The 72,089-nt window shown below is 38.7% G+C and overlaps 4 protein-coding genes across 5 annotated transcripts in view; 2 read left to right on the top strand and 2 right to left on the bottom strand.

The window, feature by feature from the left end:
* Positions 1–8,274, top strand: part of LOC141908211 (glutamate receptor ionotropic, kainate 2-like) — an 11,989-nt gene extending 3,715 nt beyond the window's left edge. Inside the window, exons 2-7 of the mRNA XM_074798129.1 lie at positions 547–611; positions 3,043–3,240; positions 3,694–3,906; positions 4,530–4,656; positions 5,118–5,839; positions 6,185–8,274. Coding sequence (XP_074654230.1) covers positions 547–611; positions 3,043–3,240; positions 3,694–3,906; positions 4,530–4,656; positions 5,118–5,839; positions 6,185–6,253 — 1,394 coding nt within the window. The 3' untranslated portion in view covers positions 6,254–8,274. The remainder of the gene's footprint in view (positions 1–546; positions 612–3,042; positions 3,241–3,693; positions 3,907–4,529; positions 4,657–5,117; positions 5,840–6,184) is intronic.
* A 31,592-nt stretch (positions 8,275–39,866) lies between these two features.
* LOC141908498 (uncharacterized) lies at positions 39,867–40,940 on the bottom strand. The gene has a single exon (XM_074798583.1). It carries the CDS (start codon positions 40,938–40,940, stop codon positions 39,867–39,869), a length of 1,074 nt encoding a protein of 357 aa, XP_074654684.1.
* Positions 40,941–42,793: 1,853 nt separating this feature from the next.
* LOC141908677 (protein GPR107-like) lies at positions 42,794–53,100 on the top strand. 2 transcript variants are annotated; one of them, XM_074798817.1, is made up of 15 exons: positions 42,794–42,900; positions 44,083–44,202; positions 44,717–44,767; positions 44,863–44,957; positions 45,492–45,873; positions 46,603–46,710; positions 47,285–47,421; positions 47,515–47,593; positions 48,087–48,160; positions 48,246–48,363; positions 48,590–48,720; positions 49,180–49,273; positions 49,387–49,434; positions 49,863–50,020; positions 50,509–53,100. In XM_074798817.1, the coding sequence occupies exons 1-15, from the start codon at positions 42,805–42,807 to the stop codon at positions 50,618–50,620; spliced, it is 1,803 nt and encodes a 600-aa protein (XP_074654918.1). In that variant the 5' UTR covers positions 42,794–42,804; the 3' UTR covers positions 50,621–53,100. The 2 variants fall into 2 exon arrangements, with proteins under 2 accessions (XP_074654918.1, XP_074654917.1); XM_074798816.1 differs by having other exon boundaries at positions 44,860–44,957.
* Positions 53,101–53,495: 395 nt separating this feature from the next.
* Positions 53,496–65,373, bottom strand: LOC141908924 (uncharacterized). Its single transcript, XM_074799215.1, has 2 exons — positions 65,248–65,373; positions 53,496–54,174 (listed from the first exon to the last, which is right to left on the bottom strand). Exon 2 carries the CDS (start codon positions 54,172–54,174, stop codon positions 53,719–53,721), a length of 456 nt encoding a protein of 151 aa, XP_074655316.1. The 5' UTR covers positions 65,248–65,373; the 3' UTR covers positions 53,496–53,718.
* Positions 65,374–72,089: the final 6,716 nt, after the last annotated feature.

The following is a 72,089-nucleotide window of genomic DNA, read 5'->3' as shown; positions in this document are numbered from 1 at the left end:
TCGTATTCTGGCATCATGGACATCAACCCTAATTTTTCGCTAGGTCGTATGTGCACTTTCAGTTTAGTTTTAAAAAGGGTTTGCGGTGTCGTTTGGTATATTAGCTGTCAAATAAAGTTTATCGAAATCCGATATTAACTTCAATACATACATGTTATGCATATCTTAAAATAATCTTTAAACAAGAATTTCTAAGATCTCTTAAGAATGTGATATCGTTGATGGGTTTTTACACGTAGTCAATCTCAACCTTCGACCAGTGTATGTGGTTAAAGATAAAGCCGACGATGAAAGTCACTATATCATGATACCGACCATAAACAACGACATGAAAAAAAAACAATGAAAGGTGGCGAAATACAGCGAATCCAAAAATAACATTTATAACGAGCAGTATAAGCATCGACCTCGAACTTGAAACTTTAGCCAATATCATATTGAACGATATAAAATTTGTTTAATGATTTTACGGCAAACTTTGCACGATCGAAACTCGCACTATCACCACAGAATCCTAATATATTCTAAATGATTCTCCCATTTTAGGCCAGACGAAGTATGGTCTTCCTGTGATAGATGGTAAACCCCACGCGGTCGTAACCACTATTTTGGTAAGTATATCATTAGCAGTTGTCGTATTCACTGAAGCACTTAAAGCCTAGAGTTTTTCCATAAAATGTACCGATACGTTCTTCCGAATGATTTTTTTCTCGGTGTCTCGAGTATTTTCGATGTACTACCGATAGTGCACTATTTCAATATAAACAGAAGAAATTGCTCGCTGCAGTAAAACATCCATAAAAGCAGAACAAATATATGAGTAAATCGTGAGAATAGGCCGATAAAAACGAACCGCCATTACCCGTGGATGGTCTCGAAAGCTTTGTAGATAGCGGCGGAACATTTACACAAAGGAAACATAATCAACTGAATTCAGACAGTGTCAACAATGTCATCAAAATGAGAAAATAGAAAAAGAGAACAATCTTGATAAGGTTGAAGACGTGATTTACATTGAATTTAAGGCGTTTAGTGACACGAATCTACAGCGTTTGCGAATCAATTACTTAAATGGAATGAAGAATTTGAACGGACGATTATGATTTCAAAAGTCCTGTACTATCTACATAGCTTAAGCCCAGCGCACATGACGCATGGAAACACGGAATCAGGATACAGTCATGTTTCCGAGCGTTTTGGGGACAATATTGAGTCGTGTTTGTTTCCGTGTTTCTGTGTTACCGTGTGTTACATGTTTCGCTGCGTCGTGCGGGTAGGCACTAAGCACCACATTTTGATAGTATGTAGGTGAACCTACCACGCGCCTACATAGTAGGCGAACCTACCACGCGCCTACATAGTTCTCTATCATTATATCTAGTATTAATTGCATCCAGAGCCTTTTCTTTGACTGTGACACCGCACGGCACAGTTCTCGCCGCGTTTATTTATGACATCAGAATTCACATCGTGTATTATATCTCGACGTATGGTTATTAACACAATTTTCGGCTCGAATTTACGCCGTAAATCTGTGCGTTATAGATGCTAATTTCGACGTGTAATCGCGCGGTCGTTAGCGTGTAAAAATAGGATGAATCTTACTCAACGAGCGCTAATGTAAAACCGGCAGCGATAGAACCATCGCACGTCGGTTAACCCTTTCATTCGTGATCGCATTTCAATCGCTGCGGGAAGCTGAGTCTGTTTTAAAAGATTGGACGGTATCACCCTGAACTGTGCGCATCAAAGAAGTTGATACGATTTCCCAGGGAACAATCTTGAAATTCGCGCCGAATAGGATTTTCGAGGCGAGCTTGATCAAGCTAGAGGGAGGCGACTGGGGATTAATGTCAGTTCACCACAGCCCAGAAAGGCCCAGGCGATGGGGATGAATAGAACCCCTAATTTAAAGAAAAGCCATAAGATAATTTCGACTTTTCTACTCAAATCCTATAAACCCAAAATGGCTCATAGCATTTGAAACGTCAAAATCCTCTTTAAGAGTGTTACTTTCGTGGTTTCGTTCTTCAATCAAATTTTAGACGGTCGCTTGTGCTATGATAACCGACGAGTTTATCGGAGGTCTACTATCATTATCAAGAATACATAATTCTTATAGATTTTTGTTATTATCTAATCGTTCGAAGATGTTAACAAGCAAGACCACAGCTTTACAATCTAATTTGGCTTAAAATCTACGATCGATGTCTGGAATATTTTCCAACTTCAAGACACGTTCGACACCCTTCTCGTGAAAGCGATAAAATACGTGTTGGTAATCGCCGCAAATAAGCGAACACACGGCACTCATTTGTCTGGCGCTATGATACGTATAATATGCGGGGTTATTACACACGAGCGCGTATGAATACCTCTTCAGCGTCGGCGGCGACGATTTGCGAGGAGCGTTCTTTTATTTGATGATGCGGGCTTCGTTATATCGAAAATTGGGTCGACTGATCCTTAAAAAATGAATAGCCGACTAGCATATACATAAAATCCAGTCGCATTCGCGTGACAGATTAAACAAAGCATTTTTCCCGTGCACTTAGATAAACATATGGCGCATTTCTTAGCGAAAGAGATTGGGAAAAGAAAAGTTTTTAAATGGTGCGGGGTATTGTCATTTCGGTGCATTCCCTAATCTGCGTCAACTTTCTCGTTGTGGATAACCGATTATTCTAGATAATTCAACCCTAGTCACTGGGGGTATTTTCAGTTGGTTCGAGGTTTCTTTTTCCCCTTATGGGGACAAAGGCCAGAGAAGTAAGGGTTTACAACAACTAGTCACATTCCCTGACGCGAGAATTCACAAATTTGAAATGTATCTATTTCCTTTCAAAACAAAAATAAAAATTTAGCATTATTCCTTATGTCACATTCGGTTGCACTTAAGTTTGCAAAGTTTCGCCCAAGATTCGAATCCTTAAAAAATAAAAAATACATGTAAATAAAGCCAATTGAATATAGAAACTAAACCAGAAAATATTCGTGCGAAGTTCTGAGGAAAACTGTAAATATTCTAAAACTTTTTTTCAGGAAAAGCCGTACTTGGTTGAGAGTACAAATGCAGGCGCCAAAGGTAATGACCGATACTTCGGTTATATCAAAGACCTACTGGACGCTATTGCCAAGGATATGACGATAACTTACGAGATAATATTGGTTAAGGATGGAAAATACGGCTCTCAAGAAAACGGTCAATGGGTCGGAATGGTCGGCGAAATTACTCGTGACGTAAGTTCGAAACAGATATCTATCCTCTGCGCGAGTCTAAAAAATGCTAAAGAAATCCAAATTCTATTTATTTTATCGCCTCTATACATACAAATAGTTTTAGAACTAGATCCAGGGGAGGAGATCCGCACATTAGAACAATCTCCTTGTTGGCTAAAGTTCTCATTCCATGTTTCATTTAGTGATAGGCAGTAATGGGTACAATTTTTATATGCGGGATGATCAAAACGGTGCTTGGAATGAGCTAAATTTCGGCAGAGCCTGGGGACCATATCCTTCTAGTGTGACGCGTTGCGATCAGTTTTCCGAATCGACTTATGGGTTAGGGCTTTCAAAACGGAGAATCATTAATGTCATAATCCCCATGCCATACGGAATTGACATGGGTATAGAAGCTAGAGGCCTAAGTGGATGTCGTCGTTTTAATAGACACAGATTGATTCGATTTTTCAGGAAGCGAACATTGCCGCTGCAGCGCTGACAATCACGCACGAACGCGAAAAAGTCATCGACTTCACGACACCTTACATGCAAACAGGAATCGTCGTCGGCATGAGCAAAAAGACGAACTTCGGTTCGGAGACTGGCTCTAAGGCTACGATGGCTTTCTTCCTGTCGCCGTTGAAGTACGGTGTATGGATTGCCGTTATAATCGCCTTTGTTGTGGTACGTATATCAAAAACAAGTTGCGGACAAAGAAAGGCGAGAGTGAGGGAGGGAGGGTGGAAGGTAGGGGGAGCGAGTGAGGAAGGGGGGAATAAGGTCGCATTTTGAGTTCCAATTGAGAAGGTCGTCCGATGGAAAATTTACCAGTAAAACCACTGCAACGTACTGCCAAAATTCTTAGGAGAAATATACCAGCCCTCGAACGATAGTTGAACTAGCACTTATGTTCAGGCGAAGACTTGTCTATAAAACTGCTATCGATTTACCAATGGTGCTCGTGCATCTCTAGTTCGGGAAGACGCCGTCGCCATCAAGTGACAAATGACATCGCTTCTTAAGCGCGTGATTTTTATGCGGAGATATCATTATTACATTGATGTCACGGCTCACATCATACACGGCTGATACATCTCTAATCTCCAGTGAAAGCATCTAAGATGACTAAATGCCTTTCATGTTTTTATGTTCGGTATTTCCTTCATCTTCAAACATGTTACAATCCATTATTTTTCTAACGGGTTGATAGAAGACCTATAATGCTTTGTACGCGCGCGCGATGTAGCAATATTCAGAACGCTCGAATGATGTTAATAAAAGTTCCCCATTTTTCCCTCTCAATTCAGGTCGGCGTTATTCTGGCATTGTACATGCATTTCAACCCGTACGAAACGAAGCAAGAAGCGACGAAATACGATAGATTCGCCATCAATAAAAGCTTGTGGCTGATGTTGAGCAGTCTTTTCTTACAAGGTGCAAGTTAGAAAAGATATATACGATCATTAGCCATTTAAATCTATGATACCTTGTATGCATTACCCGCAAAGTCCCGAGTTCCTATGCCTGCAGCTATGTTTGGACTTCAATTCCACATTTCTAGCGTTGCGTGTTCAATAATTGGTTAATTTACTCACTACAGGCTTGTTCCATTGGGCATCCCGAGATTTTCATGGCAACACCAACACTCACAAGATTTATAATGCTTCAAATGAACGCAAATTTCCAGCTAAATTTCCAACTTCTCGTTTTTCACTTCTTTAGAGCAAAACTTTGTCATGTAGTCATGTAATTATGGTAATTTTGTATATTTCCATTTTAAGGAAATATGTGTTACTTGCTATCGTTTTATGTTTAACTTTAAATCTTTCTGTTTTTCCTTCACGCAATCATATAACTTTCAAGGAAATAAACGTATGTTATTTTCTCTATGGCAGGTAGTACAATCCGTCCAGCAGCAATTTCAGTCAGAATTCTGGTCGCCTTCTGGTGGTTTTTCAGTCTTGTCTTCCTCGTCACCTACATTTCCGGCATGGTGCGAAGCGCCGCGACCCTCAACACTAAACCACGCGTGAGCAGCGTCGAAGAACTGGCGAGTTCCGGCATCAACTTCGGTACCGTTGATAAAGGCTCGACGTACTCGTTCTTCCGAAACTCCACCACCGAAACCTACAAGAAGATGTTCAAGAATCTGCAAGTAGCCAAGACGGTAACCGGAGGCATGAACCGAGCGCTCAACGAGTCGTATGCCTTCATCGGCGAAGAACCAATGATCGAATATACAACTCGTCGAAATCCCGAATGCGATTTGGTTATCGTCGGACGCCCGGTGAACAGCAGAGGTTACGGGTTCGCCGTGGCGAAGAACTCGCAACTGAGAAGTCGTCTGGACATCGCCTTGCTGAGAATGCAAGGTGAAGGCAAGCTGCACGCGCTCAACCGCAAGTGGTTCGTTTCCGGTGAAAGTTGCAAGCGATTCCGCGTCAACGACGAGCAGTATATACCGGCTAGTGGTGGTAAGATGTACGGCGACACGTCGGTCGGTTTGGACGAGTTCGGCGGCGCCTTGCTCGTACTCATCATCGGTATCATCATCTCGTTGATCGCCTTCATAATCGAGATTTGCATTCATAAGAAGAAAAACTCGAATAAAGGAAAGGTAAGAACTAGTACGACCAGTGACTTATTCCGTTTAGTAAGTCAAGAATCCGAAATTAACCTGGGCTAGTGTTGCCAGACCAGTCTTACGACGGAATTGCGTAGTCAACAAGACAGTGCAACTTAGCTTTGGGGTTTAAAACATAGACGAGTTGCACAGTCAGGTCTATACTGTCTAAACGCATTTAGAGCAGAATATCATTTGTAATAACCAATCTAACAACGAATACTTTCAGGACCATTCTGTGCCATACAACAACGCTCTTTTAGTAGTGTAATAAACCCTTACTTTGCCGATAAAATTTGTACATATTCTACCTTTTGATCAACTTTACATTTCATTAAGGCCGATGAAAACGATGCCGGAGAAGCTGAAGAAATGAAACTGAAAACCGACGAAGAGGCTCAAGCGTAAAGCAAATGAGAACAGAAGAACTGGGAGATGTAAAAGGAATTTCGTCGTAACAACAATGAAGAATAGGCAGATTATAACGTGAAATGGTCACAATGAAGGAATTCAATAAACTAAGATCCGCAATCGTACAAGAAAATGTGTATTGACTAATTTTACGAGCCTTGTCTGAAATTATACGCGGACAATACAGGGGGATGTTCCATATATTCATCGGTTAAAGTTTTGACTTTGGAATTCAATGTGTTTTGAAGAATCGATGTAACGCATTTGATTCCCATTTGGTTTAAGAGTTTAGACTCTGGGACTCGGATCGCGACTTAGCAACTGGAGCCGGATAGCATAAAGAGTTAAATAGCCTCAAAGTCTATAGCTTCTAAATTCTGCTTGATGAAAACCCTCAGGATTATGTAATCTGTCGTATTTCACTTTTCTAGGTGTGTTACAAAATTTACTCGTATTTAGATGAACGTTTATCTGCCGATTCGCGACTACGACGCATTCGATTAAAGTTTTGAAATAAATAATCGGTTTCTTGTCAATATGAATATTAGTTAGCGTCTAGCTTTACCATAGCACTCAATAGATATGTGTACTTATATGATAGAAATTTTTCGGACGATTTACAAAAGCGATTCCTCGGTGCAGACTCAAGTACACTGAGATTGGACTGGTCGGCTGTGTAGGGCCAACAGTGCCATCATGACCGTGGAATTGCAAATATGCGCAAATATAAGCGAATTTTATTCATTATATGTCATAGGATATTCAGCGTGTCTCATTTATCATAAGTAAGCTTCAATTTTTATTCGCAGTCCACCTCGAGGTGTGTGCCGTTTAGGGGTATTTTTTATCGATCGGATTTTAGATAAACTAGGAAAAAAAACAATGCTTTTCGAAAAAAAAAATCAGTCGTATAGATTTTTTGTCGTGGACGATACAACGATATTTCTATCATCGTATCTAAGACGGCGTGGCGTTTAGCGTGTTCTTCTCGCGGCAGCAATGTTAAGAACGTTTTTCTCTGTAAATCATATACATATATACAAAGCTATTTTAATTGAAATTGAGAAAAATGGTAAAGTACTATTAGTTATAGCGATGTACTCATATATACATATATATATATATATTCTATAAAACGAATATTTCTTGTTTGATTATATTTAAAATGACCACTTTATATTATATTATGATATTACGATATTAATTAATACATTATATATTTTGTACGCGTCCTCGTGTTAAAATATACATATTATATGTACATGTATGTCTATATGGCAATTTTATGATAATATCGTGTGGAAGATAGATAGAAATGTTATTGCGCTCTATGGGTTTGGTTACTTTGGAATATGGAAAAATATGACGTTTACTAAAGAATACATATATTGTGTGTCTGCCTCGGCGTGAAATGAAGCTCCGCATTTTGTCAATTCCACAATATTATCATAAAGGCCTCGAGCAAATTTGTAGGAATCTTTTTCAGAAAATTCACAGATGCTGAAATATTTCGACTGAATCTTAAAAATCATTTAAAGAATAACGGACATATGACTATTTTGCTACTATTCTGAAAGGTTTAACTGGCGGATACTTTCTACGAGCCACGCGAATGAGACTATGTCGTTTTTTCTGGAAATTTTACATATTATAATATTTTCCATCAGTGTTTGTATAATACGATGTTTTAAAGCATGCATTTTACCAAACTATGCATCTTTGCCACGAACGTTCTTCGTAAAATCTGATTCGTTCTATAAAGTAAGCACTTATAATAGTACGGGAATTCAGAATGAAAGTTTCGATTCCGTGGCGTAAGACGCAACATAATTCCGTATGTTTAATGATATGTCTACGGCTAGTGAATTGACATTTTGTCTGCGAGTTCGCCAAACTACACTATAACATAGAATGGAATATACGAGGGCTGTCTTTATATCAAATCATAATTATATGTGAACATTGCATTACATTTATAAATGAATGTGAAATAAATAAAGCGTCGTCATTTCATTGTCTATTTTTCGTGCTTTTTACGTGATTTCGGACTGAAAAAGATATTACTGGCGCGGTTCGCTGTCTTATCATGAAATACCAAGTGAAGCATTCTCGCCCATGTCTTATTGCTAAACTAAAAGGAACACCTAAATATCTTGCAACCGTGTAGTATGTAATCTAACGATGACATCATATTGGCCGTCAAATGAAGAAGCGATTTATACGATAGTTTCTACATCCTCATTGTCAGTTGAATGTTAATTGATTACGGGTTGGTGCTCGTCGCTTCGTCTCCTTGACTGAATGTTTGATGCACTCTCAATTCCATAAATTGTCTCAAAGCTTAAGATTTGTCTTCAATTGTTTGGTCGGCTTTAGAACTGGTGGTCATAAACTCGTCTTGTATTAAAGCCATGCCTATGAATCTGGCCCATCATGGATCATATGAACGAATAGTCACGAGAATACATGAAAAATACTGAGATCACGGGAATAAGGTGAAATGAAATTTATTTTCGGCTTTTAATCGAATAATTGATAGCCATAGATTGGTTTTCTCAAATCCACTAAAATTCACTAAATAGACGAAATATAGTTTGTAAAGGATGTTAGATTATACGTTTGAGAGGTAGGAAATATCGGGACGCGAAAACTTCGTAATAGTATTCCTTTAACCCAGCGCCCGACGACTCGCGAAAATGATGATTTTCATTAGCTTGGTAATCTGTAGCCAGCTGTGTTGCATGGGGTTGGATTGCCGCATATAACCCGATATAACCTCACCAAATCGGTCTCTTTTTCTTTTTCGTCATCGGCTGCATCAGCCATTGCCCAGATGGACACGAAAATTCCACAAAGCGGAACAATAAATTCAGAAATTTTGCCTGAAAAATAATTGTTCCTATTAAGAATTTAGTCCGTTTGAACGTTCCACATATCGTATTCGGTTCATAATTCAATGCAAAAATGAAAATTCATCTAGGGATAATTTGAAAGGCGAATTATCAAATCAGCCTGCACAAAATGCTAAGATCACCAGAATACGTGGGTTGATATAATATGTCTCTGATATATTCGGGTATTTAACTGACTACGTGTTTTGTATAACGGGCGTCTATTGCGGCGCGAGGTAAAGTAGATAAAAGTATACATGAACTGTTGATTGAACACAGTTTAGAAGATAAATACTATTTGCGTTGAAAGAAACATTATTAAATAACTTACCTATCATTGTAGATTATGTACTGGAACTTATACAACCTACGCAATTCAAGACGCCGATGTTAGAAGGAGTAAGTGGTCAACTTATGCGCACACCAAAACTACAAACTAAATACGCCGAGTGATAGAGATAATGCTTACGTGTTTGGGAGAACTCCTTATATGAAGCCCGGTCGCTCGAGCGATTTGAAAACAGATGGGCAACTTGATATTACATTGCAAATATTCCGATCTTAAAAGTTTAGCCATTCGCGAATTTGAATCCACTTTCGATTATAGAATTACAAACATGTTCAGAATGATGTGTACTCGAGGGGTTTCATAGAGAGCTATCGCGCGATTTCTTGTTAGTCCAGCTTGAATCGATATAGTTCAACAGCCAGACAGTGTAAGCTATGACGATGGATGGAATAGGCAAGTGAATATACTTATTTTTCAACCGAAAGTAGAACATTGAGGTTTTATATAAGATTTTTATGACGCAAATGCTTCGAGACGTGTAGCAGCTCGGTCTCGTGGGCGGGAAGTGTCCACGATAATGGAAGTATATTTGTCTCGTTTTCACGTACCAAAATAATGGTTTTTATGATACCCCTTGCTCCGTGAGAATAAAACACCGAACTAGATGTGTAGCAAAATTAAGAAGATTGTGTGATTGATTGATGAAAGGTCATTTATTTACAGAAATGACGGAAATGCAAATATTCCTGATTAAAACAGAATTTTGCAAAAAGGTTGGCCCAAAAAGTGCCTAATACAAAGTCACAATAAATGTTAATAGAATCCTCCGAGATAATCTGGGAAAGCAGTTTACACATCGATTTCCAACAGGGGATGGGACATAAGGGTGGGTTTTAATAGCACGTATGCGTCTAGGAAACTCAGACGGACTGAATCGCCACGAGGTTACTCAGTGGGCGGAGTTCAACAAGTGATAAGACACGTGTTTGATCTCGTGATAGATGAACTACGCTGGCTCTCATAAAACATTTTATTTCCTAACGTAAATAAAATTCCTGTAGAATGGGAAATACGAGGTCCGTCTTTATATGAAATAATGATTGTATTGTGTATACATTATATACATCAATGAATGTGGAATAAACGTCGTTTTATTGTCTATTTTTTTTCTTGCTTTTCAGGTGGACTTCTGACCAAAACAGATATTACTCGCGGTTCGATGTGTTATTATGAAATACTAAATGAAGCATTATTGCCTTATTGTTTTTATCGCTACGGCCGCGAACACACTGTGCGAATTTCGCTGCGAAATCTCTAATCGCAGACGTTGTGCGAATAAAATCGCATAGTATGTTCGGGGCTTACGCCTAAACATCTTGCAACTATCTAGTTATGTAGTGTAACGTTGACGTCATATTGGCCGTCTAATGAATAAGCGATTCATAGTTTCAACATCCTCGTTGTCATTCTGGCAATGATTACGGGTGGGGTGCTCGTCGTTTTGCTCGCTTGACTGAATGTTTGATGCACTCTCGACAAGTTCATTTGTCTCAAATCTTAAAAAATTCTACTGAAGTGTTAGATTGGCTTCGCAACAACAAAAAACAGCTGAAGCCTAGCTTCCTCGCCCGTCATTTGATGTTGCCTAGCAAGAGAAATTTCGACGCTCTCGGCGCGAGCTATCCGACTGTGTATCCTCTCTTCGCGTGTTGGAACGGTGACGACGCGCGCCATTTAAAACGAGTTCACTTTTCGTCCGTCCATTCGTCCGTAGACTGAAATCCTATTTTTTGGGGAGATTGAAAGAGGCTTCAATGGATCGTCTTGGTACCTCGGTTATGCATGTATCTACACTTTAGACACATCCGCAGCCCAAAAACTGGCCCGATCAGAATCAAGATGGCTGATTCTTGCGAACAGTTGCACAGAAAGCTTTTCCAGAGGCCCAAACACAGTGCTCTCAGTGAAAGTGAGAGAAATTCTAATGACCAGACTGATATAATTGAATTCGAGAGTATAGGGTTAACTTACTCCATGCGACAGGTTTTCAATTTGTCAAACGATAGCATTTCGAACCCACTTTACACTAGTGAAGTTTTATAGTGCTACGAGTTTGAATTTCAATACGCTCAATTCATTCGATGACGAAATTAATTTTAATCGATTATTTATATATATTTATATCATATGTATATGACTGTGTACGTTTATCATTATATGTGAAATAAAAGATTTGCCGTCGAACCGACGGTGAGTTTAGTTTGTGCCGATTTCCTAGTTCCTAGAAGATGAAATTCGGGGCAGCTTTGATAGGGTTTTCCATTTGATAACACTGATCATGGATTCTAAAACGATTAGTCGATGGCACACGACATGCATTGAGTTTTCAAAAACAGCTAAGAGCGTGCTCATTGAAAGGCAGAAACTCTCTTTTGAAAAAGAAATTGTGAGTCCGCCATCTCTAAATCACCTCCGGAGGTGATTTGATACGATTTGGTTGATCAATTTGAATTTGATGCCGCGTTGAATTTAACATTTAGACCAAATCAAATTTTATTATGCCCGGATTTTCAGGATAGTTCGCCTTATATTTATAGATGAATGTGGAATGAGTAAGCGTCGTCGTTTCATTGTCTATTTTTCGTGCTTTTCACGTGGATTTCAGACCAAAACAGATATTACTCGCGGGTTGCTGTCTTATCACGGAATACTTATCATATAAGTGAAGCACTCTCGTCTATGTCTTATTGCTAAACAATAACATACGCGTAAACATCTTGCCACTATGTAGTGTAAAGATGACGTCCTATTGTCCGTCAAATGAATATGCAATAGTTTCTACATCCTCATTATCAATTGAGTGTTAATTGATAACGGGTAGGTGCTTGTCGCGTCTCATTGAGTGAATGTTTGAAGCACACTCAAGTTCAGGAATTATCTTAAGTCTTGAGGCATGTCGTAAGTTGTTTTATCGGCTTTAGAACTGGTGGCCACAAAATCGTTTTAAATTTAAGCCATGAAACTGGCCCCTGGATAATATCTGATTTTGAAGAAAGAGGAAAAGGGAGCGAGATAGAGGGAGGGAACGGAGGGAGAGGGGGGAGAGAGGGAGGGAGAGAGGGAGAGAGGGAGAGTGGGAAAACATGAAAAACATCGATAACACGGGAACACGGTGAAATGAAATTTATTTTCGGAATTTTTATCGAATTATTGTCAGTTATAGATTTATTTCCTAAATGAACTAAATATGCGAAATATGGTTTCTAAATAATGCGTAATTATACGTTTGAGAAGCAGGGAAAATCGGGAAATGTAACATCCCTAAACAATCCAGCAGTCGATGACTCGCAGATATATTATTTTAAGGGACATCCGGCTCGAGTGCCGCATAAACTCCGAATTAACCTCGCCAAATCATTGGTCTCTAGTTCTTTTTCTTCATCGGCTGCAGCCATTGCCCAGAAGGACACAAAAATTCCACACAGCGGAACAACTATATCAGAAATGTTGCCTGAAAATAAATGTACATATCAAGGTTTATATTGCCCATACATTCTATATAGTGATTGCTTCACACAATTATCTGCAAAAAAGTAAAATTCAATCTATTTTGAAAGATGACGCTCTTCCTAAAAGCGATTCTCTAATTATCTAATTACCACGTACGAAGCACTACAGAATACTTCGCTGTGTACCGATTTTATCAACTTGATTAACTACAATCAATGTTTTTTTTGCATTGTGATGAACTTACACTTATTTGCGTATAAGAAACAATATATCAAGAATCCGTTTGTCCTAACTTTCTACGTACAATATCTGATTAAAAAGGAAATAGAAGGATATCTTGAAAGACGTACAATTCTAAAAGCGATTCTTGAAAATCGGCGTGTTCATGCAAAACACTAGATTAGCAGAATATGTCGATATAAGTCTGACAACCATTCGGGCATTTAACTAACCATGTATTTTGTATATAGAACATTCTTCAGAATTTCATGACCTATTGACGATGTTAAACGTAAAGCAGCAAACAGAAAAAAGTGACGATGAAAATAACTGAAAGAAACTGCCCGTTTCCGCGATAGGACATAGACGATAAATACTATTAGCGTTGAAAGAATCTTTATTCAATAACTTACCTATCATTGTATATTATGTACTGTAACTAACAGAACCAATTCAAGACGTTGATTTTTTAGGGGTTAGTTATACGTTTATATGCAAAACAAAATTCAAACTAAAATGCTGAGTGGTAGAGATTATGTTTACGCGTTTAGCTCCTTATATGCAGCCCGGTCGCTCGAGCGATTTGAAAACAGATGGGCAACTTGATATTACATTGCAAATATTCTGCTCCGTCAATAGGTAGAATGAAGAGAATTTGAATCCACTTCTAATAGGAAAATACAAACGTCAATTGAAAATAATGTGTATTCAACTGTTTTATAGAATTATCGCGCAATTTCTTGTTCGTCCAGCTTGAATCGATATCAGACAGTGAACATTTCATATGACGATGGATCACTAAGCGCATATACACGAAGAATTCAACCGAAAGTCGAACTTTGACCACATGCTTACAGGGTAGAGTATCTACATAACTCCATAAATTGTCTCAAATCTTAGGACTCGTCTGAAATTATTAGATTGGCTTTAGAACTATGAGTCCCACGAGTTTTCAAAAATAGGTGAGAGCGTGCTCATTGAAAGGCAGAAACTCTCTTGTGAAAAAGAAATTGTGAGTCCGCCATCTCTAAATCACCTACGGAAGTGATTTGATACGATTTGGTTGATTAATTTGAATTTGATGCTGCGTTGAATTTAGACCAAATCAAATTTGATTATGCCCGGATAAATACGATTTTCAGGATAATTCGCCTTATATTTATAAATGAATGTGGAATGAATAAAGCGTCGTCGTTTCATTGTCTATTTTTCGTGCTTTTCACGTGGATTTCAGACCAAAACAGATATTACTCGCGGGTTGCTGTCTTATCATGGAATACTTATCATAGTGTGGTTCTTTGCGTGTTGGGGGACTTGTACGTTTGACATAAGTCTTAACTGGCTTCTTCAAGTCTCCCCTGCTTAATATTAAAATATTTCAAATATTTCATTTAACTCATTTTTATAATGTATAATGATATATTGTAATATTTAGTGGAAATAAATATATTATATAAGTGAATCACTCTCATCTATGTCTTATTGCTAAACAATAACATCTTGCAACTATGTAGTTATGTAATGTAACGATGACGTCATATTGGCCGTCAAGTAGATAAGTGATAGTTTCTACATCCTCATTGTCAGTTGAATGTTAATTGATAACGGTAAGGTGCTCGTCGCGTCGTCTCTTTGCGTGAATATTTGAAGCACTCTCAAGTTCAGAAATCAACGTCGTCTTAAATTTGAGCCATGATCATGAAACTGGCCCCAGGGTCTTATCTGATTTTGAAGGAGAAGGGAATCAGAGGGAGAGATGGGGAAAGGAAGTGAGGGGAGAGGGAGAGAGGGAGTGCGTGGAGGGGGAGAGGGAGAGAGGGCGAGAGGGGGAGAGGGATAACGTGATAAACACCGATAACACGGGAATACACGGTGAAGTGAAATTCATTTTCGGATTTATTATCGAATCATTGTCATTTATAATGTTCATTTCCTAAATGAACTAAATAAACGAAATATATAGTTTCTAAAGAATGCGTAATTATGCGTTTGAGAGACAGAACAAATCAGGAAAAGATTCCTAAAGCCAGAACTCGATAACTCGCAGAAGTAATATTTTTCTTTAGCCGGAGTTGCTGCCACTACTGGGGCATCCGGCTGCAGTGCCGCATACACTCCGAATTAACCTCGCCAAATCATTGGTCTCTAGTTCTTTTTCTTCATCGGCTGAAGCCATTGCCCAGAAGGACACAACAATTCCACACAGCGGAACAACTATATCAGAAATGTTGCCTGAAAATAAATGTACATATCAAGGTTTATATTGCCCTTACGTTCTATATTAAAGTGATTGCTTCACACAATTATTTGCAAAAAAGTAAAATTCAATCTATTTTGAAGGATGACGCTCTTCCTAAAAGCGATTCTCTAATTACCACGTATGAAGCACTACAGAATACTTCGCTGTGTACCGATTTTATCAACTTGATTAACTACAATCAATGTTTTTTTTGCATTGTGATGAACTTATACTTATTTGCTTATAAGAAACAATATATTACGAATCAGTTTGTCCTCACTTTCTACGTACAATATCTGATTCAAATAGGAAATCGAGGGATATCTTGAAAGACGTACAATTCTAAAAGCGATTCTTGAATCGGCGTGCTCACGCAAAACACTAGATTAGAAGAATATGTCGATATAAGTCTGACCACCATTCGGGCATTTAACTAACCATGTATTTTGTATATAGAACATTCTTCAGAATTTCATGACCTATTGACGATGTTAACGTAAAGCAGCAAGAAGAAAAAAGTGACGATGAAAATAACTGAAAGAAACTGCCCGTTTCCGCGATAGGACATAGACGATAAATACTATTAGCGTTGAAAGAATCATTATTCAGTAACTTACCTATCATTGTATATTATGTACTGTAACCAACAGAACCAATTCAAGACGTTGATTTTTTAGGGGTTAGGAAATCGAGGGATATCTTGAAAGACGTACAATTCTAAAAGCCATTCTTGAATCGGCGTGCTCATGCAAAACACTAGATTAGCAGAATATGTCGATATAAGTCTGACAACCATTCGGGCATTTAACTAACCATGTATTTTGTATATAGAACATTCTTCAGAATTTCATGACCTATTGACGATGTTAAACGTAAAGCAGCAAACAGAAAAAAGTGACGATGAAAATAACTGAAAGAAACTGCCCGTTTCCGCGATAGGACATAGACGATAAATACTATTAGCGTTGAAAGAATCATTATTCAATAACTTACCTATCATTGTATATTATGTACTGTAACTAACAGAACCAATTCAAGACGTTGATTTTGTAGGGGTTAGTTATACGTGTATATGCAAAACAAAATTCAAACTAAAATGCTGAGTGGTAGAGATTATGTTTACGCGTTTAGCTCCTTATATGCAGCCCAGTCGCTCGAGCGATTTGGAAACAGATGGGCAACTTGATATTACATTGCAAATATTCTGCTCCGTCAAAAGGTAGAATGAAGAGAATTTGAATCCAGTTCTAATAGGAAAATACAAACGTCAATTGAAAATAATGTGTATTCAACTGTTTTATAGAATTATCGCGCAATTTTTTGTTCGTCCAGCTTGAATCGATATCAGACAGTGAACATTTCATATGACGATGGATCAATAAGCGCATATACGTGAAGAATTCAACCGAAAGTCGAACTTTGACCACATGCTTACAGGGTAGAGTATATCTATGTAACTCCATAAATTGTCTCAAATCTTAGGACTCGTTTGAAATTATTAGATTGGCTTTAGAACTAAGAGTCCTTCGATCATGAAGCACAGGCACTCGCCGATGGGCTTGGGATACAGTTCCTCGGGTTTTTGATAGTGTATCTGTGTTTTGAGTGGTTATTCTGCAATAAATCCGAGAAAAAACGTCTTGGTACTGATACGTTTAAAAGATAATGGCCGCTGGCTCCACACACGGCGACCTCACAAAATACTGAACAAACTTCGTTTTTCTATGGAATACCTCAAGGGCCATACGACTTACTAGTTACGTTTTACGACTTACGAGTTACGTTTTACGAGTTACGATGTACGTTTTACGAGTTACTAATACATTTCCTTGAATATTCGTTACGACTTCCGTTTTATGAGTTACGAATTACAACTTAAATACGTTTTACGAATTACGAGTTACGTTTTACGAGTTACTAATACATTTCCTACAATACGTTACGACTTACGATTTACGACTTACGTTTTACGAATTACACGTTTTTGACTTGGCTTCGGATATCCGAAGCGCGTAATTCAAAGAACGGGTTTCAAAATGAAGTCGAATTGTCATTTCAAACAGCATAATAAGAGTAATTTATTGTACATAGTGAATCAATCTCGACTGCAGTGGTCTATTACAGGGCAGAAAATCTGCGCGTTGGCCATCTGCTGTGCGAACCTTCTCAAAATCTATTAAATGCTGACAATACATTTCACACTGACTGATGACTGCCCCGTTACGTGCACGATGATTTTAATAGACGATATTTCAATAGATCTTAGCTGGAAATGATTTTGATAATTAGAACAAGATTCATCAATTTAGAAAAAAATGTATTTATTTTTTGAAAACACTGGGCTCCATCATCGTTACAGTTATTCGTCCAATAATTACACCCACACAGTGAAATGCCTACCACGTGGCCACTGTCCTTGAACTCTTGCGAACCGAAACTCCAACAGTTAACTCGTAAATCGTAACTCGTAATTCGTAAAACGTATTTAAGTTGTAATTCGTAACTCATAAAACGGAAGTCGTAACGAATATTCAAGGAAATGTATAAGTAACTCGTAAAACGTAAATCGTAACTGGTAAAACGTAACTTGTAAGTCGTATGGCCCTTGAGGTATTCCATACGTGAGCGTATAGGAAAAACTTTACAGGCGTGGTCACCGAGCGTCGTTCAACCGCTGAGTGACGTCATAACGAAATCCCGCTTTATTTGAATATAGAAGGGGAATACTTGTAGCAGGTGCCCGTGTGACCTACTAAAGACGTTTCACAAAATGATAGTGTCTCACAGTCGGATGGAATAATAGCATATATAACTGTCATATATATCACTAGTAAGTGTCATATAAAATAAAAGTTTTGATTTTCGATTGAAAAACGAAGTTTGTTCAGTATTTTGTGAGGTCGCCGTGTGTGGAGCCAGCGGCCATTATCTTTTAAACGTATCAGTACCAAGACGTTTTTTTCTCGGATTTATTGCAGAATAACCACGCAAATTACAGATACACTATCAAAAACCCCAGGAACTGTATCCCAAGCCCATCGGCGAGTTCCTGTGCATGAAGTCGAAACTTTTTAAAAAATATCTTTACGTTAAAATCTGCATAGAATCCGAATTGTCGACGGCACACAACGTGCATTGAGTTTTCAAAAACAGGTAAGAGCGTGCTCATTGAAAGGCAGAAACTCTCTAGTGAAAAAGAAATTGTGAGTCCGCCATCTCTAAATCACCTACGGAAGTGATTTGATACGATTTGATAGATCGATTTGAATTTGATGCCACGTTGAATTCAACATTTAGACCAAATCAAATTTGATTATGCCCGGATAAATACGATTTTCAGGATAATTCGCCTTATTTTTATAAATGAATGTGGAATGAATAAAGCGTCGTTGAGGTCTTATATAAGATATTTATGATGCAAAACTTCCAGACATGTAGCAGCTCGGTCTCGTGGGCGGGAAGTGTCCACGAAAATGGAAATATATTTGTCTCATCCTCACGAACCAAAATAATGATTTTTAGAATGGGAAATACGAAGTCCGTCTTTATATGAAATAATGATTGTATTGTGTATACATTATATACATCAATGAATGTGGAATAAACGTCGTTTCATTGTCTATTCTTCGTGCTTTTCACGTAGATTTCAGACAAAAACAGATATTACTCGCGGGTTGCTGTCTTATCTATCATGGAATACTTATCATATAAGTGAAGCACTCTCGTCTATGTCTTATTGCTAAATAATAACATACGCGTAAACATCTTGCAACTATGTAGTAATGTAACGATGACGTCATATTGGCCGTCAAGTAGATAAGTGATAGTTTCTACATCCTCATTACGGGTAGGTGCTCGTCGCGTCGCCTCTTTGCGTGAATATTTGAAGCACTCTCAAGTTCAGGAATTCTCTTAAGTCTTGTAAATTGTTTCATCGGCTTTAGAACCGGTGGCCACAACATTGTCGTAAATTTTAGCCATGATCATGAAACTGGGCCCAGGGTCATATCTGATTTTGAAGGAGAAGGGAATCGAAGGGGAGAGGGGGAGAGGGGGAGAGAGGGAGAGAGGGGGAGAGGGAGAGAGGGATAACGTGATAAACACCGATAACACGGGAATACACGGTGAAGTGAAATTCATTTTCGGATTTATTATCGAATCATTGTCAGTTATAATATGTTTATTTCCTAAATGATCTAAATAAACGAAATATATAGTTTCTGAAGAATGCGTAGTTATACGTTTGAGAGACAGAATAAATCGGGAAAAGTAACATTCCTAAACCCAGAACTCGATAACTCGCAGAACTAATTTTTTCTTTAGCTGTAGTTGCCATTATTGGGGCATCCGGCTGCAGTGCCGCATAAACTCCGAATTAACCTCGCCAAATCATTGGTCTCTAGTTCTTTTTCTTCATCGGCTGCAGCCATTGCCCAGATGGACACAAAAATTCCACACAGCGGAACAACTACTTCAGAAATGTTGCCTGAAAATGAATTTAAATATCAAGATTTTGTTTGCCCTAACGTTCTTCATATAGCGATTGCTTCACACAACTATTTGCAAAAAAGGCACAATTCTATCTATTTTGAAAGATGACGCCCTTCCTAAAAGCGATTCACCAATTACCACATGCAAAGCACTCTAGAATACTACCAGCAAAGAATAGAATTGATGTAGGGATATTCTGAAAGAGTTCACTGTATGTTTTAATCAGGAATTCTATTAACTTTATCAACACTACAATCGATGTTTTTTTTTGCATGGTTATGAGGTTTAGCTTTTTTGCTTTAAAGATTCAATATACTAAGTATCCGTTTGTCTTAACTTTCTACGTATTATATCTGGTTCATTCAATGGAGAAAAGGAAAATGCATCTAAGGATATCTTGACAGACGTACAATTCTAAACGCGATTTCTTGAATCGGCGTGCACATGCAAAACACTATAGTAAGCAGAATATGTCGATATAAGTCTTAATTCCATTCGGGAATTTAGAATGTATTTTGTACAATGGACGTTTATTGCGAAAGGTATGATTGTAAATTCTGAACTTCGTAAACTTTTGATGATGTAATGGTGAAGCAGCGAGAAGAAAAATGGGACGATTGAAATAACTGAATAAATAACTACCCGTTTCCGCGATAGGCCACATGATAAATACTATTTGCGTAGAAAAGAACGTTATTCAATAACTTACCTATCATTGTAGATTTGGTACTTTAACTAAAAAAACCAATTCAAGACGTTGATTTTGCAGAGGTTAGTTAGCACAACAAAACTCAAACGAAATATGCTGAGTGATGGAGATGATGCTTACGTGTTAGGTGGTGAACTTTCTTATATTCAGCCCGGTCGTTCGAGCGATATGAAAACAGATGGGCAACTTGATATTACATGGTAAATATTTTGCACAAAAACGTCAAATTCAGAGAAGTGAATCCACTTCTAATTAGAGAACACAAACAGTCGTTGAAAAATGTGTATTCAACTGTTTCATAGAATTATCACTCAATTTCTTGTTCGCCCAGCTTGAATCGATATCAGGCAGTGAACAATATGACGTTGGATCAAAAAGTGCATATATGAAGAATTCAACCGAAAGTAGAACCTTGGCCACTTACATGCTTACAGGATAGAGTATCTGCGTAACCCATGTGGAAATATTCGCGATGCAAATATTTCGAGCCCTGTACCAGCCCGGTCGATGGGAAGACAGTGTCCATAAAACGATTCCTTATGAATATTTTTCACGAATTTTCTTCTGATTCGTCTAATTACAAACCAAAATACACTATGGTAAATATCATAGTATATTTGTCACGTGACGATGACGTCGTATCGGCCATCAAATGAATTGATAAGCGATTTACACAATGGATCTCGGTGGTTTCTACATCCTCATTATCGATTGAATGTCATTCTGGCAATTGATTACGGTTGGGTGCTCGTCGCGTTGCCTCTTCGACTGAATATTTGAAGCTCTCTTTAGCCCATAAGAAAGCCTAGGACTCGTCTTAAGTTGTTTGATTGGCTTTAGAACTAAGATGGGGCGGAGATGGAGATTACATGAAAAACACCAAGCACACGGAATACGGTGAAATGAAATTTATTTTCGGATTTTTGATGGAATAATTATAGATTCATTTCCTAAATGAACTAAATAAACGAAATATATAGTTTCTAAAGGTTGTGTTATTATACGTTTAAGAGGCAGGAAAATCGGGAGACGCGTTAAAAGTAACATTCCTAAAGCCAGCGCCCGACGACTTGTAGAAAATTTCTACAAGTCCCATGATGATCTAGCCGGATCCGGCGCCATTGTTGCAGGATTTTCCAGCCGTGCATGCACCTCGAATTAACCTCTCCAATAAAGCATCAGCCGACAGTTCTTCTTTTTCTTCATCAGCTGTCGCCATTGCCCAGATAGATACAAATATCCCACAGAGCGGAACAACGAATTTATACATGTTGCCTGAAAATGAATTTAAGTATCAAGATTCAGTTAGTCCTAGCGTTCTGCATTTAGTATGTTTTTTACTGCGACATAGGAGATTTTATCTCGGTATATTTTGAATGGTGCACGATCTAAAAGCGATTGTTGCGTACAAAACGCTAGGGCCCGGTTTTAAAGACTTGTATTATCTTTAACCCGGGGTCTAACTCGATTGATAATGAATTGCTCCGACAGGTCGCTGTTCAACTTATTCTGGGATTTAATTTACTTTGTGAACTTAAAGCGACGTTTGGCGCTTGCTTGGAGAAATCAAATGATTACTCCAAGGTGCGAGATATAAAAAATCGTATCGTTTGGCGCTTGCTTGGAGAAATCAAATGATTACTCCAAGGCACACGGTATAAAATCGTATCGTATCGTATCGTCTTCACAACCGACGAAATTCATTCTTATGCCTATTTCTAAGTCGTCTCGCTATGTCGCTCGATTGTGGCTAAGTTCGAACCAGCGGCAGAATACTTTTCGTTAAAATGTTAAATGTTAAATTGAAAGTATAAACAGTCGTTAAATTGCTTGACGATTCGTTAGATTATAAACAGGCATTTTTTTCCCGGTTGCTCAAAGATACAACGGTCGGTCCAATCGCCCACTACTCGTTAGAGATTCTAACCAGTCGCAAAGCTTAACGACTAGTTAGAAATAAACAATATTTGAGCAACCGATCCCTAGCCGTTTTAGACTTATACGTGTAAAGCAGAAGAGAAAGGTTAAATGAATAATAATAATAATAATAATAATGATAATAATGATAATAATAATAATACTAATAATAATAATAATAATAATAATGGTATGATAGTGGTGCTGAATTCACAGAGCATAAGCTTTGCAGAAAAGCAAACGTTTTACTCTCTGTTGATTTCAGTTATATTCAGTTCGTCGAGAGAGTTCCACAGTTCAATAATTACTGAATGATATCTGAAAATGCTTGACGTATCCGCGGTAGAACACAGTTTAAATGATAAATTCATCTTACATAAAGTAGAGTATTGAAAAACTTACTAAAAATTATAGATATGTTCTGGAACTAACGAAACCTACAGTGGAAAAATCATATACGCATTCCAAAACTGAAATTAGAATGATTAACAGATAGAGATTTTGCTTACGTGTTTGGTAGAACTTTCAAAGCTGTGAAACCCGTCTTTGATCTCCTGATGCTGCTGTGCCTTAAATGATATCAACTGGCATACATAAATTTGGGAGCAGGAGTAACTCGATATGACAAACTAGTTTCTCAATTTGTAAAACGATAACAACTCAATCCCATTTACAACTCTTGAAATTTAATAGGGAGTGACATTAGAACTGGTCGATGATATTGATTTGAATCGCTCCTGTGGTATAATAGATATATGTTCAATTTCATGTTTTCGGGTGTTAATATACTGATATATGCTGGCATCTTATATTCTCATGTGAAATTTAAATGCTCTACGTGAAATACAATCACAGTTATAGGTGAAAATGTATGTCTTGAAATCAAAGATGGCCGCCGGTCAGCCAGGGTAAACTTCGGTTATCACAGTTATTCGACTATTTGCGAACTAATTAAAATCTGTCAGTTAGTCGGAACTATAGTCGGAAAATAGTCAATCACGCAATTGAGCACGGTCGCTGGTAGTAGTCCGGACCTGGTTTCAAGGTTACCGATGCTGCAAAATGCGTTTAGGTTATACATAATATAGTTCCGACCTGACTACAAAAACCGAAATTCGTTCATTTTGAAAGCTATTACTTGCAAATTCGGTATACGGCCAAAAACCACCCGACTAATTAGTCCGAGCATATAGTTGTATAAGATATCTTTACGGGCGGATCACTACCATTAGAGAGGGAGAGTGACTGAATGATTTTGATCAGGAACTCCTACGCAAAACCCTTTCCTATCGCTTATCGGCTGTCATGTTTAATGTAATCAGCTGAATATTCTTTAAGATCGATTACAGTTCTTGGCTGATCAAATACATCACACACGTTGCAATTTAATTTTACCAACGCCTAAAAGTCGTATCAACACTGCTGGATGAAACGAAAATGACCTCGTTTAAAGGAAAAAACCGCCGCGAATAAAACGAGAAAAATTCGTTTTGACATCTCTACTTTCGTTTAATCGAGGAATAGAATCGGTTTTTAGGCTTCACTGAAAACTGCAACATCTGTTTTTGGTGGCGTTTCGTTTTTTCGCGTAATAAAACGAGGTTTTCCTTCAAAATTGCAACGTGTGCGATTTTTTACATGACCCGAATCAGCTGCCACGCGATTCGGACAGAATTACCGAAATTTCTAACTTCGATGTCTGCGGTTTAAACGTGAAAGTGGATTCAAATTGCGCTCACTTGACAATGCTAAGTGAAATGTAAATTTAGATCTATTACACAGATCGAGTTTTGTCGATGCATATCTAATGTTTGAAAACCACGCGGTTTCACAAATTCTGACTAAAATGATATGCATGTGAATAAGAATGCAGCATTCTCGATTATTTTCCCGGTGATTTTTTCGGTATGGCTCACATAACATATAATAGCTTGGGCACGTTTCCACTCTATATTTGATGGCATTTGATTCGTCAGGAAACCAAAATATCGGACTCCCCATAGAGTGAATTTGGACCAGTGATATTCTAGATTGTACAGTTCTTCACGATTACATTCCGTTCGTCACTCGCACTCTTGTAGAGCTGGAATTATGACGGAGACGCTGAGAGTGGGCAGTAGGAATTTAAGTATATGGGGGTATTCGATAGGATCGAGAGATGCCCCTTTTGATGATACAGTACAATGCGTTTGAACTATCGCGTGATCTGAGACGATGAGAGATTTTGAAGTAATCCGGTTTTTCCAAGCGGCTGATCGAGACGGGAGCACAAGGGGAACATGTTCTCGTGGAAATTTTAAATTTAAGAATTTAAATCCATTTCCAATGAGACAACGCAAACAGCTAATCAAAATGTGTATTCAACTGTTTTATATAATTATCGCGCAATTTCTTGTTCGTCCAGCTTGAATCGACATAAGACTGCGAATAATATGACAACGGGCGTATATTAACATTTCAACCGAAAGTAGAACCTTTATTAACTACGGTCTCATAAACTCAAAATTACAGTTACATTTTACCAATGCGATACCATTTGTCATATCAGGTTCCATTCCGAAAGCCAATTTTTTTTTCAATTTACATGAAAATATGTATTATGAATTCGAAGTCGTTAGATAAATACATGATTACTTGATGTCTGTCATTATATGTATGGTAGACACAACGTTTAAATCAATTCAGAACATTTTCCTCGTAATTCCGTATCGAAGATCGTTATGAACCGTTTTACATATCAGCTAGACTTGGGGACAACTTACGACAACGGTCTGTTAGATAGGATGTGATTAGAAGTCGCCGATGCCGTCACGACTACAGCCTCGATAAAAACCTATTCCGTGCGCCAAACAAACAGTGCGAAGTGAATTCATTGTGTGGACATTTTCTATCGATGTTTTATAGACATTTGATAACTAACAATGTTCGAATTTAATACACTTACCGATAAAGCAGTTCAGTTTAAGTTGGCTCTGATTTGAATATAGCCCTTCTAAGGTTACGTTTCATGTTCCAACGTCACTAGCGATCTTGAAAATACTGGTAGCGACTGTTTTTCTGCTGTTTTTTAAGAGCGTGATGAAGGTATCGTTATTTCGATGAACGATTCGAGCCACGCTATAAATGTATGCCAAATATATTTCGACAGGATACCACCGATTACCGTTAAATTGAATTTATATTCGGCTTTTGCATTTCCAGTTATAAGTCTCCTGGGTTTGATAATCGTAGCTTTAGGAACTTACAAGAAAGCGTCATTCAGCGGGGGACATTTCTACTTGCTCGCGTTAAGTATCGCCGATCTTTACGCAATAATATCTATCGAGGTACCCTATTTGATGGACTACTTTCACGTTAAATTCAACAAAGTAATGTGCATTGTGAAGGTTTTTCACACGCACTGTCCGAGTCATATAGCAGTGTGGGTACTGGTTTTGATGACAGTTGACCGCGCGGTAGCTGTTTCGAGGCCTCTTCAAGCGGCAAGTCTGTGTACCGTCGGTAGGGCAAAGAAATCCATCGCTATAACCAGTGGTCTTTTTATTCTCTTCCACATAGTTTGGTCGGCTTTCCACGAACCAACAGCTTTCATGAGTACGTGGACAAATTGCAGATTAATAAGTGAAATTGGAGTGAGTATTTTCTATTACACTAACAGCGCCTTGTCTCTCTACATACCATTCGTAACTATTGTCATTTGCAATGCAAAAATAATTGTCGGTGCTAAAATTTCTGCGGGTATGGATGGTCAAGGTACTGGCAAGAAAAAAGTAGCTGCCAAAAAGCTAACTGTCTTAGTCGTTTCCACAGCTGCCGCATTTTTGATTTTGTCATTTTTGAATTGTCTTACACAACTTCTCTTGTTAGAACATGGACACCATTCAAAGACATTCATGTATTACCTTTCTCACTGCGATGGGTTATATGGAGTTTTCATTTTAACTGCCGATGCGATTTCTGTAGTCCTGAAAAATGCAAACCATATCGTTAATGGTTTCATTCTTTTATTCAGCAGTAACTTCAGGAATAACTTACGTGAGGGAACGGAATGGGGGACATTTAAAAAGTATCGTGGTAATGGAATTTAATAAAAGCCTATGATAGATAAAAGCAAAAATGTTGCATTCCATGTAACAAAGTAAAGGAAATCCTTTTTAGCATTTTTCACATAGCATTTCCCCGACTAGTCGATACAGAGCTCCGGAGGTAACATGATGGTGAATATTTCTTATTCGTGGGAATTGTCCGTGGAATTGTCCTACAACCCAGAGTAAAAAGAAAATCCATTTCGTTTAATACATAAAAATGTTATTTGATTGAAAAAATTCCTTAATATGTTTTAGACAGTTATAAACAAGACAAGATGTAACTTAACTATGGGTAAGACGAGACTATGATAAAATCTTCCCCATTATAAGAGTGTCATTTATGGAATTCATGTTACCAGCACCCCGCCAGTGGAGAAAGGTTATCACTGATCGTTACGGTGACGTTAACAAGAAATGTACTTCTCTACACCGGTCTCATAGAACTTGGCAAAACGAAAATGTTACGGACATATTGTACTATTCTTCACGATTACATTCCATTCGTCGCTCGCACTCTTGTAGAGCTGGAATTTTATGACGGAGACGCTGAGAGTGGGCAGTAGGAATTTAAGTATATGGGGGTATTCGATAGGATCGCGAGATGCCCCTATTGATGGTGCAGTAAAATGCGTTTGACGTGAATTAAGACGAGCATTGAAGTCATCCAGTTTTCACAAGAGGTGGATCCAGACGAGAGCGCAGGAGCGCGTGTTCTCGTGGCAATTTTCCAGTGCCATTTTGAGAAACAACGGAAACTTTATTCGCAGTGATTTTCTATAAGATTACTCTTTTGCCACTTCTTTTATGTGCCCTGAAATAGTGAATATTTCATTAGCATTAAACATTCCCGTTGAAATCATTAAGATATTTGTGTCAGATGTTTTCCGCTTCATGCAAATAGGAATCCTCATTTCAACCAAAGAAGAACAGAGTTCATTGGAGTATTTATTTCGATACTTTATTTAGTAGTCCAATTATAGTATATTAGATAGCTTTCTTAATGAACAATATAAGAAAGATGGTGTGAAAGGAAATATTGTTTGAGAATTGGAGAAAAAGATTTAACTGCATTAATTGCAACTCGTCGCCAATAAGTGACTCAAAATATTCATGTTTTTAGGAACAAACTGTTCCACTGGCGTTGCAATATCCTCTGATTAGCCTATGGAGTGCAGTATTGGAATCTTGCGCTTTTTCTTCGGCGGCGGCAGCCATCGCGCAAATGGAGACAAATATCCCAATAAGTGAAGAAACGAATTTCAGCACCTTACCTGTGAAGAAAAAACGAATGATTTGACTTTTTATGTCTTTTTTAATATGATAATTGGCCAAATAAATCCAGAATTAGACAAATTAATAACTACGGATAGTATTGCGAAACACTGGTACCTAGCTATTCTAACCGAAGAGGTCCCACAATTCGAATTTTCATACGATATAGATTATCAAAACGAAACCACGACGTTTCGGCTGTTGACTAACAGCCATTATCGGGCGAAATGACGAGAAAATAAAAGTAACGTAGCATATAAACTTACAGGACATAAACAAAAGCCATTTTAATAATAGCAATAATAAAGATAATAACAATTATGATGATGATAACAATTATTATTATTTTCGTTATTATCAATATTGTTAATAGTGTAAATGGAGTCCCACTTACTAATGATTGTAGACACTGCGTTTGAATAAAATCCTAGGAAAATGATAAAAAAACACATTATTGTTGTTATGCATTTTAGGAATAATGCGTATTTCTGGTGAGACCCACATGTTAGTAGCCCCTAATTACGATAACCTGTGAGATTTCATACAAACAATACATCACTTTAAAGACCAAGGAATCAAACGTAAAAAGGCACTGTATGAATAACTTACGTGTTCAGTGGACGATAGATCGATTCACAGCTTCCAATCTACTCGTTGTTCCCAGTATTACTGATGGTGCCGTATATGAAGCCCGGTTGCCTGCACGATTCGAAAACAGATGGGAAACTGGATATTACATTGTAAATATCGTGGTCGTCGAAGTTTAACTCATCATAAAGAACTAAGAGAATTCGAACCCACTTCTAATAATAGGAGAATGCACAAAGCTGATGGAAAATGTTTATTCAACTGTTTTATGGAATTATCACGCAATTTCTTGCTCGTCCAGCGTGAATCGATATCAGCGGTAAATATGACGACGAGCAGTACAGCAGTGGGCATATATTAGCAATCGAAAGTTTATCCTCAATTACAGTTTTATAAACTTACACATTACCGATTCATCCATCCTCCCCCGGCAGGGATTCGAACCTGATCGAGTTCGTGTAGCGATGCCATCAGGTTCGAATCCCTGCCGAGGGAGGATTAGACGCATCTTACTAATGTATGCGATGCAAATATTTCGAGGCATGTACCAGCCTGGTCTTATGGGCGGAATCGTCAATGAACACTAACAAAGTATTCCTTAAGAATCCAGTGTGAATACGATATATTTTGTCATTGAAAAATTGCTGATTAGATATGACTGGTTTAGATTTGGCTTATCAGTGTGTTCGTCACACAGATCAGGATTATTTCACTGACGTAGAGAACCACCAGCTATTAAAGTTACTATGTAAATATCTCAAGGAAAACAATAGAAAACCCTACGTCACATCGGATGAACTCACATAAAAACCATGTAAATTCTGGCACTAATTGATTAGAAATGAAAAATGAAAATTGAAACAATCATTGTTAGATACCTCTTACTTCTTTGGTTGAATTGGATTCTGCAATTCTGATATCTGTCAAAGTGTTCGATGGTGCATACATGAATCCGACACGTATTACGCGGTTTTATCGCATCAGACAGTAACTCGATCTATGTAATCGATTCTATTTTCAATTCATTCAGCGTTGCAAAGTGAGTGAAATATGAATCCACTTTCACGCTTAAGCTGCAAACATCTGAATACGAAATTTCGGTAATTTTACATCAATTGTTATCGATACGAACAAATGTTGAACGGCGAAGCACGTCTGAAGCACGTCTGAAGCACGTCTGGTGGGGAACACTATGAACGAATTTTATGGATGAAAGACTTTATATGAATTTATCGCAAATTAGATTGATTGAGTCTGTTTCCACATTAATCATACATGCGAAATACTTCATGATAATTTCATTGTCCAGTGCTATAACGATTACACTAGCTGATGTAGATAACCTAGCCGACTTCAGCTACAGACCACTGGAAGAGAATATTTGTCACCAAAAAGATTCTTTTACATGAATTTGCCAAATGAAGAACTGACATCAACCAGCAGACCACTTAGAACAGCAGAACACATGTAACAAGGTTTTGATATTTGGGATATTCGTAATCAGATTTTATTGCAAAAATCCAACTGGATGCCTGTATCTGACCATTGCGTAGTTAGAAATGGTAGTAGGCCTGAACAATTCTAAACCTATGATTACGCTTCTCATCAGTATTTTATTGATAAAGGATAAACTCAGTTATCATTTTTATTGATAAAGGATAAACTCAGTTATCATTATCATGAGCTTATCCGGATGATTTTATTAGGTGTAAAAGGTATTACACCTCTAACATTTCAAAGAACCTTTTCTTTAAAACCCTTTCTGTGCGGTGTATAAATCGGCGATGGTCTTTGCGCCGCGGTGTAGACACACTAAAGCAGGGTGCCCGTTAGCACGCTTTTTTGGAAATTTTTAAATTATAATCCAGCACTTATTAATTATTAATCCAGCACTTTCTGAAATTAACTAATCAGCACTGAAAGGGTTTTAATCTCCGCTGGTGTTTTATGAAATGCAAAATATAATAATATATTTATTTACTATAGAATTGAAGAATGCATTGCATATTAACTGTAAGATCGAATCAAATTACTAAGGTTTTAATACACCGAACCAACTGAAATTTAATATGACGCCACTCTAAAAGTTCACGAGTGTAAAGTGGATTCGATTTTCTAGAATTCAAGTTTGTCAGTAGATATCATATAAGTAGCCACCAGCAACAGGAGACGAGTCTCACAGCTCCGGAACAATCCATCGGTAAATTCTACAAAGCACGTAAGCATAATCTCTTTCAATATCTTTTGACGTGTATGAATCAATTTACCACACTAAGCCCCTAAAAAAATGCACGTCTTGATGTTTGTAGGTTTTGTTTAGTTCCAGCACGTATCTACGATGATAGGTAAGTTGTCGAATAAGTCTTTTTAACGGGAATAGCATCATGTCTATGTCTTAAGGCTCCTATGTGGCCTCCTCCAGAATATTGGCTGTTGTAAAAACTATGCGTATTCTAAAATTTCAAAAAATGAGTAGCGGGTGAGTGAGAGAAAAGGGTCAAAGTTTAGCTATTGAGATGCTGGATTTTACTGAAAATTAGAAGAAATATCCTTCTAAAAATCTGTCACGACCATTCATTCAGTTTTGGCCATAGCTCACTGATGTTGGCGTTAATAAAGAAGTTTCCAGTTTCTAGGCGTCATTTTGTGGCGGTCCCTCGAGGTCCCCATTGTTGCGATAATTTGCGCTCATTTTTAAAACATAAGTTTAGATTGAATATCATATAGTTCTGCAGTCCCTTGCTCGACGAAATTAATTTATGCACCATTTTAAAGGAAATGAAATGCAGATATTTGCTGGCGTTTCTTAGAATTTTTGAACGCAACTATTGAGAACAGTGACGATGTGAAACCAAGGACCGCACATCTTAACCGCGCGTAAAAGAAATCGCAATATTTATTAATTCTAAAATATCTAAGTATCTCTTAAAGCTATATTTTTAATTTTCACAGAGGTTAAAGATGGTTATTTGCAGTTTAAGCCTCTGTTGAATTTTTTTTTGAATATCTTTCCTGACGACTGACCTGTACCCGCTTGAGTTTGAGATTACGCGCAAAAGGGATCTCCCACTGCGCACCGCCATTTCACTGAACATTGAGATTTGCGACAAGAAATCTTTAAATGCAATTTGATTTCTTCACACCACGGAACAGCTTACTTAGTTTACAATAAGTTAATTGTTTAGGTTATCATCATTAATTACATATATCCTAATTTAAACTTCGGAAGTTTTTTCCTATACGCTCTGTACGATCAATGTATTCATTTCTAGGTGACATGTTTAAATTCGTTGTTCCGCTCTGTGGAATTTTTGTGTCCATCTGGGCAATGGCTGCAGCCGATGAAGAAAAAGAAAAAGAGCTGTCGGCTGATGCTTTATTGGAGAGGTTAATTCGAGGTCCACCTGATTGCGGCGGAACCGGCTGTAGCGGCTAAAAAGCATTCTATATCTCGTGAAAGCTGTCGGGTGTTGAGTGAAGTCTCTATCGCAAAATCCCGTATTATATCTCAATATAGGCCGACACATACTTTCTCTTGTTGGATTGATTTAGGAATAAAGTAATTGACTGTAATTCTATCTGAAAATAAATTTCGTTCAACTTGATTCGAGTTTTCATTTGTTCCGTCTCGGGCGATTCAGATTCTATCAATTCATTCAAAGTCATCTATTCTGAATCTATTCTTTTTTGCACCGTCTTTCATCAAACATTCGACGATTTTGGTTGATTCGGTTAGGGTAGTTACTATTTACTATGATTCCCATCTTGTTTTTTTTCTACTGACGATATCCAGGTAGGTAATTGTTTCTTGAAAGGTCATAGATGAAGCCTTTACTTTGAATTTGAGATTGTGAAAAGGTGTAAGGGAATAAAGTAGAAACAAGGGGTATATATACACACGAGAACAAGTTATTAATCGGTAAGTTTCTGAGTGAGTAGATAATTGAACGGATTAATATGAGACTAAATCGCACTTATCACACAAACATGGCCGATTCAGCATTCCCTGGCTTCATTTGCTTGTACAAGTTTAAACGACGGATTATTGTTTATGAAGTTTAGTCGTTTCTCGATAATTCTAATTGAATAATGATTATGGCGAATCTACACGATTATAAATCATAGTTCGATGGAATATTACGCAGAATTATGGATTTGAATACAGTATATAGCATACATTATTCAGTATTTCGTGGTTGGATCTCGATATTCGGTTAGTTATAAAGATCTGGACTTTCACTATAAAACCACTTCTTCAATGTTACTTTATCGAAAGTATCGGTCGGTTGTTGCAATTTTGTTACTGCGGACATTTCAAGAATATATATCTACGGAGGGTCGCAGTTTTGAAGTTGTGTTCGGACGATATATTTCTAAGCGACATGAAACTATTCGTAATAATACTGTACTCGTCAATTGTATGCTGTTGTTCCGATCTGCTTCTGATGATCGATGAAAATATTCAAGAATGGAGCGTCTATCAGCATTGATATGTCAGGTCGGTATAGAAACAAACCTCCATCTTTGTTCTGATGCTAGAATCTTTAGTTTTTAGTAGATTATTTTCTATTGCTAGAAATGTTTATAAAGTAATTCTCGGCGTGTTGAAGAATCTGAAACGTTATTCTACAAAAGACATCGTTGGGGCGGATCTCGGGATGGTTTTTTGGGGTCCGGATTTTTGCCAGCCCGTCGAGGTTGCCCTTTTTAGGACAGCTATCGTAAATACCTATAAACCTGACACTCAACGTCTCGCGAGTTACGTATTTTCGAATGTATTTCGTTCCCATCGGTAGAACTCCGCTTCAGCCTTCCCATTCTCTCTAACCATGTCTTATTCTGGAAAACCATTACACCCGTGTTATCAATAGATTCCTTGAAAAGTACACATAACCTTCAACAAAACACGTCAAGAAACAAAAGAAGAATCTCATACTAAGCGAAATTTCATATATTTTTATATCTTTGGTCGAATGAAAGTAAGATGAGTTTTCTCAATTTACTGAAAGTAATGATAGATTGCGTGTCGCGGTCGCCTGAGAGGCTAAAAAATCGGGCGCGTTGAATTATGAAAAACCAGGACTTTTGAACCTAGTGCCCGATGGCTTTCTCAAGAAATGAACTGAGTCTAGGAACTGAGCCCACAGCCATTGACGCACGAACTGCCTCCACCTCGAATCAACCTCTCCAGAAAATCATCAGCCGTCAGTTGTTTTTCTCTTTCTTTATAAGCCGCAGCTATGCCCAAGATGGACAAGAAAATCCCACAAAGTGGAGCGATGACTTTAAACATCTCAACTAAAAATGCAAAGTGATAATAGAGCATCGCACCTGAAATGTATATTAGCTGATATGATATGCCCTAATTTATAATAATTAAAATCTAAGTACTATAGTGCTTGATACAATAATTGATTCTGAAATGAATGTGTAAGATTATTTAACCGATTGGAAAAAATGGCAACAATTTAAGCTCATTATTTCAAGAATTTTTACCATAATCCCAGATTTATTCCAATAAACATAGATAAACTTTGCCTCCTTAATAACTATGAAAATATCGAACAGGGCTGGTTTTCACGGGCTTAAGCTTTTTTTCTAAGCTATTGCAATTAACAGCCATGAAAACGCTTGCCGCAGCAGTTTCCAGCTCTGCCCCCTACCTCCCCGCAATATTGATGCGCTCTAACTGCGCGACGGTTTCCTGCTTCTGCATACATCCTTTTTTGATAGTAGGAAAAGCCGTAGGAAAATCTAGTAGGAATCACTCGTGAAAACCGGCCTTGATCACCGATTCTATCTATACAATAATATCTTCTGATTGCTTTGAAATGATTAAATCACTAGTTTGTCATAGCAGCCATGAAGTATTTTGAAGTAGGCCTATTTATAGCAGCCGTATGCGTGACGTCATAGTCTGTTTGACAGTGTTCGAAATTTGTGTTAAAACAGAAGATAATATGGTCATATACAAATTCAGGGAACATGGCTGTTACTTACTAATCATTGAAGACAAAGCGTCCGAACAAAAACCTGGGAAAATAGAAAACGAATTGTTGTTGTTATGTATTTTTAGGAGTAAAACGTATTTCTGGTGAGACCCAAATCTTTGTAGTCTCTTATTACGATTACCTGGGAGATTTCATCCAACAGTAAAATACATCACTTTAAAGATCTTTGAATGATACTTTTAAAGGCACTGTATAAATTAAAAAACGGTAGAACTTACTTGACTGAGTCACAGCTTCGAATCTTGTCGTTGTTCCCAGTGTTACTGACGGTGCCGTATATGAAGCCCGGATGCCTGCACGATTCGAAAACAGATGGGCAACTGGATATTACATGGTAAATATTCTGCTCCGTCAAATTTGAGTCAATAGATAGAATTAAGAGAATTTGAATCCACTTCTAATTAGTGAATACAAACAGCTAATGGAAAATGTGTAATCAACTGTTTTATAGAATTATTGCTCAATTTTCTTGTTAAATGTCTGCTTAAATCGATATTAGACAGCGACAGATATATGACAATGGATTAGCATGTGATAGTTATATTTCAACCACAAGTTAGAACGCTTTTGCGGTCTTATACGCTTTCACATTTACACCTTAACAATGTAGAAATCGAAGATATCTTTGAATTCTAAATTTACCTTGAAAGGAGGGCGTTCATGCACAGAGGTCCTGAAATGGTTGAATTATTGCGAAATGTTTTTCTCAAAATAACGAGCTTCAAAGTTGAGTGCACTGAATTTGTACGCGTGTGGCAAAAACTGGCCACGGGTTTTTATATCGCTCTCACGTCGCATTGTTGCCAATTTGACAAATGAATTTTACATTTTTTGAAAGGTAGACATTCACACGGTTTGAATGTTGCTAAAACTGTCAAAATTCATCAATGGACCAATGAAGTATGATAACACGCGCACCACAAATAGTTTTTTGAAAAGTGAAAAAATGACCCGACAATGCAGGAAAAAAGAGCCCAAACAAAATGGCGGCTAGCCAACTTCTGTAAAACGGTTTATTATGAATACATTTTATTTTGGTACTTCGAAATGCCGATAAGATATGGATTTGGAATTGGTATGATCGTTACAAGATTATTTCGCTTAAGGGGGCAATGTTGAACTTCGTCTGTCTGAAAGGTTTTCTAAATTAACATAAAAAACATATATTTTGTGCCGATTTGATCCTTGGCCTGGAATCTAATATTTTCAAAAATACATCATCCGAGATTTTATGTGGTAGTTATTTCTGATGTAGTATGTTGAAAACAAATCTTGAAAAAGTCGAAAAGGTATTCTATCGTATTTCCTGTTTTCGAGTTGCGTTGTATCTTCGTTTTTATATATTACTGGACGATACTTGTGTCGCCCTCTGTCGCGAAAGTAAGAGCACAAACCCCGTGAGAGGAAATAGATAGAGAAATCTGAGATATCAGAATTACTAAACCAGCATACTCTCACAGGAGCGCAACGCTCAGCCATGGTTCAACGGCGCTTTCTATTAAAGTGGTATTTTGTATCACCCCAATCTAACCTTGTATTTATACCATCTCTCCTTAAGGAGAAGTGAAACTATTTTGCGCTCAGAAGTCATCCATCAGACCAGGAGCCCGTTTACTCCTGGGCGGAGAGAGGCAATGGGGATGAGTGTCTTGCCCGACGACAATGTGTATGGGGTTCGAAGTCACGACCATAGCTTCCCTAGGGTCGAACGCTCTTACCACTCGATCCGCCGCTTGAAACTAATGAAAAAGAATCGATGTTCCTTTAAAGTCGTATTCACTTTTCAACCTCGTGTAGGCTGTTATAAGCTGCATGGCTGAAGATTCGAGTCGTGAGATGCTTACTGTTGATGCAACGGGAATTCAGGACGTATCTGGTTTCTACGTGCACCCGAACGTCTCATGTCCACCTGGCTGGATCTTGCTATCATGAAACGTTTACACTACGTAAGAGCTTTATTTATGATACTCTAAAGAGACAATTGCCTAATGTTGAGAAGAAAAAAAAACAGATATATGTAATCAGGGGCCAGTTGTACAGTCGTGGCTAAAGTCCAAAAGTGATCTTAAGTCTTAGGACTGGTGTTAGATTGGCCATAGAACTAAGTTGGTCTTAAACTGGTCTTAAGTCTAAGTCATGACTATGCAACCGGCCTCAGGGCCTTATATCCGCAGCGACCAAATAAAGCTCAATATATTTTCATATAGATGGGAACAAAATTATTCAACTCAGGCGTTCTACTAGAATGGAAGTTACATAACCCTATGTTAACCCGGGTTGCGAATTTGTAACAACATTTTTGGGGTCAGTTGGTACCCTTCTGAATCTGGCTGTTAGCATCTTAACACGTTCAGAAAATGAATTACTTTCCGTCGGTGATTTCCCTCTGATTGGTGTCTGCGTGAACTGATGCGACGCGAGGTGGAATTGAAATAATGAAACAATCATTAGATTGGTACTAGCGATAACTTCGGTGAGATCACCTTATATAGAACACATGCGAAGAAACAATGAACACCCGAATGAAGGAAAATTTCATTTATTTTTAGATCATTAGTTAGTCGAATTACATTCGGTAAAATTAGTCTTCAAATCAAGCAGAAAAGATCGAGAGAACACGCGATAGTCACTTGAGAAGCCGAAAGATCGGGCGATAACAATCACTAGTTTCCAAACCCAGTGCCCGATGGCTCTCTCCAGAAATGAACACTTTAATCTAAGACGGTGACTTACAGCGTCCAGTGGCGCAATAACCGCCTCCACCTCGAATCAACCTCTGCAGTATATCATCAGCCGTCAGTTGTTTTTCTTTTTCTTTATAAGCCGCAGCTATGCCCAAGATGGACAAGAAAATCCCACAAAGTGGAGCGATGAATTTATGCATCTCACCTGAAAATGCACAAGTATCAAATATCTATAAACGTAGTATTTATAGCTGATATGCATTATGAGTTTTATAAGAGTATAAATCATTATATTAAATATTTATTGATCGTGTATGCATGAATATTAAACAAAACCGATTGAAACTAAATATATCATCCATTCAAACAGATTATTCGAAAGATTTTGCAGCATGATTTCCGATTTGGTCAACAACATAGATCAAGTTTGCCTTCCCGATAACCAGACAAATCTGCAAACAACTGTCTTAAACTAACTTTTTCCTGCTGCTAAAGGAACCGCTCGTGAAAATTGTCCGAGAAGGAAAAATCTATTGCGAAAACCAACAGCCGCGAAAACGCTTGCCGCAGCGGTTTCCTGCGATGCCCCTCCCCACCCAAACACGCTATTAAAAACTCTCAAACTGCGGAAATCGCTCCGGCCGTTTCGTAGCAGGAAAAGCTTTTTAGTTAGAAACCGCTCTCGAAAACCAGTCTTAACTATCGATTTTATATACACGATGGTATTTTCCGAAATAACTGTAAAATTGCTAAATCACGGGTACGTAGGAAACTTGATCAAATCATCTTTTGGAATTATCGCAATAAATTTTTTCATTATCATAGCCCCTGTGCGTGTGACGTCAAAGCCTGTTTGCCAGTGTTCAAAATTTGTCATTCGTAAAACCTTTTACAAATTTAGGAAACACGGCTGTTAATAGAATTAAAAGCCACTTACTAATCATCGTAGATAAAGCGCTTGAAAAAAAACCTGCGGAAAAAGAAAAAGTATATTTGTTAATAGGCATTTTACATCGGAACAAAATGTGTTTAATGGCGAGACCCACATCTTCGTAGCCTCTTTTGCGATAAGCTCTGATTTATATTGATAATCAAGACAATACATCACCACTAAGTTGTACTTACGTGTCTGGTAGAACGCGACTGAGTCAGAGCTACGAATCTTGTCGTTGTTCCGCGTGTTACTGATGGTGCAGTGTGATATAACCCCCCGATCGTAGCTGGGTAACTGGATATTACATTGTAAATATTCTGGTCGTCAAACTTTTCACTCGAGACAAAGAATTAAGAGAATTTGAAACCATTTCTAAATAGAGAATTTAAACATTGGAAAATAATGCGTTTCAACAATTTCTTGTTGGCCCAGCTTGAATCGATATCAGACAGTGATAATATGACGACGTATACACGGTACTATCAGTTAGTGCATACATTTAGAATTCAACCAAAAGTAGCATTCTGTGGTCTTATATGCTTATGAGGTGATAGAAAACCCATGTCACATTTGTGGATATATTTATGATTCAAATATAGTTAAGAGGCTTATACGAGCCTAGTCTCGCATGCGGGAAGTGTCCACGAATCCCTTCAATGAATAAGAGTTTTATCTTGATATTTCGAGATGTTGATGAGATTGAGCTGGATTAACATTTGTCCTTCGAAAGGTTCGAATCCCAGAAAATGAAAATAGAATTCCGTTCCAATGCAGAAAATGAAAATCAAATTTCTTTCCAATGCATAGCGTGCAGCTTTTATTCTCAGGTGAGCAACAACTTTACAACATAGATCATTATAGGTTTTAATCAAATAAACATTTCATTACATTTCATTTCAAACTGATACAACCGATGCCGGATTACTCGTCATCATTCAAAAAGCAACTTGAAAATGAGCTGCATGTACAATCCAATTAGTGGTTCTGATCACTCAACGACATGCAACGTCACTGAGTATAAATTGTGCAATCACAAAAAATGTATCTATTTGTAACGATATATCAAATAATCAATGAGTAATACATAAACGATATATTAGGAATGCGAATAGGAATATAGTTATACGTCAAATGAAGAAGTACAATGTACGTGCATGTGTCTAATGTGGGCCGCCAAAACTCATCCCCAGATGAGATAAAAATGAGTGATTTCCCAAATCAACTAAAAAACTGCGCTCGGCGCAATTTCAAATGAAAAGTGCTAACCTAGTTATGAAGTATACCGGTACGTTATTCAACGCATTTTCAGTTGGTCGAGGATGAAACGGATCTATAAAACTGACCTCCCGGGCAGGTATAAACAAAGTACTGCTGCGACCAGTAAAAACATGGCGTTATAACGAATTTAGCGTTATATAAAGAATGGTATTTCCATTGAAATCGAGTAAGATTGAGCAAATTATGTTCTCTGAAAAAATGTTAGCGATAAAGTGAGCAGTAAATCTGATGGCGTTCTTACAGACCAGGCGTTGTTACTTACACATACTAAACCATATCAGTCAATTTATTTACTTCGGGAGGTTGTCACCAACTTTCTAGAGAAGTAACTGAACAATTAGACATTAAGCTCAAATCTTTCTTTAAAATAAGCGTTTATCAATACGGAGTGGTTGTATAGTTAATCACAAGTTCTACACGTATAAACTTATAGTTGAAACCGAAACTGGATACCGCCGAAAATCTTCAGCTCTACGTAGGACTGGTGCATCTAAGACTGTATTTTGGTGCTTTCCTTGTGATTCCTGACACGCAGCACGAAGACGCAGAAAATCTGTCGATATTCCGCCGATGAGATCAGATAGACGAGCGGATTCAGAGAGTAATGCATGTCCCAGGTAATCATACTCATCTCCCAGGCTGTGTTGATCCACCAAAGATCCGATCTCAACGCTCGGAGCGCCGACGTGAACGCACCAGGTGCCGCCATTAACAGAAACAGACTCGATACGACCAACAAAAGTTTCGTGATACGACTCAGCGCTTGTAACTTTCTATCCACGTTGTTGCCCATTTGCGTCTTGCGTTTAAGGCTGACAACGATTGTTATATTAACGGCAGTGATGACGATCATCGGCACGTGACTGAAGAGAACGGACGTGATGAGAAAATGAATAGTCGCGGGTAATGCGTCGCTCAAACACCCGACCCCCGGGATATACGTGTCAAACACCCCGGGTATCAAACAATACACCCAGACGATCACCGATATGAAGAAGACGATCGTGGTTATTTTTACAACGGCTGACTTACTCGACAAGCGCCGGTAAACCAGCGGGTAAACGACGGCAAAGAATCTATCTGCGGTTACGATGGCGATCATCCATTTACTGCTACAAAGCAGCCACGTATATACGTAAGCGAATATGCGGCAGGTTAAAGCGTTGTAGGCGATTGTTATGATCGGTTTCGGGTAGGAGAGCATCGCCCCGCACAAATTAACGAAAAATATCAGTCTTAAACAAGTGTTCAGAAAGTCGCAGATTCCTAAGGCTGCCAGGTAGACGCTGTATGGATGTCGCCTCATCGGGCTGAATAGCATAATCAATACTGTGGCTATATTACCGAAAATACCCAACGGAACAACGACAGAAAGTAAGCCCATGAATAACCACGCTTTCCATCCAGAAGCCACGAAGACGTACGGCAATATATGTACATATATGTACGTCCACATCATCCGTAGCTCCCTTGTAGGGGGAACCATCGCCGTGCCGTTCAATTTCAGAGGGATTTCAGTTGAGTTGATAGCAGCAAAATCAGAAGTCGAAATGTTGAGTTCCATCGCGGTAATTGTTGCTGGCACGGTTGTAGTTGATGGGAAATCCATTGAATGCCTTGGTGGAATTTCTTCTAGAACTTCTTAAAAAACGTCACAGTATGAATAACCTTAATTCGTAGCGGTTCGTAACTCCTTCGAAAAAGCTATATCACGAAGGTGCACTTCTTGAAAGTTCGAATAATTGTTGTTGCCGTCCAATACACTTATGATGAAGTGAACTCTCACATGTGGTGCTTCTCTCGGTGCCAAATATCGTTGTGAACATCTTGGAGAATTTGGCGAACTTATAAACTGCCTTCATTAAACGGTAAGGGAAGTGAAAATTGACCCTTCGTTAATCGGTCCATTTGACCGTCTTTTACTGAACTTAATGTGCAGCAAAATGTTCCCACCTATCTGCTAATTGCTGCATATTAATCACACTTACAGCAATTAGTAGGTAACTGTGATATACGTCCGTTAACACCCATGAGTTAAGTGTTATCCTTTGTTGCAAACCATAGGCGACACAGTGACAAGTGACCAGTGTCATTATAATCGGTTTTAATTTCAAATATCAGTATTTTGACTTTAATCTAAGTCCACTAATCGTGTGATCGCTTAGTTAGCACGATTTTAACATTTCGCTGCGGGATTAGACTCTGATAAGTAATGGACATTAAATTGCAAAGATTTTAGCAAACAGCCTGGAAATATTTCGCGTGATGATTAAAGCAGTCAGCATCCTGAAAAGAGTGACGTAATCGTCTATCCAGTGTTAGTTAGAGAGGAAGTATGTTCAAACCCAGTTTTCGATTGATCTCTAAAAACGGAACGCTATAGTCGAACGTTTGTACGATCGTCTGTTCGACATCTTTCGGTAAAGCGCACCAGCCGTTAGTTGTCAGTGATATACAAAAATATACATTACGTGAGACCTATACATACTCTATGTAAGCAATTCTGTCCGTCGATCAGATTATTGAACGGTAGTTGGTTTAGCCCCCATAGGGTCGAAGTTTAAGAGAAAAAAAGGAAAATGAAAACAATCCGTAGAAATATTTATAATTCCTTGGTACGAGTTGAACAGAAATGTTTACGGAATCCAAGCTAATATAGTTAGTGCCCGTGGCGACAATCCATTGACAATGGAAAGAATCGACCTTAAACGGAAACGACAACCAAATCGTGGCTTCTTTTTCTGTTTATTTAATTAACACTTTCTAGTTTAACTCTTAGTTCTTTTACATCCGAATGAAACATAGTGAATAAATTAACACAGTGGCTTCGCATGGACCAGTCCTAAGACAAAATATACATTAGCGCAATTGCTATGATGTAAAATGCCGTAATGGAAGAGTTCCGTGACAAAAATTTCGACACTACGCCAATTATAGTAGGCCCCTGTGTTAAAATGTATTAAATGTATAAAAACACCAATCTGCATCTAGGCCTTGTGATCTGAACTGCGATTATTATTTCTATTTGCATTGGAATCTATTATGTCAAGAAATCCTAAGTTAGTTCTTGAAGTGAGAAATAAGATCGAAATCATCAGCCATTTTCTTTTTGCTATCGCCGGGATACGGCTCTTGAAAAAAATGCTTTTGAAAAAAAAGAAATTTCTCCCTATGATAACAATCACCGGGATAGAGAAATTTAACACCGGGATAGCCTTATCACAGGGATAACTTAATACCACTTTGAAAAACGCAGGCCCGCGAAATACGCCGGCTCGTACGAATAGCTTCGGAGTTATCCGTACGGGTCCGGGGCGAATAGCCACTTCGATAAATAGGACGACTCCAAAAGCATGGTGGTGGTGAAATCATCCCTCGCTTTGAAGGTCGCGTGGAGCAGGAAATAAAAATAGAAAATGGCGAACGTAATGATGATGTGGATTTCGCCGATTTTGTTCACGATTTCGCTTCATTTAATGCATTTTCCGTCTACGGACGCCCGTCGACATAAATTAGAGTTAGAGGTCAGTTGAGACATTCATTCACAAACATTAATAACTGCTGATATTTCTTAAAATTCAATCTAAAACCGGCCTTCTGTTGGGACTGTGTTGTGGTGGTTTATATTTCTTGATCACAACAAATATTTTTTGACAAGTATTGATTCAGAAATGACTCAAGTGACGAATAATAGCTATATTCAGATGTGACTACAGCGATTATTAGTTTCTATTTTTTTTCAAGAGCTCAATTACTCCTAAAAATTTCACCAAGAACCTTAGTGTCTGATGTACCACAGACACTAAGACACGAACGACATTTTCTCAATACTCTTAAATCACTGTGACTTTAAACCACCAGAAATCCAGTTTCACCAAATCGATTGTGAAAAATAAACTATCATTACAAACCTCACATATTCAGTTTTTTATAATTATTATGTTCATTTGGAGGTTCCTTCATCATACTCCGTGCTTGATGCGATATAAATACAGAAATAGCAAAAATGACACCATTTTTTCACTTTGAAACTAGGCATTGTAACACTGTAGTTCGTTAGCAACAAGACACTTGAGCGATGCGTGTCTCATTGCTAATCAGCGCATCATTTTTGTATCTTAAATTTAATTGTACTAAAATCAGATTTATCGTCAAAATGATATAATGAACAAACGTAAGACATCATAAGGTTAGTGGAGATAATTTATTTATCAAAATCGGTTGTTTATTTGCTGAGATATCGCAGTTTGAACACAGGCAAAAATGCCGACAGTAGTTCTGTCGGCAAAAGTCACGCGAATTTGAATGAACGTGTCTGGGTGGGTGGTTACACAGGATCGTAGAGCAACGTAGATACACTGTGGAGACAGCCACTGCCAGGACTGGGTGAACTGAAAATATAAAAAATCAGAATAATTTCTTGTTCATTCTCAATTAAGACTAGTATTTTTCATGTCAAGTGACTCTCCTATTTAGTACAAACCAGTATAAAGAGATATCAGATAGTCTATAGTATGGTAAGCATAAAGATGGCTATTTACATTTCAACCTCTCCTTCGGTAAGAAGGTCTAGGCCTGGGGAAATAGAAACATAGTTTCCGTCTATCACAGTTTTCGAAATTTTGCTATTTTGAGCCCTCAATTGCGTCAATACCGGAGCGGTAGGCATATTGTAAGATAAAGCGATGTCTGTTTCGTATTTTCAGAATGACTCTCGAAAGCAAATTGTTTGTAGTACGTTCGGATTCTTGACAGGCGGTTATTTGTCAGTGACGCTGTCACATTTTGGTTCGACTTCACTCGAAGCGATGTCCAGCACCAACACTGTAAGTAGAACAGTGAAACAAACCACTCTATAATCAACTCTCTTGATTCCCGAAAAATCTAATCACTATAGTGAGGTATTCACATTAGAGAAATACTGTATTCTCTTTAATCCTCACCTGCCCAGACCTAGCCCGAATGACCTATGTATCTAATATGCCGTGTAACTGCTATATTTACATAATATTGTTTTGTTTTTCTTCTCGTTTCGAGGCCGCAAATAATATACCCGTACAATTTGTGGTCGTCCATTGCAATTTTTATGTCCACAAAATTTCAATGGTTAATAAAAAACGACCTTAGTCTGACCCCTTGTCTTAAGCTTTATCTATCTAATTATAGCCTATCTTAGACCCTGGCCTTTCCCTTTCGTGTCTAACTTGGCTCTTATACGCTAAACCTACCCTACATAAACCCTAGTACTTTAATATTTTTGAGGACTTTATATCGAGCCTATTCCTGAGATGAAATCTATTATTGATGTGAAATCAAAAAACTATTTTTCTCAAATTTTAGTTCGGGTTTTCATTAGATAAAACACTTAGTTCCGGCATCTCTTCGTACCTGGTAAGTCATCAGTTGTCGCTGTAACTGTTCGGTATTTATGTCATTTTCTAGTCAGTTTTTCAAAGGATTCTGACTGGGCTTTTTCATTTTAGAAGAATAAAGAAGATACGTGCGTACTCGATGACCCCACTATAACTAAAGACAACAGTTTATCAATGATCGTATTCAGAATGGATTTGAAAAATAAACGGTAAGGTTTAAAAGTGTTCATCGTCCCTCCTTCAGCAGGGATTTGAATTATTTGATAGAATCATGAGACTCTTAGTCAGAACCATGCCTTAGTAGACCCATCCTCCCTCCCATGGATTTGACCTGCACCCTGTCATGATACAAACCCCCGCCCTAGTAGTAGATTATCCTCCCTCAGCAGGGTTTTGACCTGCACTCAAAATACAAACAAACCCCTGTCCTAGTTGACCCATCCTCTCTCATAGGGATTTGAACCTGGTGACATTCCTCATTCTGACGCGGGCCCTCATCATACTTCCTTCTTTAGATTTGAAGCTGATTATATCAAAAAGCTGCGTTTTGTAAAAAACATCAGTTCCCAATGGCTGGTATTTGATGATTTATGATGCCTTAAATCCTCTAGTGATCTAGATAAAACTTTTATACTTAAGAATTTTGCCAGTTTTACTCCCTTTTAATCGTATTCCTGTTTTAGTTATTACTTCAACCTGACGATGATCTGAACAGAGAGTTTGAAATGTGTTTGTGTTTTCAGAATGTTGGTCGAACGAAAAGGCAAAGACTTGCGCAACATCGAAATCACTAATTGGAAAGAGACCGATTATACGATCGCTTTGAAAAAAAGTCGGAGTCGCGCGAATAAATCGCTGAACGTTCACATGCCGCAGAAACGCTCGATACCCGACGACAAGAATGACAAAAAATCCGCCTCCGATCGAGATGAGAATTCGATTATCCCGGAAAAAAACCCGGTGGTAATGGTGCCTCAGAAAAATGTGTCGTCTTCGAAATCAGCCAGCGGCGCAGTTGCTGTTGCCGCCGTGAAACCGGCCGTGAACGCGAGCGATTCGGAATTCGGCGGTCTCATCAACAAGTCATTTCCGATACAATACGTACACGGGATGGTCACCGTTCACGTGAGTGTTAACGTCGAGGAACTCGTTCCTCGCATCCGGTTGCCTCGGAGTGTATCGCTAGATCGATGCAATACAAACCCCTGTCATCTTCCAGGAGTGATTCAAATCTTATGGCATCACTACACTGCCACAGTGTGAAACCCTGCCCTAGTAGACCTATCCCCCTTCAGCAGAAATTGGAACTACGTGGCATTGCAAGACTGATAGATGACAATCTGATTCCCTTGTAGACCCATCCTCTCAGCTGGGATTCATTACACTTAGTAAATCCAATTGAAATACAAATTGAGGCTAAAAAATACTGACAGTTCAAGCGACGTGACAACTTATCCAATGATGGCTTAACCCTTTCAGTGCTGACTAATCAATACCCTATACTAGTGCTGGAGAAAATTTGAAAATTCTAAAGAATTCCACCCTAGTGTGTTGAACAATGGGAATACCACTATAGTGGGTCTACACCGCGGTGCGGTGTATCGTTAGTTACTAGTATTTCACTATGTTTGACACTTGCTGCCATTTTTCAATAGCGATAATTACAAATTACTAATTACATCAATACACCGCAGTGCGGTGTACTAGCAAAATCCATCACTGATTTATACACCGCACTGCGGTGTAGACGCACTGAAAGGGTTAACTAAGTTTGAATGTACTTGTACATAAGCATGTTTCACTAAGTCACAATTAGCATCATAATTTCATGAGATTTTTCGTTTGTTTTTCTAGTTCATCGTATCGATTCGACGTAAAGAGGAAGAAGGCTTGTACAACTTGTTCTTTCATAATTGCGGTAATTATGGACCCGAAAAACAGCACAACGCCGTCAATTTTACGGTACGTAGTTTGCATGAAGTTCATATGTTCGTGCTGGGGTAATGTGTTCAGGGTTTTTATATAGAAAATCAGGGAGTTCTGGATTTACTTTTCCCTCGCACGGCAAATGGAAAGATATTCCAGCCCTGCAGGCTATTGACCTTATCAACACAATGCATTCTGAATGATATTCACAGACGCAAGACAAATATTAACAAAAATGTCCTTGAAAAGGAGCTTTTAAAGAATGCTTGAAATCAAAACACTGCACACCTGCCTGTACGCTGAAGTGATGGCTCATCAAATTTGGAGCCATCTCTCTCTAGTGGGTTGGTGCACATGGTTTTTGTGACGGCTTGTGAAAGTCGATTGTGGAAACTTAACAGTATTAGTAGAATAGCCAAACTCTGAGATGGAGAATCGATAATAAGTCTAAAACCCACTATATACAGAATTTAAAACGAATTTTATTAATCAAAAATTAAGAAACACAACGTTTTGGACTCTAGTCTCTAGAGACCATTGTCAGGTGTGAGGAATTTCGGAGACATTGATTCTGATAATTACTAATCTTTATTGTGTGTTCTCTTTGCAGTTGAACATAACTGAAAAGAACCCGCAGACTTATCTCTCGGCCGGCGATGCTCCTTTACCGCCGCTGTATTTCGCATTCGCTATCGTTTATTTCCTACTCGGATGTTTTTGGTTCTACGTTTTACGTCATTTGTCGGAGTGAGTAAAGATTTCATCTGGTTGAGTTCTGCTAAGAAATGTAGAAATGTCCGACCAACAATCGTAAAACGGTTTGTTTTCTTGTCTACGTAGGTTGACCGTTGTCTACAAAATACACTACATCATGTTAGCGCTGTGCTACATCAAGTCTATAGCTTTTATTTTCCATGGGGTAGGTATCGATGAGGTTGTTTATACAGTAAACCGTGCGTAGGTCGGATTTTTTGGGACTGGAAGACCGAAACAAACTCTGATTTTGAGTAGTTCAGATTTCCAAACTTTTGACTGAAAACTGCAGCTTAAAGAGAACATTTTTGACTGGGGGGCTACTGGAATCTCAACCTATTGACCTCGATCCATATGTGTATCAACAACTGATATCATAGACTTAGTTTTTTATACACCTTTGACTATTTGGACTGTAGAATTCTACGATTTAGGTGAGTTTCCGACGTAGGGGCAGAAATATATTTGAAAATGAGAAGAAAAACTATGGTCTCAACATATTGAGCTTTTATCCAACTTAGACATGGTGTTCTGTAATCAATTCTCATCCCTCAGACTTGCATTTCGTCACATTTTGACTGTTATAGATAATGTTTGTTATGTTATGAATATCTTATAGTGCGGCATGTAGAATATCCGCATTTAACTATATTTTCCAGGTCAATTACTATTTCATCGGTAAGGAGGGCTACCAGGAAGAAGGCTGGGCTGTGCTTTACTATATTACACATTTGTGAGTCATGTTCGGCAGACGTTTGGTAAATCGGTTGGAATTTGATTTTTTTCGAAAATAACGGCTGTATTTTCTCATATTTCAGAATGAAAGGTGCCTTGCTGTTCACGGCTATCGTTCTGATAGGCGCCGGATGGGCTTTCATCAAACACATGTTGTCCGACCGAGAAAAGAAAATCTTTTTGATCGTCATTCCTCTGCAGGTACAGTTTCAATACGTTATTCAAGAGATTCTTAAACAGTAGAATTCTGCCCTATTTTTAAATAAAGGTTTACGTATTTGAGCAAAGTAAAGTTTCGACTAAAGACTAATAGCCATCATCAGGCTTACTGATCTTTGGTTGAATTATCGCGGCGTTTCTCTCATATTTATCTTACACGGAATCTTCTCTGTGTATCTTCTCCACCATCGTTCTTCGTTTGTTTCAGATTTTAGCGAATGTCGCTCAAATAATCATCGAGGAAAGCGAAGAAGGGACGAAACAGTTCACGTTGTGGACGCAAGTGTTTATTCTAGTTGATCTGCTGTGCTGTGGTGCTATTCTCTTCCCGGTCGTGTGGTAAGTTTAGAACTGTCGATTGTACGGTATAGAGAGTCCTTTCAAGGTCCTATTTCCGATGTCTGAAGTTTGAAATTATGAAAATAGAAAGCGTTTAGAAAGGCTGAGAGATTCTGATGACACTTTATTTCATCGGACACATTGTCTGTGTCTCCCGCTCCCTCTTGCTGTTCTATGTGGCTCCTCTTTTGCTCTTTTCTCGCTCGCTCATTTTGCCCCTCTACCCTTTCATCCACTTTTTAAGGCTAAACTGTATAAGAAAATTTTCTGGGCTGAGTTTCGCAAAGAACTCAAATTTTTGGTGTAATTGCCATTGGTTACTTCATGTTTTCAATGAGGACAGCAATTCAAACTTAACCGTTTTAGGCTTAAACTTTTCGTGCAACTGGGCCCAGGTGAGCTACAAGACCATTGGTCTGCTTTTATTCATCGATTGTCTGCATTTTTACACACACACAGGTCGATTCGTCACCTGACAGAAGCGTCGAAGGTCGACGGCAAAGCCGCGATTAATTTACAGAAGCTCAAATTATTTAGACACTTTTATATATTGGTAAGATCTTTTGCATCCCATGCATTTCGATAAACTGGCTCTATAAGTACACCACCCCCACGGGTAGCCACTCGGATATGTGAATTATATTTTGTGCCTTTGCTTTTATTCAGGTCGTATGTTACATATATTTTACCAGAATTATAGTATATCTGCTGCAGGCAAGTACCACCAAAAAAGAATTCACTATGATCACATTTAAATCTTTCTTGAAAAAGAATTACATCAAAAGTTTATTACATTGACACTGTTGGCCTTAAGGCCAATTTTATGTCTTATTAAGAATAGTATTTTTATTGAATTTGAGTTTGAGCAAGTCCTTTCTCGGAAAAATATTTCCGTTAAGTGAGCAGTAAGCATTAAAACGTTATAACAAACTTTGAATGTATATATTTCAGAAGTTTTTTTTTTTTTACAAGAAATTTCATTGCCATAATATACATTAGTACATAAAACTTAGAAAATCAACTTCCTAACCGCATTAGAATGCATTTAATGCAAGTGTAGGTGAACATTAATTAATGTTCATAAACGTTCTGAGAAATTTCATCCTTACTATGATTGAATTTGGTGTTGCCTATTTTTCTAGATAACTGTGCCATTCCAATTCGAATTTCTCACGGAGCTGTTTCGCGAGTTGGCGACGCTCGGTTTCTTCGTCGTGACCGGGTATAAATTCCGCCCGATTTCGGATAATCCGTACCTGATCGTTCCGCAGGAAGAGGAGGATTTCGAAATGGACGAAATGTGAGTATCCTCGGAGTAGGGCATCTGAGTGCCTCTATTTGTAGCTTGGAACCTCTCCCTTCAGCCATTCAGGGTAGTATTCATCGCCCACCGTGGATTCGAACCTGAGGGATTTGAATCAACCTTTCTTGGAAATAGCGCTTCCTACATTGTAATTTAGAGTGAAGTGAAGATATTCTCGTAAGAAGGCCCAGGAGGGGTCAGTTGCTCTTAAGTTTGCTAAAGCTTACCACTGTACAGTTGACGTAGTCAAATTTGAAATTGAATTGTAACCATAGCTTATATCCACCTTGGACCAGATAACTATAACCAACTTTTGAGCAAGTGGCCCCAGAAATCTACGCCTGACTTGTCAGAAATTCCTCATTTTCCCTATGAAAAAGAAAATTTGTTAATGCGTTCCATTCTGTAAAAGTGAACCCTCGAGCCTGCTGTAAACGGGTACTGATGTAAAAGTTGCCGATCTTAATTTACGGATTTTATTCCAGATTGACTGAATCCGGAGCGTTGGACACCGTAACGAAAGTCGTTCGAACGGCGAACGGACAAAAGAACGCGATGACCGCGAAGAAACGTGAAAGCAGCCACGAATACGATTAATAAACGCGATAGAGAAATCTGGAGAAAAACTTTACTGGAAATATTTGTGCTCATAGTTTCTCCGATTCCGTGCATCGATGTAATACATATACAAGTAACGAACATATTTTTCAACTCTCCACTCTCCAAATTGAGTTCACGGTGAAATAAAATGGTTTTCATTAACTGTGACCCTCAATTATCCGCTAGAGACATTGTGTTGAGAGGTCTAGACCCCTCCCTTTCTCAGCGAGATTGCCCTTTTTGTCAAGACAGAAATCGTTTAAACCTGTAAATTTGACATTCATCCTCTTGGGATTTGCATCTTTTTGACTTTGGCGGATGTATATCATTGAGTACCCCCCCCCCTGCTTGAGGCCTTTAGGCGTGGCTCCTTTAACCCAAGAGTGCCTTTCCTTTCCTTCTGTACTCCCTGCTTCCAATTTTCCTAGATCTGCCGACAGTGGTGGAGAATTGAGAGTTGACTGAACTTGAAAAAAACATAATAAATCCGTATGTTTTTGTGATGTGTAACTGGGAGAAGCCCCATAGTAATTGGTTTCCCACATTTTCTCGAAAAAAATGATAGTCAAGATATATCTTTTGTATGAATCTAACTCATATTTTTACCTGTCGAAGTTTTGTCAAGGTTTCTCTCTTCTCAACATTTTCAGGATGTTCACTCCTGACAAAATGTGAAAGGTTTAAATGTATGTATTGTTATATGATTGTGTTGGTGTTCTTGCATTGAAAGAATGGCGTTATTTGATGTAAGGATATATACAGTGGAACCTCTTAGCAACGAACTTCAAAGGACCAGTAATTCTGTTGTTCTTTTTGACCACTTGTTCCAATATTCAAATTGTTCTAAGGGACGAAATTCTACTAGGTTTTTGCGAGGTTCCGCTTTATAACTTTTTTTCTAAGAAAATATTTCGTGTAAATTTGTATTTACAAGTGGCGCTTTTGTGAGCAACCGATGATACATAATATATATGGATATGATATATTGAAACATAATTATTTTGTGAACACTTTCCTCAGACGTTAGTCTGGAGTCTGGATCGGGTATTATTTTTCTACGTGTTTTCAGATGAAATGTGTCTTTTTTGCGATGCTTATAACGACGGGAAAAAGTAATCATATGCACAACAGTATTTCGTGTAGCTACTTAGCTACCAGTGTATTTACAGATATGCGTAAATGTTAATTGTATTTAACGTTTTATAGTTATTGCTTTTATTTGTTGAATACCAGCATTTCGTTCGCTGTCAAAATGGCCAAATTCCTAACAGATTCAATCATACATCTATTTGTAGCTCTAGGATTCCTTCTAGAGAACAATCAAGGATTCCACTTGTGGCAAGTGAGGATCCGCCAGGTTCACTAGTAGTCACGCAGTCATCCGCATTCTATTTAAACAAGCTCTACAAGCGCTCTCTGTAGTGTGGCCGTCTCCACAATGATCTACGACGGTGCTCTACGATCCTTGTGTACCCGCCTGTGGTACATCAGACACTAAGGTTCTTGGCGAATCTCTGATATGAAAAGTCAATATTTTATTTATAAGTAGGCTTATGTTATTTCTAGAGCATAAAAATTCAGTTGAAAGATGATTAAACCATGGAGTGTAAAACGCTTAAGAGTCAACGATTGAACTTGATACGTAAAACCCATTGGTAGCCATTCAGTCTGGTGTGATTGATGGTTTAGTAGGTTTCCCATTCTTAATAGTACATCGAAATGTGAAATTTCTGTTGATATTTGCTTGTGAAACTGAATTTGTTTCTTTCAGATAAAATCTCGTCAAGAAAACGAATTCATACCTTGCGTGTATGTACACATCATCCATGTATGCTACGGTACATATCCAAGACCACAAAAATGAAGTTCATGAAATACATGATAACATTGATGGGCTTCACTTAATTATCATGCTTGCACTGATTTTTGTGTAAACGTTTTTGTTTTTTTGTGTTATTTAAAACAAAGGTGATAGATACGATTTTTTTTGTCGAAATGTATTTTAGTTTACTGTAGACAGGGGCGTAAACATGGATCTACATGTATATTATTTGCCTAGAACGTTCTCGGTGAATTCGGCTATTGAAATTCACCCTGATTAACTTATAGCGAAACTGGAATCAGACGATCTTCTCGACATAGTTCCACAGATGCTGGTTAACCTCTAGATATAGGGGTTTAGCACGGGATTTTGTTTGCCGGTCAGTGCTGCCTGACCTGCCATGCTTAACAACAAAAGATAAGCAGGACCCATTCCACAGTTATGAGTTAAGATTTGACTCAAGAGTTAACACTTTGAAAATGAAGCAATCTCAAGTAGTCATTTTCCTGGCGAATACGTTGACGGGTCGTGGTGTGTTGATCTTTATTCGACTGAATGAACAACATGTTTACGAACATATATATTGTAAATACGAGTATGTACAAAAGGATATTGTAAGATATATGAAGTTATGAGTATGATATGAATAAATAAAACAGACATTTAAAGAAAGTAGCGAGTTGTCCTCGTCTGTTGATCGCAGCGAAACGATTAAGGAGTTATAGTGAAGTGCTCACTCACCAGGGATCGAACCCCGGATCTCGTACGTAAAAATCATGCTAATATAACCAGTAGACCAGCAGAACAAGTCTACTTGACCAGTGGATAAAGTTTGACGGTTAAAACAAACCCTTTGACCTATTATTTTAACTCGCGTTAAACGTAGAAGTGAATGAGAAGAAAATGTGTGGGAATCATTGGGTTGTATTTTTGTAATGGGAATGTTCATTGGGTTGTTTTTTTGTAATGGGAATGTTTGCCTCTGGGTTATAACATGATCAAACCTCAATCCGATCACAATGAAGTAAAGTTTAATTGTATTAGACCATTAGAACATAATTTAATTAACAAGGCACATTTCAAAATTGAACAACAATTTCGAGAATTTTCAATTAGCAACCGATCTTAAACGAACCCATCGTTTCTCGATAGCGGTGACTGTTTCTGTGGAGTTTCCGGCCGAGATGGGAGTGGCTTAGGTATACATAGATTTAACGGGTGATTTAGTCCATAAATGCGTAATATCAAACTTAAATGTTCGGTCTGGGGTAATTCAACCCATGAAAATGCGACCGTATCTTTTATTCGGTCGTTTCGAGCTGATGAACAGACGACCGTATCGTTTGCGCATGTCCGACGCGGCGTTGACGTCCGCTGCGCGCTTGCCGGACAAGAATAGCCGACCGTATCGCTTCTTGCGCGGGTCACCGCCCGTTGAGTAAAATTCCTTCATCAGCAATAGACAATCGTCCAAATCCTGGAGACAGTACTCGCAAACGTTGAACGATATTTCGCTGCCACAACAGTCGTCGACGTCGATTTCGATCGGCAGCGCGTCGCATTTGTTGCACATTATCTTGGAATTTCTGTCACTGGCGCACGGCGAGTCACCCGGCCACGCGTCTCCGATTTCGCGCCTGTGTCGGCTGGCGATGTCGTTTTCCGCGGCTGACACGGCGCTCAGCGCGAAACCGTAAGCACACGCGGCGATAATCACGAATATATTCATCTACAAATAAAGATATACCTTTTGAAAGTCATTTTAATCAGTGGGTCTTTTGAAATCTCATCCCGAGCCTACATGGTGCGTTCACCTACAGGTAGGCCTACTGGGAAATATAGATGATTAATGATTTCATCTTCTGTATAGACGCTCGATCGGCATAACATTACATTAGAGGACGCACTTGATGAAAACCCGCGAAAAAAGAAAACTTGCCAAAAATTATCTAGGCTTTATCCTGCTTAAAAGGTTCTATGATAAATCGAAAACTAAATGCATGTAATACAGAATTATAGCTAATTGCAAATATATGACTATTTACAATGAAGGATTCGCACATTCGGAGACATGTATTTTCGTCCTCGGTGATTTGAATATAGGTTTGCCGTGGTTAACAGTATTTCTTCACCTGGTTTTCGGACCTGATGTGGTCCTTGCTGACCCCACGTGTTTTATGACTAGTCGTTGTTGTTCTCAAAGCTAACAACTTAGACTTTGATATAAATGAGGAACAGGTCCATTATCGATGTATGAACATGATTCTGAGTTTTCCAGGGCTGGTACTCGGGAAATGAACGAGAAAATAACTCATTTATTTCACGTATCTGACGAACGGAATTGATTCCATTTACGAACGGCTCGATTGAATTTTCAGATTCCGCGAGGGTTGTTAGGAAATTATTTCTACGCCTGGCGAGTTCATAAAGGCCTGTGTAGTTTATATGGTATAGTAGTGTTCCCACGGATACTAGTATCCGGTGTAGGTAAGCACCAAAGGATCTGCGGTTCTGCTCGAGCCCCAGTCGAGTAGTAGACATTTCTATTAGCAATTATCGAAAATTGTTGTTACAGTCGGTTGATAATTCCCGCTACCGCATTAACGACATAAAAAGACGTGTGGGACGCGTTATCACGGCAAATATAACTCGGTCTAGTAGATTGCGAGTAAACTATAATGCAATATAGTTTTGGTCATTTTTTAAGACAGACTCGTTGTTCGTAGAAACTAAGTGGCAATTAACTCTTAGGTCAAATCCGTAACTGATGGGCTTTTTACTCCCAGTGGATAAACAATACAGAACAACTCGGTATTAACTGGCAAAAAATGAGTTTTCATAAAAAAATCGCGTCTTCGTCTTTCTGACGGCTTAATATATAACTTGCTTGGGGATGGCGCACGTGTGACGTCAGTTTGTTTTATCGTCGGTTTTGGAAATTTGCCATACATGGCAAACCAGCAAAAATGATATGAAAATTTACAAATTCTGGCATCAGAAGCCCGTTTCACAAACGACCTGTTTATCGGACTTTCGTTGAGTGAAAACTTCGTCGTTTCTATTATAATCGTCCGACGGCCTCGATATCGGTACATACCTGACGCCATATTGTTTACGTTTCATTAAGATCAACTTCCGTTGTAATATGCAGTAGGCCAGGAAACCGACCTTATCGGCAAACTTGAACGGTTATTTGATCTTTAGAAGCTTCCGACAGACGATATAAATGTGAATATTCACATACGACTGGCATTAATTTAGAATTTATATTATCGTTAGTCTATAGCAGAGGAATTCTGCGAAACCATATGGGTCGATATAACTGGTTTCCGAGTTGCGAATATGAATCCAAATCCATCTGTTCAAAAGTGTTTTCACTATTCAGAAGCATCGTAAGTTCCGTGAATATTCATCAAGGCTGGAAAGATTATCATAGTTCAACATTTTGGTTTGTTTTACAGTAGACTCCGCCTGAATCAGATCCGGATAACCGTTCAACTTCTTGGTTTCACAAGACTGACCCTATAAGATTGTCGATTTAACCCTAGGATGGGACGACGGCCTTTGACGAGCTGCCCGCACACTGTAAGCAGCAGGACTAAAACCCGCCGCTTGTCACTCAACACCGATAGTGAAAGCAACAGCATCATGCCTCACCCCGCTGAGTTATTGAGACCGCTAAACATGTCCCTTCGAGGAACCCATGACATCCTTACCAAGAAACGAAGAAGCTAACGTGCGTAGGATGATAATTGTATGAAACACATAAGCCTTTTATCCCACTTTCTCACGTTTGACCACGCGTTCTGAAAACTCGTGGATATGATAACCAAAACCGCTCGCTGTGATAATGGCTTCTTGCCCACGGCGTTCAATTCGTCATTAGGACACGAGGATGGACGTGGTATGCGTGCAGCGGTGAGCGGTCACTGCGAATCTTTTTCCCATTCGATGCAACGTCGTTTAATTACAGAATTGCGGCGGCCAGATGAGGCGAGATCAATGCGGTTTTCAGTTCTGTATACGTGCTTTGTTTTTAAGCCGTCGATAGTAACGTTCGTATAAGCAACGCCATAAAATGCAATCGGCTAATTGCTTCCATAATGTTTGCAATCCGAAAGAAAAGAAAGGGCTTGGTCATTGATCGCACTGTCGACGGATAAGACTATACTTCAGGTTTGAGAATGTGAAACATTGCATATTGCAATTCTGTGGTCGATAACCGCTGCAAGGATTTTTATAATAGCAAAAAAGCGGAAAGTTATTAAATAACGGAGAACTTTTCAGAGGGTCTCTTTTTCATTACATGAAAATGGATGCAGTTTCTGCGATCACGACCGTGGGCGGATCAAGGAGCTAATTTTGAAGAACTTATCACATCCCAAAAGGGCACTTCGATATCCAAAAAGGCGATATTAGGCGCACTGGCACAATGAAATGCACCAATAATTTTGTTGGACAAAATTAAAAAGGGCCCCCAAAACATTTCATGGACTTGTAGTACAAGTGCCACTAGGGTATTCTGGAGCCATCCCCGAAGATTCAAAAGATTTATGTGTGGATGACATACGTCCAATATTGGTGGATAGTATGATTCGCGGGTTCATCGATATCGCACCAGGTTATAAATTTTACCACGTTCATTAAGTTCAATTTAGAAAGGATACGGCAAACGTACGTCGAATGGTGATCATTTCATAAAACTGAGAGTGAGAAATTAGCCGCTTCGGGCGCGATAAAATTCAAATTAAATCTACAATCTACGATGAAACGGCCTTTCTAATAAAACCACGATGAAACCACTCAGCGTTCGTACACAATCCCGCAATCCCTAGAATATTACAAATCAATCCGTACAGTGATGATCGCTATTAAAGCGAAGGACGCGATTCGTATCTATTTTCGAAAATCTGATTCACAGCACGAATTGATTTTCAAAACTAATTACTTGATTGTCGTATTAGCCCGGCTTTTATGTTCATAATGGTGCGACTGATACACTTCGGAATCACCCCGTTTATTTCAAATATACCTTTTAGTTTAATTAGCTTTAGCGATTCATGTCTGAATCCCTCACATTATCAGAGACATTACAATCGAAGAAAATCGGAGCTATTGCATCTCTTTGTTTCCTCCGCCGTGTCTTGTCGAAACGACTGGTAAGATTTATGCCTCTTGATCAAGTATCTCAGTCGTAAAGTTTCTCGATCTGACGACGGTTGAGACGAAGACAATATTGTGAAAAGGCACGTAGTAGCAAGACGAACGAACGTAACAGTGTCAAATCGAGTATAAAGCCGAGCCTTATCTGTACTAACACACCCCGCGTGTCTTGCTTTAGCCCGGCTAATTCGATGCTATTTCTTTCTGAAATTGGCACGTTCTCTGCACAAGGAAGGTATACACATGTCTTCGAGCATGCAAACGTAAGAAAAAAATGTTATATGAGAAAGACATAGAAAAAAGGACGTAATACATTTTCTGACGCCATAAGAACCGATACAATAATGTTTATATAAAATGATACTTGCGTCGGAGTTCTGTGCGAGTCGATGTGCACTACGTCAGAAATATTTGTATTATTTCTTTAATTAAACATGTTTCATGAATCTTATTCTATTTTTGATGATCAATATTGCCGGGTTAGACTGGTTGCCGGGCAATTCAATTCAATTATCGATATATTCAAATCCAAAATATATAGCTCATTGATCCTTAATATTATACAATTTCTATTATAATATCATTTATTGCAGACAACATTCAGCGATTCATGTGTTATTTTCAAGGAGTCAATAAACTTTCAAGTTAGTTTTCTTGTTACATACATAATATAACCTTGTTACTACGTAACTGCTTTTTCAACTGCAACCGAATCTCTATAGGAAACAACGATAGTAATTCTTCTACGCTTTACGAATTCAAACGTGAGAGTCTTCGTGAGGAGGAGAGACTACTTAACAGCTATGTTAGACAACAGAGATGTTAGAGCTCTCTTCTCAGAAGGTTGTAACATAATGATTGAAAGTGTTTGTTCGCCGACGTTTCATTGATATTTTTATAGGCTTTCTGTAAGAAAATATCGCGACTGAATTGTACTCGGGGGCGCCGACAATTATTATTGTTTTTTTAATAATTCAGCCAATCCTTCGTGCTGTATTCGTTCTCGCATATAAAACTACATTACATATATCTTTCATCATAACACCATCGGCTAAATGCTGAAGTTGAAGATAGGATGATTGGAAGAACTCATGTATATCACGCATGTACCATGTTGTTCATATTTCATCGTAATTTCTAAACGCGCCCGAGGTGTAGATACGTCACACGCGCTGGAAATATGTACAGTCCCCGCACGATTCATTAAATCATGGACTCTCGGAGTCCACGATTAAACCGGCTTCAAACGACCGAATTTCACGTTTCGTGAAAGACGATTTTCACGTGGCCGCGCAATTTCTTCCTACACGAGAATTGAGAAACAGGGTGTGCACCTTCGCAGAAATGATTACAGGCGGTTTGCCCGATTTATAAAGATCGAGTCAGGTCGCTGATGATGGCCAGACTGTCAAAATGTTTAATTGGTGAATTTGAGCTGACGTTTTCAATTTATTTCGAAAGGAATTAACGATCTACGACGAATTTTCCATCTCGATCGATTGTAAGACGAAATAAAGTTTTCGAGATTTTTTTTTCGAATCGATTCCACGAATGAAATCACGTTTGATTAGGAATACATTTCCATACGTCGTGATTTTTTTATTTCCAATCCAGAAATACTCCCGATCTGACTCACAAAGTAAACTGCCCGACCGCTAGTACACGTGGACCCTTAGATAAACTGAACGATCTCGCCAAGAATTGATGGGAACTTTGACAAATCGAGTCGATGGTTGATATCGCGAGCCTTCTAAAATATCGATGCTTTTAAGATAAGAAATATATTCTCGACCGTTCGTTCACCCGTGCACTTATTAACTCCAGTTTACGTATAAACCGATATTCGTCCATGGGTAACCGAACGGCTAGACCTGAGATGAAAAAGTTCACGTCCAGTGAAACGACCGCATAACTTGTCGATAACTGTTAATCAGATCACAGATATCTGATACCTTCCATTGCGTCAAAGCCGTCAATAGTCAGATGTTGCTGATCGGTAGCACGTGCTTAGAAAATGTAGATTATTTGTATAATGAACAAAAATACACCCGTTGCATAATTATTTCTAACCGCCTAAGCATCGATGGGTTGCTATACGCCAAACTATCTTTTTCATAAGTCGGGCCGAATTGTTTAGTTTGTTTTATATGCATATACATGTGACAAAACTAGCGTATTTTATTATCTTCTAAAAGGGGTTTTCAATCTTCAGTGTATTCTAAATTCGTGCAGCTTTAGACTATTCAGTACCAGGTTCAACGTTGGATGTCATCATTCCCCCTCTTATGATAGTTTAAACGAAAAATTTCACCGATTACATGGGGCGCTTTCTTATTTCGGAATCAAACCTTCTGTTTGCTACCGGCAGGTCAGGTGGGTTTGTAAGGGACATCAAAACAAATCAAACGCAATCTTCCTATACTTGAATAAGGTGAATAATCCCTATCTCTAGATCAAAAACCAACCGACGACATTTAACGTATGGTCCAATTACGTCATTATTCTCGAGACGAGACAGCGGGACGTGCGAGGGCCACGAAATGGCCACGACGCATCGTCTTCAGATAACTCATTAACGAAAAGTATCCCGCTATGAATGCTGCTGGTCGCTAAATATCGCACTATCCCCGGCGAGTTCTGTCTGTTTACGAGAGCGCGGACATTTCATGCCTTTTCCTTATCGTAAACACCTCTCATAATCGACTTATCGCGAGGCATTTACGGCGGTTTGTGTCACAACGAAAGGTAACGCAGTGGAAAGCCTAGATAAGCGTCAGTTATCAATTCAGCAGTCATGGGCGTGATGAAATCTCACGTAGAAGGCACTTACGTGTTAAGATCATCTGAAGAAAAAACAACCATTCCTGTATTATGACGCCGTCATCGGAATTGTTTGTTGCACTATTTTCAATCGTTTTCCAGCTACATGTAATTGAAATGGCAAAATTTCCTACTCTTACACGACGACGAAGGCCTTACTATCAGTACTATTATAGAGATCATTTGGTTCAGCTGGTCCATTTGGTCCATTTGGTCTATCTTATCCCGCAGAATGCTCGACCCACGTGGACCTAGTTTCCAACCACCCGGCTACATGGACCCAGTTTTGACCGCACACCACATGGACCCCGTCGCAACACAGTGTAAACCCAGCTTTTATCGCACACACGCGTGGACCTAGTTTCCATCCACCCTTCCAACCCGCGAAGACCCAGCTACTAACCACCCCGCTTGACCCAGTTTCTAACCAACCAAGAACGCGGACCCAGTTTCCATACCAGACCACGTGGACCCAGTTTCCATCACAGACCACGCGGACCTAGATTCCCCAGCACACCGCGTGTACCAAACTTCTATCTAACCTTTCTCCATCTGTAATTAAACCATTTCTCTTAAAAAAAAAAAACATAATAAAATCGGACACGAGCGACCTGGGCTAATTACATTATCCGCACAAACTCGTATATTGCGCTCTGCTCATCTTGCCTTAGTTTTTGAGTGCGAAGATGAATTACGAGTGCTGTGCTTTACAGCGACGGCGCCTAATTGTAGTCCCCGAAGAGAAAACTCAATTATACTCAGACGTTTTGACATTTTATGATAACTATTTTTCATTCGTAAGTTAATTACGACTAACAGAAATAGACACCTCACCAGACGCGGAGGATGTTACCTCCGCGCGCCGCGGCAAGCTCAAATCCATCGAGATTTACAAAAACAGTAGTCACGGCCAAGTTTTATTTTTCAAAAAGTATTCAATTTCTAATTTAGATGCCTCTGTTTGCTACGTGTTTTCAATGTCGACAACAATTCAGACCTAACCATTTTAGCTTTTAAACTTGTTCGTGAAACGGGACCCAGTACTTTTCACGTTCGGAACTTAACCCCAGGTTAATGCGATCCAAATCAAATGGGCGCGGTCAACCATAGGCCTACCCCAACGACAACGAAATATAGATGGTCGTAATGAATTCACCATTTGCACAAAACGGTTTGAGCGAAAAAGTCAAAAACTTGATGAGAATTTTGCTCTACCCCGAGCTGAACTCTCGGTATGGAATTTATTGATCGGACATGTAAGTCAGTTAATGCTTATAAAACTCAAATACAATAGACTTTCGGATCTAGTCGGATCTATTGGAACTGTAAATTGTAATTTTAATCGTAATTGGAATGAATAATATCCGAGTTGGATGTTATGTATATATTTCATATCGAATGTCACAAAAAAGTATTTCAAAAAACATCCGAGTTGATCGGATCTGAGTCGGGCGGAATTTACTGTTTCACTTGAAGAAGATGCCCCCTAATCTTGATGGCGTTGATTTCACAACGTACTTAACACAATGATATAAGCAGATAAAATCGACTGTATCCGACAGTGGACTTCTATTTACAGCGAACATTAGTCACTTATGACGTCATTATGAAGCTAATTCAGCACGTTTATCACAATATGATTTGACGAGTCTTGAGACCCGCAGATAGTGGACGCACGTTTCTTATCAAATCAGATTATTATTTCTCATGTTTTTTTTCTTCGTATTTGCCGTCGCGTGAAAATATATCGATGACGCTGGCACAGAAAGTAGCGTGTGCCAGTAGCCGCGACCTTTCGGTGCTTTATCATTCTTCGAGCGTAAAATCCGGTTACGGCCGACTCTACGGCGCGCAGCGGCGGGCACAATCTCAACTGACGCCATTAACGGATGTCATGCGATTTGAATTCGATTTCTTCGACGGTCTATACGAAAACTCATCAATTCGTATCGTCGGGCCGATCAAGCGGAAATGACGACATAGAATTAACTTTAAATTGTCAGATTACGCTGTAGCTGATTTCGCGAGATTTCATTTCGGAGCCGTCGGGTTTTGCTTTAGAAAAACTTTCTTCACCCACCGAGTCAGCGGTTATAAATCTCTGAAGATCAGGAAACTAGCTGACATTTCTCTTATTGAATATGGTTGTATGGCTTATCGGGTTTTCGTTGATTTATCGTCGTCTAATGACGTTTCAACCATAAAGTGTCATTTCTCTCGGTTGCTGCAGGAGCTAAGAAGCATTATTGGCAATTATGAATTTCCATAACGCGGACTTAAAGTCCTCAACTTCCTACTACGTAATGTACTAAAACGAACCTCGATTCTTTTTTCACTCCGTGAAAAAACTGTTTCAACAATGTTTTTATACACTGCTACGTAACTACTACGCGTTATTTAAAGGGCACGTGTGCATCGATGTGCACTACGTCATAAGTATTGGCGTTTCAAACTACAATAGAAATTGAGTATTATTGGTGTCTAGCTTTTGATTGATTAAAATGCCATGATTTTTTCTCTATTTTCTATTGATTGCATTTCGATGTCTTTATGATAATGAATTCTAATGGTTGTGTGTTATGAATGAGAACTACGTCATCACTATTGGTGCTAAACGGGTTTCTGGTCTCTGTTTTCGATTGGCACTTTTCACCGAGAGTGGCGTCGAATCCTGATATCATGTTCGTTTATTTTCTTACCCAATTATTTCATTATTGTCGTTGGGTTTTTCGCCGTCGACAAGATATTCAACGATGTAATACGTAATTTTTACAAAGCGTCGATAAAAGGTTTCGTGTTCTTTCTACGGCGCTTTTCCGAATTGCGCGGAGAATCGACGTCTCGTAAGATTAGGAGATTTCTAGGACAAACTTCGGTTTACAGGAGTCTTGAGCCGAAGATAATTAACTCTCAATTTCCTGTCCCGACAACAAAAACTAAGAATGCCGCAAATGCCGAACTACGGGTCAACTCTAATTAAATTTTTCACGCAATTTCCTGGCAACAACAACACGCCTCATAACCTTTCGATGATTGAAGTAGACACAAATACGACAGAGGATGCATTTTAGTTTTATACCAGCTGACCGAATTCTTTTAAGCCTTCATTTATCATACTAAACCGGTAAACATTTTAGACGCTTGAGATAGTGTCCTGTCCCATTGATACATGGTTTACTTTTTTGTTGGGAGTAAGTAATTTATAGATATATCTCGTCGAGCCTATCTGCACCCTTAAAATGAACGAAATAGGGCTTAATCATGTGCCCGAAACATGTTCATTAGTGTTTCAAATTTGTCCAAACATTTTCAGTGTAGATTAGAATATTTCGATGTTTCTAATAGAATGATATATATGAACAGATAACTAACTTTTAGGAGCGTTTTTTGACATTTCGAATGGTACTGGAGAACAACTTAATTGGCATTTTGAAAACCAAGTCTACCTCAGTAGCAGCCGCTCTAACCATCAACAACACAATCTATATGCACATGTGTCACTTCGTAGAATGACCAGGAAATTCATTCTTAAGTGAATCTTATCGCATCGGGGTTGGGTGTAAGGAGCCAATTCAGATTTGTCGATATCTCGTCATTTGCGCGCACTTATAGATTAGCGAAAGAATTTGAAAAATTAATGGGATTCGAACCAATAGCGGTTGTAATGTGCCCGAGAGTTAACCTCAATCGGGAGACGACGCTTTTAATAGAAGTGCAAATCGTCGTATGCAGTATTTACTTGATAAATCACTTAAATATCTACCGATTTACAGTCAAACGATTAAACAGTTTGTCTGGCGCACGTGGAAAGTGTAAAGTGCTGTAAAATTACACTGCTGCAAAATTCACGACCTCAAAGGAATGCCATCACCGCTGAGTTGAATAGACGGTTTCGTTTGATTTGTTAACTGACACCGCGGTTATCAAAAGGTTTCAATTGATTTGAATATTATTGAGTGCACATTTTGATGGAACGTGCGTCACTTAAATATCAAATATCAATATATGAAATTATATAGCCGCCGTATGATTAGAGGCCATGACGTAAAATTCATGATATTAAGGAACGCCGCAATCGAAAGGAAAATCTTTGAATTAGCACGCTAAAACCGATTATCTTTTAATACAAAATTTAGTCTTTTTCCTGGCTGCGCAATCGCCCAACGGATTTCTGAGATTCTAACTAGAAAGGCATTGTTTCAGCCGACGAAAATAAATTTTTAGAGAAAGTTCGCTTTTATTCGATTCATTGAATATTCATTTGAATAACAGGAAGTTTACGTTTGCGTTTGCCCAAATCTGCCACCATACTACAGAATAGCCGCAGAATTCTGAAATTACAGACTTTTGAAGTCGCTCATATTTTGATCTTACCTTTCATTTTTCTTGAAATATTTCTTGCGTATTAAAAAGGAAACATTTCACAATTCATTCTTATGTCATTTCTCAACCATTGGTTTAATTGCGATATTTACAATTTTGGTTAATTTTGATTTGGAAAGTTCCCCTTAAAATTTGCTCCGTTTTTAGTGACCTTCATTCTTGTTGGAATAATGACCAGCCTGTCAGGACTACCAAGAGGATGATATTAACTATAACCATAAGGGGTTAACTTAAACCATAATAGTTGATTTGCCCGGTTGATTTGACCTATTCTAACTATTCTAACTTAAAACTAAAAGCTAGAAAAGATTTTTGCCGTGATTTCCATGAGAAAAAAGATTGATCCGTGAAAAGAGATTATTGTTGACAGACCCTTAAATGAAATGGAGATCAACCGAAGATAATTCAACGTTTAAAAAAGAAGAACAAGTCTCACCTTTGTAACTCGAGCGCAATTCGATTATGGACCAACGACTCGGTGAACTATCCCGCAGCTGGTGAATTCTGATACTGAATACTGAGACGAAGAGTTCGCCGAATGACAAGTCAGCGCAAAATCAGAACGCCTTCGCGCCTCTCAATCTCGTGTGTAGCTCGACTAATTGGCTGATTGCGGACGGGTTGTCGTTAGATGAGAAATTACTGTAGTCAATAGGACTCTTAGAGTTGGCAGTTACACGCGTAGGAGTTTCAAATATGAATCATTATTACTTTCTGTAGTGTTGAATTCGGTAATAGAATTAAGTCGATTGCTTGCGGGTAGATGCTTAAATTGGTAATAACTGAACTGGCTATAATCGACGCTGATATTCTAATGATACTTTCGGTTATTCGTGAATCGCCGTGAAAACAGGAAGTCCATTTCGAACCACCGAAGCTTCCTTGTAATCTTTGCGAACCGCCGATTACAATATGCCCTAAACTGTTTTATCACAAAAACATACGCAGCCAATTTTTAAAGAACAGTGAAGATTGAAATCAACATTCATTCCTGATGGTATTTCATCATCGCCGATCTATTAAATCGATGGTGTTTGAAACTGTTTATGCAAACGTTAGCAACACAGTCAGTTATTACATAGCATATCATTAGTTTAACTAATGACATGCTATGTAATAACTGACTGCAATAATATTTCAATTGATATGTGTTTTGTTTGATAGTTAGTGATTGTAAATCTAGCATATTCTGAAATTTATGAGTCTCAAAAGTCAGATACCAGAGGGCCTAGGATCCAATCCTAGTTCCGAGTTAAGATTTGAATCCGAGTTTAACATCGAAAATGAACTAATTTCAAGCTGTGGAACCGAATCCGGTTATTCAATATATATCAGATCTTCATTTACGAAGAAATTATAATAAGTTATACAGTGGATGTACATTCAGAATATGAAATGTTATAATATCAATTGGGGCCAAATGAAGCGAATTGCTTGTTCAAAGGTTAAGATGCAGTCTACTGGCTACTGGCTACTTTGAGCAACTGAGCCCTAGATGGCACACGTTTTCACAGATGAGACAAAGCCCGTAGCCCGAGGGGCTCGTCCGTTCGAACGAACTCCCCTTTATGATTTTGGTATCGTAGACTGGTTATCGGCCTGTCTTCAGGACAGGCAACCAGTCACTTATCCAGACACAGCACAACGCGCGTACGATTCAAGCCGTAGTTTAATCGTTCATTTTTCGGAGGTTGAAAATAGACAACACAAGCCGTGTAATGGAATTTGTTTTTATTTAGCATCTGATTGTCAGTCATGTAGGATCGGATATAATTTGTGGTCAATTTCGTCACCCGAACTCTGTCCGGTACTGCATAGCAAATCACTCACTTACCTTTTGAAAAAACACGGACTTTTTCGGCAATTTAAGGAAGGACTTTTTGACCGAGAAAGAAGTACTTTCCAGTAAAACGAGGACCTATAGAAGAAGCATTTTCCAAATACGTTCACCTAGAAAAAGACATATTGCAGCTCAACTTCCCATTGAAACAAACTAATGTTTAACTTCTTTCAAAAGGACCGTTGGAAACCCGGCCTCTTTGAGCAAAATTGTGCTTCTTTCTCGCCCATGTTGTGAATTGCCCCAAGTCCGTAGCCAGGATTTCGAAAAAGGCATTCTTAAATCATAAAAAGGGCACTTTTGCATGCCCCGTATCCCAGGAAAGCGAGCATCGTATGCTTAAAACTAGTCAGTACCTGTCTGTGGTCAGTTTCAGGATCGGATATTTTCACAAACCACAACTGACATACGTAAGGCCATCCGATTATAAAAAAGCTTTCCACCAACTAGCTAAAAACCAGAATTCTGTAGCTATTCAACGGCAATTAAGACACAAAAAATGAATTTCAGTAGTTTTGGCCAGGTTTATCTGTGGTTTTAGCGCAGGGGCCTTTGGAGCGTTTAACTATAACGGAGAACCGACTGTTAAATCTGGAATAACGAATGTTGGTTTGGCATAACAGGTAACTCCGCTGAGCTCGTAATTCTGGGGACCGGTGATTTCTGAGACCTGCACGAGAATCTCCCCTGGCGGGATTCGACCTCGATTGAAACTCGATACCGACATTGTACATTTTGACATGCGCGGTTATCTGAGACACTACCAAAATATCATTATCAATATCAATATCAAAATGGCGTGCAGCTCAGCTAACGCGAAAAGCAAAAACCTCGCCTAATTTCAAACAAAGGCAGCCCCCTTTAAGACCCCAGAAATCAGTATTTCAATATTCGGTAGGTGTTCGTAACATTAGTTGGAATGGAGCAATATATTTCATCTTAGATTTTGCGGGTAAATGATATTTCAGAGGTGAATCTAGACGCACATGGTGAAAATCAGTCAAGCAAGACAAGTTGAAAGACTAAAAAGGGCCAGTGATGAATTTACTGACCAGGGCTGATCCAGGAATTTAGAATATGGGGCTCAAAACACGCGTGTTTGAAGTAATTTTTGAATGCCTCGGCCAATTGCCGATTTTTGACCGGTTCTGATATTGCCGCGGCAAATTTACTTGAGTTTCGTCAAAAAACTTAGGAGAGGAAGAAAAAAAAATGTCATTCAGTAAATTATTGCCGCGGCTTTACGGTTCCAACAATACTGCAAAACAAGCTGACGGTCATCTGACTGATATTTCTAGACCGCGGGCTTAGGTCTTGCTGTGCTGTGGGCCTAATCTGTTCTTAAATGATTCTTCAGTGAATTTTTCCTCGTTTTTATGAATTTATTCTGTTTTTATCCAGTATCAATTTTAATACTCTGTTTTCATTTGTAGATGTGCTAAACCATTTTATAAAGAATTGACATCAGAAACAGTGAAAACAGTGTAATTTTATTTCATCTTTTTGTCTTTTTGTTTTCATCGGTTTCAGAAACAGATAATATTCATCTATTCATATCTTCATTACTTTCTTTTATGTTTGATGTTGAAGTCTGGAGGCAAAACCTAAACCGTAGATAGAAAACCCTGGATAAATGAACTACAGATTGGAGCGAACAATTTAATTTGTAAGTTTGAATTTTGAATTTGATAATTCTGCAGTTATCTAAGGAAAGAAACCAATCTTTGATTTGTCTATCATAGGTATCACTACAATGGGACCTTGGAATCAGCGCAGGACAACCAGGAATCAGTGCTTTACAGTAATACTTCGTTGGATTAAGTACAGTACAAGGAATCAGTACTTTACATGACTTTGTTGGATTCAATACAGGACAAGGAAACAGTGCTTTACTATCAGACTTTTTTAGATTCTGCACAGGGACATCAGGAATCACTGTTTTACAATAAGACTCTCGGATTCTGCGCAGGGACATCAGGAATCACTGTTTTACAATAAGACTCTCGGATTCTGTGCAGGGACATCAGGAATCACTGTTTTACTTTAAGACTCTTGGATTCTGCAAAGGACATCAGGATTCATTGAATGGAAATTCAAGATAAGTTACATTTATCTCTTATTTATCGGTTGTTGATTTGATTTTAAGGGACCAGTTTTATAGTGTTCGTTATAAACCATGTTTTGAAATGAAATCTTGGCTTTTACATTTGTTTATTGAATCCATTCAATTGTCTTTATATCGGTGGTGTATATATTTGGTAAGGATTAGTTCATAGTTGGGATTGTTATTTCAGCGATACATAAAAGAATAAAGCGGGTTTACAGGTTTTCTAAATTGATCAACTCAATATGAAACTGGTCCCCGATGTCAATAACACAACGTTAACTGTTATCAATCATGTTCCTTCGCCACAATCAGATGTGTTTACAATTTCTCTAGATTATACTGCTGTAGATCTCGGACTGTTTGAACAGTTACAGATACATGTAACATTGTGTGCAGATACAAGAGTACAGATTACTACATTAGTTCATCCTGTGATTGAACAGTGAATTGTTCTCTCATCTTCACAATTCCCATCCGTCTAACTAAAACATCGTAACACTTCAACTCATCTAACCGTGGGGTTCGGGGAGGGTGGGTAGGGCTGGGGGAGGGATGGGGTCTGGGAGGGTGGGAGGGAAGGGGTCCGGGAGGGCGGGAGGGATGGGGTCTGGGAGGGCAGGAGGGGGGAGGGATGGGGTCTGGGAGGGTGGGGAGGGATGGGGTCTGGGAGGGCGGGAGGGATGGGGGTCTGGGAGGGCAGGAGGGATGGGGTCTAAGAGGGATGGAGTGAGGGAGGGTAGGATGTAGGGTTGGGCAGGGGAGGATGGGTGTTGGTAGGACTTTGGAGGGAGGGGTAAAGGGTCTAGGTGGGTGGAAGTGTAGGGTTTAGGGTTTAGGCGGGTGGGGATTTAGGGTCAGGTACAGTCGTAGTAGTTATTAGTCTCGAACTTCAGGATATTTCAGAAAATGTGTCCCATTTTTTATAGTATTCTAATAACCAATAGGATTAGTATAAAACACCTTTACTGTTAGGCATCACACGAGACTTGAACATGTAATTCTACAGTCGTTATGCATACGACAAGCTGGTTTAATGGACTAGTTCTATTAGTTTTACTGGTTTATAGTGCGATTGCCTTCTATGAGACCCGGGTTTGATCTCCGGTTAGTGCGCGTAATTTCACTGTCACTTCTCTTAAAACCGTTAAGAGATAATTGCCCCTGATTTTTGAATGGGTACTTTTTAATTTTTTAGGGCCGTTATTCAAGTCGGCCACGAATGACTAATTTACGTGAATGATTTTAGAAACTGCTCCCTGATCGAAATATGGCTTAATGAGCAATTCAATTAATCGACAATTATTTACGTAATAATTACTGTTGAAAGCTGGTGGCGTACTGCTTCTTTTTGAATACGATGCCATCAAAAAGTTGTATTCTACTTATAAGCTCCTTTAAATATCATTCGAAATACTGACTGCGGTTAAAGCACTTTAGTAGGAAGACTGCAGTCTCGAGGACTTAGAAGATTGTTGTCGAGAGGCAGTCCACATTCAGTGGTGGATCCAGGAGTGGTCGCAGCGGTGCGTGTTCCCTTGTTTTTTTACCGAATGATCTTAGAATTTTCTCCCCAAGACTTGCTTACAAAATAGTGAAATTGTGAGCGTATTACATTCCTAATTTCAACCAGGAAAGCGCTTAGAATGCAACGACATTCATCTAATCTTTCAATACTTCGTAAGGGGGATGCCCGGATCCCCTTTTGGAGATTTGCACCTGCGGCGCTCGCTGACGATGGCTAAGCCGCCATTACATGCCACGAATGCGTGTGAAATAGTGACCGAATATTCCATGCGTCATTCAATGCTGCTTCCTCTTTGGCTGCAGATTCGAAGACAAACGTACTGTTTATTTTAAAAAGAGAGCATGGAATATATTAAAAAAGTGATTTGTATTAAAATCTATACGGAAGCGTCCTGGGGACGTCATTTATGAGAAATGAAAATTTTATTTTCAGTTGCGATATATCTCAACATCAACATCATTTAACGATTAAGTTTTTCAAATTTTATATCGAGTTATCTCGACATAAATTCTGAAATCTTTGTCTTTTATTCACAATTCGATTTTCCATCGAGGTCCGCTGCCGTCCTGGCGACATCATTTATGAAAAGAAATTTGATTTCATGTCGAGTTATTATGTCAACAATTTTAAACGTTTAATTACAATTACGATTAATAAAAAGTTTTCCCGATTTCATAATTATCGCGACATAAATTCAATTTTTTCCCGTCTTTTCCTAAATTATTTTATGTCGAGATAATAGGCGCGTTCACGCGACGAAATTTAGGTCCAAATTTTGGATCGGTCTCAATATATGGTCCGGTCTAAATCGTGATTCTGAATCTCTGCGGTAGATGTCGTGACCTCTGCGGTAGAGTGCGACTCAAGTTTATTAAGTTTTAAATGCTTATATTACCGTTTATGTAATCAATTTAAGTACGGTTTTTTCCATCCTCCCTCTGCAGGGACTCGAACCTGATGGCATCGCTACACTCAGCCACGGCACGAACCCCTGCATCAGTAGACCGGGTGCGCAGGTACATGCGCAGCTTTCCGAACGAAAACTGGCGGCACCAATCAGATTGCTCGTTGTATAATCGTTGAGGCAAATTTCAAGGAAGAACTATAAATGGGAAAACCCGGGCTAAAATAAAACGGGATTTCTGATTGGCTAAAAATCACATCATCTGAACTGCGCATGTATCTGCGCACACGGTCGATTATGGCAGGGTTTCGTGCCGTGGCAATCTCGATGCCATCAGGTTCGAATCCCTGCCGGGGGAGGATGGGTTTTTTCCTCCCTATACTGTGGAAATGTTTGGAGTGTAACGAATATTTGTATACGTGTGTCGCGATCATCAACCGTTTTACTTCCGTGTTTTGAATCGCGTTTAAACGACGCTTAGAGTTTCAGAGATAGAATAAAATCGAATTCGCAAAAATGTCTAAACCCGACAGAGGATCGAATTGGTCAAATGAAGAATGTCTTGCTCTACTTCGAATCTGCAAGCAAGACTTCATCCAGGTCCAGTAAATCATTTAGCAGAAGGTGCCATCTTGTGGGCCGGGTGACAAGCCATTTTATCGACGCGTGTCAAAACGCCGTGTGAATGCTCACCAAAAACTTTTTATTAATCGTAAATAATTTTATGCCGAGATATAAGTCGTCATAAAATCAGCAAAACAATGGCAAAACCTTTTATCAATCGTAAATAAATCTATGTTGAGATAATAACTCGACATAAATTCAGCTAAACTTTTTTTTAACCGTAAATGAATTAATGGTGAATAACTCGAAATGATATGTTGAGATATATCTCAACTGAA

The sequence above is a fragment of the Tubulanus polymorphus genome, chromosome 7 (genome assembly GCF_964204645.1).
Source record: "Tubulanus polymorphus chromosome 7, tnTubPoly1.2, whole genome shotgun sequence".
In the NCBI taxonomy this organism is placed as follows: Eukaryota; Metazoa; Nemertea; class Palaeonemertea; order Tubulaniformes; family Tubulanidae; genus Tubulanus; species Tubulanus polymorphus.
Note: the sequence above shows the minus strand (reverse complement) of the source record. Positions and strands in the feature narration are given on the sequence as shown.

Excerpts from the sequence above, each read along its gene's own strand:
- LOC141908924 (XM_074799215.1), bottom strand. The coding sequence starts at position 54,174 with ATGAATATATTCGTGATTATCGCCGCGTGTGCTTACGGTTTCGCGCTG.
- LOC141908498 (XM_074798583.1), bottom strand. The coding sequence starts at position 40,940 with ATGGAACTCAACATTTCGACTTCTGATTTTGCTGCTATCAACTCAACT.
- LOC141908677 (XM_074798816.1), top strand. The coding sequence starts at position 42,805 with ATGATGATGTGGATTTCGCCGATTTTGTTCACGATTTCGCTTCATTTA. Across the intron at positions 44,958-45,491 it reads ATGGATTTGAAAAATAAACG|AATGTTGGTCGAACGAAAAG; the intron begins GTAAGGTTTAAA and ends TTGTGTTTTCAG. Across the intron at positions 50,021-50,508 it reads GATTTCGAAATGGACGAAAT|ATTGACTGAATCCGGAGCGT; the intron begins GTGAGTATCCTC and ends ATTTTATTCCAG.